Source organism: Miscanthus floridulus, chromosome 6 (genome assembly GCF_019320115.1).
Source record: "Miscanthus floridulus cultivar M001 chromosome 6, ASM1932011v1, whole genome shotgun sequence".
Taxonomy (NCBI): domain Eukaryota; kingdom Viridiplantae; phylum Streptophyta; class Magnoliopsida; order Poales; family Poaceae; genus Miscanthus; species Miscanthus floridulus.
Window position 1 is genome coordinate 4,858,780 of NC_089585.1, and position 72,089 is coordinate 4,930,868.

Genomic DNA, 72,089 nt, shown 5'->3' on the forward strand with positions numbered 1-72,089 from the left:
GATGATGAGAGCCTGGAGAGCCATGGGGTGATGGTGATGACACACGGACGGACTATGTTCGTGAGAAGCTTCATGGAAAGCGATTGGCTGATGAGGAGCCATCCATGAAGAGGAGGAAAATAGTAAGCCCTCTCGAGTTGAAGAGGGGCCTGTTAGCACTGGTGCGTCTGCCTAGCCCCGAAGGTGGCTGATGGTGCTATCAGACACATCTGAGGACGATGAGCCGGCGATGGCGCCTCCTCCTCCAAGCACCGAGACACCTCCACCGGCTGTCCCGGCAAGGGTGGAGATGCGGGAGCGGCGGGGAGCACGGTAGGCCACGATAGTAATCCCGAGGTGGTGCTCAAGGGACCACGGCGGTGGTGGCCAAGACCGGTGGGCGAGTCCTCGAGCCAACAAGGGTGACCCCGACTTCAGTCCTCGAGCCTATGCGAGTGGCGACTCATACGGCAGCGGGGGTGACCATCCCGAGGATGGTAGAGGTACCGGGGTGGCTCTGCCAAGGGGTAGGGTGGATCAGGCAGGGTATGCTGGTTCAGGACAACCCGGTGTGAACCACGATTGTAAGTTTCCTTCACCCTCATATTTTTGCGAATACAAGAATATTGCTTGATAAGTTGTTTCCTGGTTGTAGCGCGGAGTTGATAGAAGAGCTATAGCCATCAGCTGCTAACGACTGGACAGCGCATAGTGGAGCCAGAGGCTCCTGGCGCCGAGCAGGGACAAGACCATTGCAGAGCTGGTTGCCCCTATGATGGAGGAACCACCGGCCACTGAGACGACCTCTCCCGACAGGTGGGGCGCATGATGAGGGTGACCCTGCTGATGCGTCTAGCGGCGAAGAAATGTGGACCACGACGGGGTCATGGGGTGGTCCTATCAGAGTGAGGCCTAGAGGCTATGGGGGGTACACCAAGTAGCATGGTGGAAGGTCTGCCCATGGCTACAGAGCAAGCAACCCCTACGGCAGCGGCGGTGATCTAGATGGGGCTCAGATGTCCTCACCGAGCACAGCAGCAAACAAGGAGGGCACCTCTGAGGGCAGCTACTGTGGAAGTTGAAGAGATTGTTCGATAGCCTGCTCAGCCTCCCCAGGTCCTCCGCACAGTCATCCGATGTGGCGATGAATTCGACATGCTGAAGGAGGGGGAGGCGAGCGTGGAAACTTAAAGGTTGAGAGCCGACCTATCAGCGATGATTGGCCGAATTGAGGTGAGCTTGAAGTAATTTTATGTCGTGTCTGTTGCCGAATGTGATTCGTTAACATGTGTTGCTGCAGAATGTAATGAAGATATCCGAGCAGTGTTGGTGGTAGTTGGAAGAGATGACCCCAGGTGTTGGAGGAAAACAAAAACCTCCAGGCATAGGTGACCAACCTCCAAGTGCTTGCTCCAAGAATGCCACCGAAGGGAGGATTTGGAAGTAAAGGTCCTGGCGTTGGAGAAGGATCGCCAGCTGCTGGAGGTGGAAAACCATATGCTGGCCGAGCAGTGTAGCCACAACGCTGGCCAGCAGAAAGGTAATTCATTGGTCCTTGCTCGGTTGATAATCAATGTTGTAAGACGTCTGCCTACGATGTGTAGCCCTAGAGATGGAGGTCATCCTTTCCCACGAAACCGTCGGCCAGCTCCTTAAGTGAAAGGAGGAGGCAGAGGACAAAAGCTGAGAAGGCCACTTCAGATCTTGACCGTAAGTGCATCCATTGTTGAATCCTTTCTTGCAGTGTTAGGAGTGCGCTTAGCATACTGCTGTTACTATGTTGCAGAGTACCGCTACTAGGTACACATGCAATTCAAAGTCTTCGAGGACCAAGTCAAGGCCCATGACGATAAGCTGGAGGCAATGACAGCAGGGATCAAGCCCATGCTAGACTGCATCGGTTTTGCATCACCCAAGGGGACGACATAGCTACCCGGTGACCCACCACCCCAGACAATCATGGATCGATGTTAGACAACGTGGTCGGACTTCAAGGAGCTCACGCATAGCGCCGCCCATAGAGTGGTCATCCACGCGCTTGTGGTGCTACGGTTGCATTATCCATCGGTGAAACCTGAAGTAGTAATGACTGGCTTTGCCCAAGGGACGCATGCACAGAAGACCGCAAAGCTAGATGACAAGGCCGAAGAAGCAGCGACGAGGCTTGCTGGGTTTGTCGACCTGTTCGGCGAGGGACAATACAATGTCCAATAGATTAGGATAAAACTTTTGTTGAAATACTGTGTAGAAGTACTTAACGACTTTGAATGAACACTTAGTGTCATTTTGGTACATGTGTTTATATTTAATATAAATCATCTAGCCAATTAGTCTATAGCTGAGCCTCCAGCCCTAGCTAGCCCGTTAACCATAACGTGGAGCGTGGATCCCATGTGTGTGTAGAAAGAACAAAGCATCGCTAGGGAGCCGTTGCTGACCACCCATAACGCAGAGGGTAGACGCTCATGCATGTGTAGGAAGGAGCCAGAGATAGGGCTATCTCTAGAGACATTCGAGCATCAACATGACTGTTATACATGAAGAGATGTCGCTTAGCGAATAAACATGGAGAAAATAACATGAAGAAAAATTAGAACGGATACTTTATTGAAAACTTTAATACGAAAGGTACATATCTTTGTATGGAACGTTTCAAGGGTACAAATGCCTAAGGAGATCAATATGCTAGGAGCTGGGATATCAACTTCATTCATGTCACATAGTCTGTAAGACCCTAGTCGGGTGATCGCCTTGACGATAAAGGGGCCCTCCTAGGGTGACGAGAGCTTGTGCATGCCTTTTGTCTTCTGTTTCCTACGGAGCACTAGGTCTCCGACCACGAAGAATATATCATGGACATTGCGATTGTAGTTTCTTCGCAAGCCATCAAGGTACTTTACAGTCTAAACACATGTGACCAGGCATTCTTCTTCTAGGTGATTGATGTCATCAGCCCGAGCACGGTTGGAGTTCTCCTCATCATAGTGCTCCACCCTGGGTGCTCGGAAGGTGATGTCGGCGGGCAGAATGGCTTCAGAGCCGAAAACCATGAAATACGGGTAGACACCAGTGTTACGACTAGGTTGGGTCCTTAGTCCCCAGACCATGGCCGGTAATTCTTTCTACCATTTGCCTAGGTGCTTCTGGTCTGTGTCATAAAACCTCTTCTTCAATGCGTCTAGGATCATGCCATTGGCACGTTTGACCTAGCCATTAGCCCTGGGGTGAGCCATCGAAACGTACTTGACCGAGATGCATCTTTCATCAAAGAAATTCCAAAAGTCACTACTAGTAAATGTGGATCCTAGGTCGGTGATGATGCTGTTCGGTAGGCCAAACCTATGGATGATGTCATCAAGCAACTCGGTTGCCTTTTTTGTTGTGGCTTGAACAAGAGGTTTGTACTCGATCCACTTGGAGAACTTGTCGATGCAAACATAGACCCAGTGGAATCCTCCTAGCATGGGCTTGAAGGACCTGATCATATCCAGTCCCTAGCATGCGAAGGGCCAAGACACAGGAATCATTTGCAGGGCCTGAGCCAGGGCATGGATTTGCTTAGCGAAGAACTGGCAATTCTCACACCGACAAATGAGTGCTTCGGCATCGGCGACGACTGAAGGCCAATAGAAACCAGCTCAGAAGGCTTTCCCTACCAGTGTTCTAGAGGTTGTGTGGTTGCCACAAGTGTCGGCGTGGATTTCCTTGAGTATTTTCTCTCCTTCCTCCTCGGAGATGCACTTCTGGAGTAGCTCATCCTTGGAGTTCTTGCGCATTAGCTTCCCATCAACTAGGACGTAATGCTTGCTGCGGCGGGTAAGGCGCTCTCTTTTGGTGTTGTCAGCTGGGACATCTACAGTGTGAGGTATTTGATAAAAGGAACCCTCCAATCACTGCTCGGCCCAAGAACCACTGCAACTATCTATTCGGTGGGTGGCTTTTCTTCAACACTTTCTTGCCAATGCTTGATGGAAGGGGTCACAAGGTCCTGGACAAACACTCTGTCTGAAACTTCTACTCGGGTTGACCCTAACTTTGATAGCTCATCGACTGTTGATTGTCAGCTCAAAGCACATGATGGTATTCGATTTAGTAGAACTTGTCTTCGAGTTACCTTATCATCGCGCAATAAGCGTTCATCTTCTCATTGGTATAGTTCCAATCTTTGTTGAGTTGGTTGATGATGAGCGTGGAGTCGCCGTATACCATGAGATGTTTGACGCCAAGCTCTATGGCTATACGAAGACCGTGTAGTGCCACCTCGTATTCCGTGGCATTGTTGGATGCCTAGAAGTGGATACGAAGGACATATCGGAGTTTGTCCCCTGATGGGGAGATGAAGTATACACCTACCCTGGCGCCGTTGAGATTGAGGGACCCATCAAAGTACATGGTCTAGTGCTTGGAATAATCGGTAGGGACAAGGGTCTGCATATCTGTCCACTCAGTGTTGAAATCGGCGAGTGCTTGCGACTTGATCGTCTGGCGCAACCTAAACTTGATGGAGTAGGTGCCGAGCTCGACCACCCATTTAATGATGTGGCCGCTGGCTTCCTTGTTGCGGAGGATGTCGTTGAGTGGGTACTTAGTAACCACTGCCATGGGATAAGTCTCAAAATAATGGCGAAGCTTCCGGGATGTGATCAGGATAGCATACAACAGTTTCTAGACCTATGGATAACGATTAATAGACTTGTTTAGGACTTTGCTGATGAAATACACCAGGCGTTGTACTATATAGGCATGTCTAGCCTCTTCCCATTCAACGACGATTGCTATGTTGACCACCCGATTAGTCGCTGCGATGTAGACTAGCAGGGTTTCAGCGGCTTGGAGCGTAGTCATGATCGGAGGTGAGGTGAGAAACTGCTTGAGCTTGGTGAATGCCTTGTCGACGTCCTTCGACTAGACAAACTTTTCTTAAGCCTTGAGCAGCTTGAAAAAGGGGACTCCCTTTTCACCCAGACAGGATATGAAATGACTCAAGGCCGCCATGCACCCCGTAAGTTTCTAGACGTCCTTGACGCAGGTCGGTGGTTTCATCTTGGTTATTGTCTCTATCTTCTCTGGATTGGCTTCAATGCCGCGACAGCTAACGATATTGCCTAATAGGATACTGGATGGGACGTCGAAAATACACTGAGTGGGATTTAGCTTCCATCGATACACCTTTAGGGCTTTAAAGGTTTCGGTGAGGTTGGGGATGAGGGTATATGCAGTCTTAGACTTAACCACCACATCATCAAAGTAGGCCTCAATGTTCTTCCCAATCTGATCCTTGATGCAATGCTGGAAGGCTCTTTGATACGTAGCACCCACATTTTTGAGCTCAAAGGACATGGTCATGTAGCAGTAGGCGCTGAACGGAGTGATGAATGACGTCTTGATCTGATCTTCTTCTTTTAGAGCGATCTGGTGATAACTAGAGTAGCAATCTAAAAAGCACAGGAGCTCGCAACCGGCTGTGGAATCTATGACCTCATCAATGCGAGGTAAGCCAAAGGGGTCTTTAGGGCAGTGTTTCTTGAGATCAGTGTAATCAACGCACATTCTCCATTCTTTATTCTTCTTTCTTACAAGAATTGGGTTGGCTAACCACTCTAGATGATACACCTCTTTAAAAAAATTGGTAGCTAAAAGCCGTGTTATTTCTACCCTAATAGCCTCCTTTTTGTCCTACGCGAATCATCAAAGTTTCTGCTTGATCGGCTTGGTAGTCGCCGAGATATTTAAGGAGTGCTCGATCAGCTCCCGAGGTACGCCTAGCATGTCTGTAGGTTTCCATACGAACACATCGATGTGCTCCCTTAGGAAGCTGACGAGCGTGTCTTCTTATTTAGGATCGAGGTCGATCCTAATCCGAGCAGTCTTAGACCGGTCACCGGGGAAGAGGACCACTTCCTTCACCTCCTTGGACTTGGTTGATGCTCGGGCGGCCTCCATTGTGGGATCTCTAGCTCCTCCAGTGGTACCTCCTGTGAGGTGGCAATGTAGTCCTGCATGCAGATGGAGATGTCAATAGCCTCGGCAAGCGCAAAGCTTTCCTTCTCATAGGCATAGGCGATGTCGAGGTTGGCATGTAGGGAGAGAATCCCCTGATCCATCGGCATCTTCAACACTAGGTACATGTAGTGCAACACAACCATGAACTTCGCGAGAGCTGGTCAACCGAGGATGGCGTGGTACGCTATGTTGAAGTCGGCGACCAGGAAGTTGACGTAGTCGGTGCGAAAGTGCTTGGGGTGCTGAACTGCATGGGAAAGGTGATCTATCCCAGGGGTTGTGACACCTTCCCGGGGATGATCCCCTAGAATGGAGAGTTCATGGGGGTGAGGTCTTCCTTCTTGAGCCCTAGCTCGGCTAGGGATTCGATGAACAGGATGTTGAGGGCGCTCCCTCCGTCGATGAGGACCTTCTAGAATCGCATGCCCTGGATGATGGGATCTAGGACGAGGGGGAAACACCTAGGGTATAGGATATCTGCACAATGGTCAGCCCTAGAGAAGGTGATCGGGTGCTCTGACCAGTCGAGGTACTTGGAGTCAGCGATGGGGTCATCGTAGGAAGCGACCGACATGACGTGCTAGGCGACGAGCTTCTGCTTTCATTTGTCCTCAGAGGCAGCTCTCCCCCAAAGATGGATGCGACGATCTTGGTGGGGTCCTGGTAGATAGGGCCTGTGATCTTCTCCCATCCTCCACACTAGCCGTCTTCGGTTTCATCGTCTTCGCGCCACAGACTCTTTGCATCTTATGCTTGGAAAGCCTTGTTCAGACCCTTGCACTCTCACATGGTATGCTTGGCACCTTTATGAATAAGACATGGGCCATCCAGGAGATTGGCATAGTCGGTGTCATAGGTGCGCTTAGCGTGAGGAGCGTTGATGGCGTTGACTGAACTATCAGGCCTACGATGGTGGTTTTGTCTGCCTCTAGAGCCCTCTAGGCGGTCATCGCACCGGTGCTCATGGTCATTAGGGTGGCAGTCATGCTTGTCGTGGTGGTGGTCGCAATCGTCATGGCAGCGGTCGCGATCGTCGTAGCGTCTTTCCTCGCGATGGTCGTCATGGCGGCATTGGGGGCAATCGAAGCGAGCAGCCCGCTCGACTTCCTCAGCATCGGCGTAGCCATTTGCTACTTGTATCAGCTCGCCGATGGTCATAGGCCTCTTATGGTAGAGCTTTCCATGAAGCTGCTCGTGCTAGAGCCCCTTAGTGAATGCGGCGATAGCCTCACTATCGCTGATGTTGGGGATGGAGTTCCTGGTCTCCGAGAAGCGCCTGATGAAGCTACACAAGGACTCCCTAGAGGTCTGATGAAGCTTCTCCAGATCATACTTGGTGCCTAGATGCTCATAGGTGGCCATGTAGTTCTCGATGAAACCCTTCTTGAGGTCATCCCAAGATCGGATGGAGTCATCTCATAGGCTGAGGAGCCAATTATTCGTAGATTGGTTGAGCATGATGGGCAGATAATTTGCCATCACATATTCATTTCCGCCTACGGCTCTTACGGCGATCTTGTAGAGTGTTAACTACTACGCAGGGTTGGCCTTACCGTTGAAGATGTCCACCCCAAAAATCTAGAAGCCCGTGGGCCACCGGACAGCTCAGAGTCTTGCCGTGAAGGGACGAAGTCCGAGGGTGCCGGGGCAGGTGGTGCTCGGACGTTGTCAGGTGCTCCGTGATCGGCGTCAAACTAGCGTCGGCGTTCCATCTCCGCTTTGTAGCGCGTGGCCCTACTGTTTTCGACATGATCGCGGGCGTCGATATTGGCGTTGATGTGTTCGTGAACTGTCATGCGGCAGGGGTTGATTCACATCCTGATTGGCGCTGCGATTGCCACCTCGACTGCCCAGTGGACGAGGAGGGCGTCTGCCCTGGTCCAGATACGCTTGGTAGTTGCCCCTAGAACCTTGATAAAGGTAAGGGCCGCTGGCTTGGTGTCGAGGGCGCTCGGAGCCCTGATGTTGACTTCCTCTGTCGTGGCGGGAGCGACGGCTACGAGCCGGCGCCATCGAGTAAGACAGATTGGGATGGCGGATCTCGTTGACTTGAACTTGAGCCGCCTTGACATGCGCCTAGATCTTCTCGATCTCTGGAGTCAGTGGGGGCTGACGACGAGATTGGTGCTTGGTGTCTTCTGCATCGGCTAGTTGCCCAACATGTTGAATTCATCCTCTAGGTTGCGGTGAGCGCGGTGCGGTGCATTAGGGTCCCCGTCAGCCCTGCGGGTGGCTTCTTCATCTCAACGCCGTTGGCGATCGGCGTTCCCTTCTAAGCGGGCATCGTGATCGGTGGCGGGTTCGCCATCTCTGGTGACGCTGTCGTGGTTGATGTGGTAGATCCCGCCCCAAAATCCCGACGGAAAAGTAGGGCAGGTGGAGATGGTTTTAGTCGAGCCCTGGGAATATTCATCGAGGCTCTCCTCCAGGATGCTGTGGAGGGAGTCGTCCGGAAGCTGGCGAATTGACACCACGTTGACCATGGCAGCGGGTCGACCTGCCTCAGGCAGATCGATCATGTAGAGGTCATCGATGTGGTCGCGCTCGGCGTGGTCGATGAAGAGGTGGTGTACACCATTTTGATATGCGGATCCCACGCCCACCAGCTTGAAGGGATAGGGCCTCGGCATATTCTCCATCGGGGCCTCGTAGTCGGCCAAGCGCAGGCCGGTAGCTGGGAGTGGTCGGCATTGCACCGTATGCCCTCTGAAGTAGCCATGATCACGAAATCTGAATCTTGCCACCCCGGACGTCATGGCCGAGCAGATCGCTCGGTCATAGTGGCTCGGCGATCTTGGGCGCTAGGACTTCATTGCTCGCAGTAGACCGATCTGGGACCGAGTCTACGAGGAGCTGACATTCCGCTAAGCGGTCTGTGACCCGATCGATAGATGCGATCAGATCGTCGTTGTCGATGAATCTCCTAACCTAGCGGCGAGACGCCGAGATCGGAGATGTTGTCGCGGATGTTGGTACGATTGGTGCAGGGTGATTCTGCACCGCCTCCACGATTTCCTCGACACCATTGACGCCGATGACCCAAGTCATAGATCCGACCGTGTAGGTCTGACCTGGCTCGGGGAGGATCATGGAGCTTGAGAAGCGGACCATCTTGCTCGCCATGGAATCAGCACACACACACCCTACCTAACACGCCACTGTCGACGAAATATGGTCGGCAGTCTACCAAGGGGTATGCCCACGGAAGTAGATGAATCGATGGAGGTGCGCGTGATAGGAGCCGGACGATGACACAGAATGCGTGAAACAGCGATTAGGCAGGTTCGGACCATCTGCTTGACGTAATACCTTACGCCATGTGTCTTTGGTGGATTGTGTATTGATATGAGGTGAAAACAAGGAGGGTCTCTACCCGCCATATATAGCACGGGGGTAGGATTACAGGTCGGTTGAATCTAATCATGATCAGTTACACGATAGGAATTACAAAGATAACGGAATCTAGCATATCCGATTAGATTATCCTTCGCCAAGGATCTTTACGTAGCCTTGCGAGGCACGCCGACCTATGCCGTGCTCCGTCTGGTGTAGTTTTGTGGGCTGGGCCTCCCCTGACGGCTCGGCCCATGTACAGTGGGTGTCATACCCCTAGATATGGACTGTTGCAGCTCCCACAGTTGCAGACACAGAATTTTCCATCGTCGGTGCCATGCCGGGAGCCGGCAGAGCCAGAACGGCTATAGTAGCTAGCAAGTCGTAAACGGGTGTCGTGTCTTCAATTCAGAGTTTCAGACAAGGCGCTATATATACTGTAGCTCGCAAACATGTTCCTGCTAGCTATTCCTAGACGAGTACGGTCCATGCATATGCAGCCGTCACCGCAATTCGATGCCGTTTGGCAAGGTTTGTTGCTGGTGTGGGCGTGGCTGCGCGGCGGAAGTTAATACAAGGGGACACCTAGCCGAGCGTCCGTCGTCCCTGAATCTGAATGCGATGAGCAACGCAACAGCAATACAGCATGCATGACAGCAATATGGATCGGACGACGTTGTCGGAGGTCCCCCCGGGCCTTGGCCGGCCACAACACAACTATGCAAATTCAAGCATGGCTGTCAGCCGGAGCCGGGCGGGCCATGCCTGCCTGCCTGCGAAACCGTACCTGACGACGGACGGGCGCCACCATAACTTGGCGGCAGTCGACCGCAGATGGATCGGAGGTGTGTCTCAGCAGTCGTCATCAGATGCGTCGTCGAGGCACTGGTCGATCCATCCATGCCGAAACAAGCGCAGGCCCCCATTGCCCTTTTGTAACCTCTTCTAGTCTTCTTGGAAGTTTACCGGCGGTGGCCGCGGCGGCTGCACGATCTGACGGCGGCCGGCCGGTGGTTTTACCGTCTCGATACCAGTGCATCCAATGCATTTGGAAGGTGATGCTGATGCTGATGCCCCGGTGCTCTCTAATTCCTCTTCTACTGTACATGAGAACATTTCAGCAATATAATATTGCGGGGTCCTGAAATGGAGCCGGCCGGAATTCTGTTAGCCTTTATACTCCACTAGTTTTTTCTAGTACTACGATACTTCGATGACTAATATATATACTGCTAGTTGGCTAGTGGATATTGTATTACGATTAAAATGGCTGGTAAGAATAGTAACTATTTTTTTCCAACGACAGAGTTCTAAGTGATGTGGAAGCAGACAGGAAAGCGCCACGCATTAACGAGACCACAGCAGCAGGATGCATGCTATACTCCCTCCATACTAAATAAAATGAAGTCGTTTTGGACAAGGCTTGGGTCAAACATTAAACATTAGGAATATAAATCATGAATAACTTTTAAGTTGTTGAGTTTGAAAATGTGAAAATCATATGTATAGATTTGTCTTGAAAAATACTCTCACAAAAATTTACATATATCACTTTTTGATAAATATCTTTATAAAAATGAGTAGTCAAAGTTATGCTTTGGAGACCGTGTCGCTGTCCAAAATAACTTTATTTTTTAGTATGGAAGGAGTATACTGTGTATCCCTCTCTTTTCTAGGTCACCCACAAGATGTAGGGAGTACCTCATTATTTCAGGTGCCTGAAATTTATATATATTTATTTACGGGCGACAGGTGTGCAGCCTCAAAAATCAACATTTGAAACGTTTGAAGAACAACGTCAGCAACACTTTTAGCATGCATATGAGAGGTGCAATATCATGTTTCTTGTTTCACTCATCAACGAACATCGCGAAGCAAATCTATAATACCCTAGAACAACATCTACAACACTCGCGAGCGAAGAAAAGTCGAAAATTTCAGGCGCCATGAAATATAGAAGGTGTGTAAGATTTATGTATTGGTGTCATATTAAGACCTTGTTTGGATCTTCTAAGAAAAATGAGAATAAGATCCAAACACTTGAATTCTAGAATGAGATTCAAGAATCCAACTATCTATCCCAAACATACTATTGGGGATTATCACTGTGCAAAGTCAATAATTACTATGAGACCCATCTTGCCCTCATCCTAGCACCACTCATCTATAGCAGTCCTCCCAACATTCTCATGATTCGGGCACTAGGGACATCCCTGCATACCTTTCACACACCGCATCCATGTCGGCGATCAAAGCTAGGCCCATGGATAGAGCTAAAGCAAATTCGAGGGATGTGTACTTGCTTTGTGGGTGCAAGAATTTGTGACCTGGGGTACAAATATGATGAAAATTTAGCTCTTATCACTACTTTCTTATTTTTGTCGGTGGGTACGGCTTCAACCACATCAATACATATATACCTCCGCCCCTAGCTAGGCCAGCCTCTTGCTGGTGCCACACTTTAATTTCACTTGCCTGTAAAACTAGAGATGGAGAAATCTCGACCACAGTGAACTAAAATTACCATATTTTTAGTCCACACTGAAAAAATGAGCCATGCTATATTATAATGTGAAAATTAGAGTAATAACCCAACCTTTTTTTACGAATCGGCACGAGAGTGTGCCCATTACATGGAACAAAGAAGGGTTTGCCTTAAAGAATAGCAAAAGGAAAAAACAAGGAAATATATTTTTATTTACAGAATATTTTCAGGGCTACATATAGGACGTACTTCTGAACTACTCCTATTCTTTAAAAGAATAGTGGCAGAAAGTTCAAAGTAGGCGTGACGTAATATGGAGGCAAAGGTATAGTATAGTATAGTATATCTTCGCCAAACTTGGAGTAAAACTTATGTGTAATTATAATAAAGTTTAGTTGTGTGTATAACGTACTTGTGCCGAGACCCGAGTAAAATTTCCTTTTTTAAAAAAAAAATAAAACTTGATCATGAGTGAAGTGGCCAATGATTCGTGCCATTGGAAGACTCTCGAACTTCTCTCCTTCCGGAGTCCGGAGTCCGGACAGTAAACTAATTTGAACTGTATCTCTGAGAGTACCGGTTGGTATGAAACAGTGTGTACTAAATGCATGCAACACGAGTTAATTCCTTTGTTGCCATGAAGTCGGAGTAACCAACATATATTTTTTTTCTTTTTTGAAAAATGTAACCAGCCCGGGAGGTAGCTATAGGAGTAAAAAGGAAAGACCCGTGAGCGTGAAACTGTGAATAGCCGGAAACGGCTGTGCCTGCGGTGGTGCTATTCGCGCATGTGCGTTGGGCAGTCCTCGTTTTCAGGCAGGCCATTGGTAGCTGCGGGCACACGGACTGCAACTAAGACAGGACTGTCGTGCTGGCCGATCTGGACAGGCCCTGCCCTGCCCTCACCAGCAGATCGATCATCAGCATTCAGCCCCACCGTTTGCGGTGCAACAGCCTCAGAGCTACAGTCTCATCACATCGATGAACACCACTCGCAGTCTCGCACAGCTCCGATTCACGATCACATGACGAGCGAACCGAACCCGTCCGTCCCATCACAATTGACACTCCCCGGCGATCCCGGCCGGCCGGTTCCCGACCGCCGTTGCTGGCCGGTCGGAAGGTGCGCGACCGGCCGGTCGTGGGGGATGCATGAATGCATTGATGCGCGCCCGCACGGCAGCAATCAGCATCGTCGTCTACAGGGTCTCCGTCGAACCAACCAACGGACGAGGCAACTAAAGATGAGCAATCGGCCGCCCGGCCCGGCACGGCACGGGCCCGTGCCAGGCACGGCACGATTGGGTCCGGCACGGCAGGGCCCGCCGTGCCACTGGGTCATGTCAGCCCAAAAGGCACGGGCCCAAAACTCCACCGTGTCAGCCTGGAGCCCGCATCACAAAAAAACACCGGTTTCAATACACATTTCAATATATAAAACTATAGAAGTCTCAATTCAATACAACTATAGTCTATAGCAGTGTCGGTGTTTCAGACCGGGAGGTCCTCAACCGACCAGTGAATTTGTTCTGCGTGCTCCCGATTCCGGATGGTGATGTAAAGAGACACAAGATTTATACTGGTTCAGGCAATCGGCGCCCTACGTCCAGTCTGAGAGATCGAACTTGTATTCCTTGCACCGAAGTGCTCGTAGTAGGGGGTTACAAGCTAAGAGAGAGAGGGAACTAGTCGCAGGTCTCGGCAGGGTGTCGTGTGGGCCGTCTGAGACGTTGCTCTCAAGCGGCTGGAATGTGTGCGTGTCTGTGTGTTACCCGGTCCCCCCCTAAGTGGCCCAAGTCCTCTCCTTTTATAGTTGAAGGGAGAACAAGGACAGTACATGTATTACTATGCAGCATCGTGCCAATAGGGGTGGCACGTCCGAGCCCTGTGGCCTGTTCCTGTGGCGGCGTGGTCGTAGGAGAGGTCCGTCCTTGGAGTATGGGGGCGGCGTGGTTGTCCCATCAGATCCTGTGCGTCGTGGGAGCCCCGGGAATGCCTCAGAGTGGACGCGGCAGCGAACGTGCAAGCCACTGTGGACGGACTGTGCTCGAGACCGGGATTTAGTTGGTGCCGAGACTTGCACTACGGTGGGGAGGTCTCGGTAGGCACGAACCCCAAGATCGCCGAGGCCCTAGTGTACAGTGCCGAGGCCTTGAGCGGGCGGCTGATCGTGGGTACAGCGTTAGGACACAGTGGCCGGTAATCCCCGTCCCCCGTCGTACCCTGTCCCAGCCGGTATGGCGCGGATCGTGGACACAGTGTTAGGACACAGTGGCCGGTAACCCCCGCCGTGCCCTGTCCTGGCCGGTATGGCGCTGATGCGACCTCGGGTCGCGTCGGCCATTCTGTGGCGTTGAGCCACCGTCCGGCTGAGATTGCGGGAGTGGTTGAAGTATTAATGAGACGTGACGTGCTGTCGGGAGGTTGACCGAGGCGGGGGGCGACGGGCTGCGGATGAGCCGGCCTCGGGCGACACGGAGAATGAGGCCTCACGCGAGACGGAGATCAGGCTCCTTGCTGAGGCCTCGCGCGAGAGGCCTCGCGCGATACGGAGAACGCGCCTCCTGCCGAGGCCTTCCCTGGGAAGCCTCGCACGAAGCGGAGTTTGCGTCAGGATGCTGAGGCCTCCTGCTCGAGGCTCGAGGCGAGGAGGGGGAGGACCCAGGGGCTCGGTCGTGGTGGGTGAGGGGCCCACGACTTACCTTCTAGCTTTTATTATTTTTTTAGATGGGACTTTAGCGACCCATTTGATGTTTTGCTTGGGGTACCCCATTCTAAGGTACCCGATAGTAGCCCCCGGGCCTCGGGGGGAGTGCGTGCACTCCCCCTGAGGTTTTGCCGAGGCTTGGTTCATACCTGCCCCATAGGAATTGGGGTTTGTATTTTGAGGTTCCGGTGGGTGCGCGCGAGCGCACCCGCCGGGTGTAGCCCCTGAGCCCCTGGAGGAGTGGAGTTACTCCTCTAGGGGCTTTCTTCATTTCCGTGTCTAAACGAGTAGTTCTTATTGCATTTGCCGAGCCCCCAAGCGCAAGTTCGGGTTGCGGGGGTCTCGGCGAGGCTGCAGGAAAAAAGCCCTCTAGCCTCTGCACAGAGCGAGAGGTTCGTCAGGGGTCCCCTGACTTTGGGTATGATCCTCACACTTCCTTTCGCTCAGAAGGAGGGGTGGAATGTGCCAGGCTACCCTCGATGGGCATGAGCGTGGACACTTCTGGTGAGCTGTTAGCGGGTAGTCCGAGTGGAGGCCCGAGCCCCATTCACTGGGGGACGGCTAGCGGTCCAGAGACGCACTCCAAGAGTACTAGGGGGTTTCTCTAGTGGGTGCCGAGGCCATTCGTAGGCCTTGGTGGCTCGGTGCCTCCCTACGGTGGGATCCCATTCGGATACTTCCCCGCCGGTCTCGAACACGACTTAGGACGCCCCGAGCGACCGTTCGCTCGGGCCTAGGCCATTCGTAGGCTCGCCCTGATGTTGTCCCTAACTCTGTTGCCCTGGGGCGGCTGTCGAAACCTTTTGGAAGCCCAGCCTTCGAACCCCTGGACCGTAACAGGCTTGGTGCCCTTTATCGTGTTTATAGCGAAACCTCTAGCGCGGTTTTTGGATTGTTTGTCTTTGTCTTGGGTGTTCTGGCCCTTTCATCTGATCTTCACATGTCCTTTTCGTTCAGACGGAGGGTTAGTTTGCCGAGCCCATTCTGGTCTCGGCAAGGTTGTAGGAAGAGCCCCTAGCCTCTGCGTGAGAGGGCCGTCGGGAGTTCTCCTGACTTTTTATACGCCCCTAGCGCGTGAGGGTTTATTTGCCGAGGCCCCTTTGGGCGCGAGCCCGGGTCGTGGGGTCTCGGCATATTTGCAGGAGGAGCCCCCTAGCCTCTGAGAAGGCCGTTGGGGGTTCCCCTGACTTTTTTATGCGACCCTCGCGCTTCCTTTTCGCTCAGAAGGAGGGGTGGAATGTGCCTCGCTACCCTCGATGGGCACAAGCGGTGGCACTTCCGGTGAGCTGTTGTCGGGTAGTCCGAGTGGAGGCCCGAACCCCGTTCGTTAGGGGATGGCTAGCGGTCCAGAGACATACTCCAAGAGTACCAGAGGATTTCTCTAGTGGGTGCCGAGGCCGTTCGTTGGGCCTCGGTGGCTCGGTGCCTCCCTACGATGGGATCCCACTTGGATACTTTCCTACCGGTCTCGGACACGACTTTGGGTGTCCCAAGCGTTTCGCTTGCTTGGGTCTCGGCCCCGTATAGGCTCGCCCGTAGTCGCCCCTGACTCTGTTATCCTAGGGCAGCTGTCGAAACCCTTTTGGGGTCCAGCCTTCGAACCCCTGGATCGTAATAGGCTCAGAGCCCGGTTCCTTCCTATGAAAGGAACAGGCCGCGGGAAATATCTTCCCTATTGGCTCGGCCACGGGGGGGCACGCCTTTTGAGGCGGTTTCATGGGGAGGCGAAACGACGCCTACTGCCATAGTGGCCAAGCGTGACGTGATGGATGGGACGTAACTGTCCTCGCATTTAATGCGGGAGACGTGGGCGCGTGGGCCACCGAAATCAGCTCGTGGTTAACCGCGCCGGGCGGGGGAAAACCTCCCCAATTTCATCGCCCGTTCATTTCGCCTCCTCCCTGCATAAATACCCGAGGAATCTCACCCCTCCTCGTCTTACCTTGCCTGCATTAGCACCGCCTCCGTCGAGCCATCGCCAGAGCAGCGGGTGCCAGGAAGAAGAAGAGAGAAGAGAGAAGAGCAAGCCTAGGGAGAAAGCGAGGAAAAAGCGAGAGCGTGGGAGGGAGAGAGAAAAACTCACTGCCGCGCCTGATTCCTCCATCGCACCCATGGCCGGCAACGTCGTCGTTGTCGAGGTGGACCCTTGGGATCCGTCGGACGTCATCGAGGAGATGCTCCAGTCGCTTGTCGACGGTGGACTCCTCCGCCCGGTGACAGACCCTAGTAGGCCGGAGTGGATTGCTCCGTACGGCGAGCCAGAGCTGAGGCCCCGCGACGGCTACGTCGTGAGCTTCGTCTCCTTCCACGAGCGCGGCCTCGGCGTCCCGGCAGACCGATTCATGCGGGCGCTCCTGCACTACTACGGTGTGGAGCTCCACAATTTTAATCCCAACTCCATCGCTCAGGCGGCTATCTTTGTTGTCGTCTATGAGGGGTATTTGGGGATCGCTCCCCATTGGGATTTGTGGCTCCACCTGTTCCGGGCGGGGCATACTACCAAGCCGACGGGCACGTCGGGTAAGAGGAAGGCATCGAGGGCCGGAGGCTGCACTCTCCAAGTGCGTCAGGACCACCTACACCTCTACATCCCGGCCCAACTCGCGTCCTCCAACCGCCGGTGGTACATGAGTTGGTTTTACCTCCGCAATGACAACGGAGGACTTCCCCCTTATACTGGGCGGATTATGGGGAGTTGCCCGGAGAAATGGAAGTGGGGCATCCTGAAGGTCAACTAGCCCAAGCTGGAGCCGCTCCTAGAGGGGCTGGCGAGGCTACGGAGCCATGGCCTCACGGTCGCTGTGGTCGTGGCCGCCTTCCACCGCCGGAGGGTGCTGCCGCTGATGGCTCGGCAGCGGCGGCTGTTCGAGATGAGGCCGAGTGAGCCCGTTGAAGGCACCCGGATGTCTTCCTCCGCCCTTTCCGACGAGGAAATTCTCTGTCGGGTGGGGGAGACGGTAGATGCGAAGTTGAGGGGCGGCAACCTGACCCCCTTCGTGATGCGACCGTTGCGGGGGTTCCTTTCGCTGGTAAGTCGAGTGCCGCTGTGGCCTCTAAGCCTCCTCAATCTCCCTTTATCCCTTGTTTCCTTATGCGCGTTTGTCGTTCCTTCAGGGGATGAGGGACGTGCGCTCCTCTCCGCCACCCGTTCCCGAGGACGCGGGGCAGCGGGCGATCAACCGCGCTCACGCCGACGCGCAGAAGAAGCGAAAGGACGCTAAGGCGGCGAAGCGCACGAAGCACATCCTTGCGCGCGAGGCATTGGATAAGCGCCGCCGTCAGCAACGGAAGGATGGTCTCCCGTTGGAGGAATCCCCATCGACGTCATTGTCGACGGAGGCCTCGGACAGGAATGACAAGGGCGAGGGAGGGCGAGGTCCCGTGGACCACCTTCCTAATGTCATGGAGGTGGCGCCCGGGGCATCGGCAAGTAGCCCGGCACCCCTGGGAAGGGGAGGAGAAGCGGACCCGGGGCCGGCGGTTGCCCGCTCTAGGGCCAAGGCCGATACGCCTAAGGCGCGGGCGTTAGGCAAACGCGCCGTCAGCCCGGTAGGCTCGGCGGCCATGGCGGAGCAGGTGGCGGTGGAGGCAATGCCACCGCCCCCGCAGAGGACCGAAGGGGCGCCGGGGTCTGCTGAGGACCGACTGGCGCCGATGGATATGGATGCGACGCCACTGCCGCCGCCTCCGCCGTTGTGGATGAGGTTTGCTGTGGCGAAGCGGGGGCCGCCCCGTTCTAAGTAAGTGTATTTTTGGCAGGGTCGTAGTGTCTTCCGTTCGCTTTTTTGGTCTCGTGCTGACCCTGTAGGTTAATTTTCTTTAGTCGGAAGCGGCCTACGGACGACCTCCCCTTGGCGCCCCTCAAGGCACTTAAGGCGAGCCCCGGCTCCTCCGCCCACTGGGTGGCGGAGGCACAAGCCGCCATCCAACGTGGCGCGGTGTCGGCGATGGTCGACCCAAAGGAACCGGCCGCCCAAGGAGGGGTTGCCGAGGCGGCCCCTACACGGTCGGATGGGGCCGTCGTGCCCTTTGTTGCCGAGGCTCCCGGGGCCTCCGAGGCTGAGGCGATGGAGGCCCCGGCGCCTACGACCGCCGAGACCGCAGTGTCCACGGTCGGTGTTTCTACGTCTGCCGAGGCCACAATGGTGGAGGCCGGAGCCCCCGAGACCGCCGAGGCCGTGATCGCAGAGGCCGGAGCCCCCGAGGTCACCACGGCCGTCGTGATGGCGGCAAGGCCATCTGTGCAGGAGGCGGAGATGCAGGCGGTGGAGGCCTCGGCCGTGCCCTTGGCTCAGGGCCCGCCGTTGTTGCGGGAGAGCGCCCGGGAGACGGAGGTCTATCCGATCTCCTCCGATGATGCTTCCCGGGCGCGGGAGGTGGTCGACGCCGAGGAGACCGATGCCGTGGAGCAGCCAGCGCCGCTCTTGGGCGAGGGAAGCTCGGCCCTCGTGCGGGTGCGACCCGAGCCCCGCAGGTGGGATCACCCGCGGGTACTGTGGCGGAGCCAGGACGACCCTGAGGGGGGGCCTCTGTTCGCCCTCGAGGACACGGCCGAGGGCGGGTGCTGGAGTACCTTCGAGTAGTACCATGAGCTGGCGGAGCGGTCGCTATGGACGGCGCTGTCCGTGGTGGCCGACAAACTGCCCGGAGTCGCCCAGGTTTATGTTTTCCTTTCTCGCGTGACGTTGTTCTTTTCTCGGTTTTGTCGCAATCGATGACCTCTGCTCTGCCTCCTCAAGAGCTCAAGACCTGGTCCCTTGGGAAGTCGGTCTTCCTCCAGCGAGAGAGGGGAGTCTAGGACCAGCTTCAGCGGCAGAGGGGCCTTCTTGCTGATGCTAACGAGCTTCTATCGGCATGAAGCGCTAAGGTGGAGGACCTCCGCCTTCGCTGTGCCAACACGAAGGTCGAGGCGGCCACAGCCTAGACACAGCTCGCCCCCTTGGCGGCGCGGATCAAGGAGCTGGAGGACGAGCTTACCCGCGCCGTTAGCGATCAGGATGCCTTCAGATCCCGGGCTGAAGAAGCGATGGCCTCGGGCAAGGCCCTCGCCGGGCAGCTGGGGGAAGAGGAGAGTGCGCACCGGCTGACCAAGGGCGCTTTGAACGAGGCCCTTGCTTCGGTTGAGGCCTCGCAAATCGAGGCTGTGGTTTTGAGGGGGACGGTCGAGGGTGAGTTCCAGTCCCCTTGTTTCGTTTCCTTCTCCTTATGTTCGCTCCCTAACTTCTTTGTATGACGCAGAGCTGGGGAGTGAAGTTTCCAGGGTGGCGGCCGAGACCCGACGCTAGGAGCAGAAGGCCAAGGGTGAGTCCCGTGGGCTTCCATCCCTAACTTGGGTTGTTTTTTCTCTGGCTCAACCTCATTCCATTCTCCGCGGTGCAGAGTCAGAGGCGGAGTTCGCTCGGGCCGCCGAGGCTTCCAGCACGGTGCAGACAGTGCTTGACAATGAGATCAAGGAGCACGAGGCGCTGAAACGTGCCACCCTTTCTACCTGCGAGGCCTTGGAAGTCGAGGGAGTTTAGTCAGGCAGCTCCCTTGGGAGTCGCTTGATTGCGCTGAGCAGCCAGGTGCGCGAGCGACTCTGAGTAGTGCTGCACACAGGTGTCAAGCGGGCGATGGCCGTCATCTCCTCTCACTACCTTGGCGTCGACCTCCTGGCCATCAGTGATGGCTATGTTCTGCCTGATGATGACGAGGAGGCCAACGTGGCGGTCGTGAAGCTGATGGAGGCGGCGGAGGGCCCTGGCACGGCGCTGGCGACGCTCTTCGAAGAGGAGGTGGTTCCTCCCCTACCATCTGCCGGTGTTGAAGGCCCCGAGCCTTAATCTGGGCCCCGGGGGCTATGTAAAGATAGAACAGGGGTTATTTTTGTATCATAACGTTTGTGGCCGTCGAGGCCCTTGTTTCTGAAGTATTTGTGTTTCTTAGTTGTTTTTCTCATGCTTCCGAGCCTTTGTCCTCTGTTGCTTCTGATCAGATTTCGTTTGCAAAATACCCCTTTGGGGCCTAAGCCGTCCCTTGAGCGAGAGGTAGTGAGGGAGTGCCGTAGTCCCGGGGTCATAGGCCGTCTCGCGACTCTACCGGCCTCTTGCTTAGGAAACAGACCTTGGTCCGAGGAGTCTTTACAAATGATTCGTCAGAGCCTGCTAGAGTCTTGGCAGTAGGAATTTTTGCGAAAAACAACTAAAGAATGGTGTGTGGGACTTAGGGGGAGTCCCCCATCTAGCCCCCGAGAGAGGCTTGGTTCTGCCAAGGCAGAGCCGAGTCTCCCTTGTCAGTCTTGATTGTATTGCCGAGACCTACGATGGGCTCGGGGGGTTTCTCGAAAAATAAGACCAACTAAAGAACGCTTTTTAATTATATTTCAGGGAAACGACATATACAATGCTTGGAAATTTAGGGATAAAAGCGACGTAGCTGTTCTATGTTCCAAGCGTTGGTGAAGATTTCGCCCTTCTCGTTGGCTAGCTTGTAGGTCCCGGGCTTTAGTACTTGGGCGATGATGTACGGTCCTTCCCATGGCAGGGTCAGCTTGTGGCGACCCTTGTTGCTCTATGCTAGCCTCAACACTAGGTCGCCTACCTTCAAGTCTTGGCCTCGGATGTGTCGGGCCTGATAGCGCCGCAGGCTCTGCTGGTATTTGGCTGAGTGTAGTAGCGCGACGTCTCGGGCTTCCTCCAGCTGATCAAGGGCGTCCTCTCGGGTGGTGTGGTTACTTTGTTTGTTATAGGCTTGCAGCCTCGGGGAACCATATTCCAGGTCGGTGGGTAGGATGGCCTCGGCCCCATAGACTAGGAAGAAAGGCGTGAATCCCGTGGCTCGGCTTGGAGTGTTCCTCAGGCTCTAGATGACCGACGGGAGTTCGGCGAGCCATTTCTTGCCAAACTTTTTCAACCGGTTGTGAATCCTTGGCTTGAGGCCTTGTAGGATCATGCCGTTGGCACGCTCCACTTGGTCGTTGGTCCTTGGGTGTCCTATGGCCGACCAGGCCACTCGAATGTGGTGGTCGTCACAAAACGTCAGGAACTTTTTGCCGGTGAACTGCGTCCCGTTGTCGGTGATGATAGTTGTTGGTGTTTCTCAACCCAAAGGGGTATGGGGATGGTGCCAGTTGCCAGATTCTGCTCCGCCGAGGTCGGTTCTTCAGGGAGTGGTGGAGCGGAGCTTGACGACTGGGTATCGCCGCGAGCCACCAGTGATTTTCCTTTGTCCAAGCTCAGGCCAGACAGGTCCCCAGCCAGGGACCCCGTACCAACAACTGGTCATAGGATATCGGCGGGGAGTGGCGTGCCGCCCCGGGTTCGCGTAGCGTCGGGCTGGCCTTGCTCGCGTCATGCCTGGCAAGCACGGCGAGAGCGGCCGCCCGGGTGCCGCCTGCGCCTGGGCAGCCAGTGCGTAACTTCATCGTCAGATGGTGGGGCTCGAGGAGCGATGAGTACCATGTCGTACTCATGCCCTAGAGACATGAACTCTAGGCTCCCGAACCAAACCACGGTGCTGAGACGCAATGGTCGTACGGGGTTTGCCATCCGAAACGTGCTGGGATGACGAAACTGACACGCAGAGGCCCCTACCTGGCACGCCAACTATCGGTGTTTCAGACCGGGGGGTCCTCAACCGACCAGTGAATTTGTTCTGCGTGCTCCTGATTCCGGATGGTGATGCAAAGAGACAAGATTTATACTGGTTCAGGCAATCGGCGCCCTACGTCCAGTCTGAGAGATCAAACTTGTATTCCTTGCACCGAAGTGCTCGTAGTAGGGGGTTATAAGCTAAGGGAGAGAGGGAACTAGTCGCAAGTCTCGGTAGGGTGTCGTGTGGGCCATCTGAGATGTTGCTCTCAAGCGGCTGGAATGTGTGCGTGTCTGTATGTTACCCGGTCCCCCCCTAAGTGGCCCAAGTCCTCTCCTTTTATAGTTGAAGGGAGAATAAGGACAGTACATGTATTACTATGCGGCATCGTGCCAATAGGGGTGGCACGTCCGAGCCCTATGGCCTATTCCTGTGGCGGCGTGGTCGTAGGAGAGGTCCGTCCTTGGAGTATGGGGGCGGCATGGTTGTCCCATCAGATCCTGTGCGTCGTGGGAGCCCCGGGAATGCCTCGGAGTGGACGCGGCGGTGAACGTGCAAGCCACTGTGGACGGACTGTGCTCGAGACCGGGATTTAGTTGGTGCCGAGACTTGCACTGCGGTGGGGAGGTCTCGGCAGGCACAAACCCCAAGATAGCCGAGGCCCTGGTGTACAGTGCCGAGGCCTTGAGCGGGCGGCTGATCGTGGGTACAGCGTTAGGACACAGTGGCCGGTAATCCCTATCCCCCATCGTACCCTATCCCAGCCGGTATGGCGTGGATCGTGGACACAGTGTTAGGACACAGTGGCCGGTAACCCCCGCCGTGCCCTGTCCTGGCCGGTATGGCGCTGATGCGACCTCGGGTCGCGTCGTCCATTCTGTGGCGTTGAGCCACCGTCCGGCTGAGATTGCGGGAGTGGTTGAAGTATTAATGAGACGTGACGTGCTGTCGGGAGGTTGACCGAGGCGGGGGTGACGGGCTGCGGACGAGCCGGCCTCGGGCGACATGGAGAATGAGGCCTCGCGTGAGACGAAGATCAGGCTCCTTGCCGAGGCCTCGCGCGAGAGGCCTCGCACGATACGGAGAACGCGCCTCCTGCCGAGGCCTTCCCTGGGAAGCCTCACACGAAGCGGAGTTTACGTCAGGATGCCGAGGCCTCCTGCTCGAGGCTCGAGGCGAGGAGGGGGAGGACCCAGGGGGCTCGGTCGTGGCGGGTGAGGGGCCCACGACTTACCTTCTAGCTTTTATTATTTTTTTAGATGGGACTTTAGCGACCCATTTGATGTTTTGCTTGGGGTACCCCATTCTAAGGTACCCGACAAGCAGTCTCACATTCACAATTCATAGATCAAATATGAAAGACAAGATGATCAAAATTTCAGCTGTTTGTGCAATGCCGCCTCATTAAAAACCTTTCTAGGTAAAACTCACACCTCGTGAGAAACCCTAGAAAGAAAAAAATAGTACGGCCAGCTCATTTTAAAGTTCAAATATTCAAAGTTATTACAAACCAGAGTTTAAATATCCACTCACACTCTCACAAACAATCAGACTCACAGTCACAGACACTCTAAGAGTCTCAGACTCACAAAGACACTCAAGACTCAACTAGCAGCAGCATCTTGATCTCCACTCTCCAACAGCAGCAGCACAAGCACTCAACCAATAGAAGCATTCTTATCCTCATCAAGCCATAGGTTCTTGAAGTAGTCTTCTAACTCCTGGTCCTCCATAGTATGTTGTGCTCTTTGCTGGCCTAACAGCAGCAGCACAAGCCACAATATGTCAAAGTAAGCATAGCAGTTGTATTAGAAGATGCATTATCAAGGCTAACAGTGAAAACTTTGTCAAGCAGACCAAAATCTCGAAGCACACTAGCAATACATTCAGCAATGTTAATACCATTATGAGACACTTCAATCGGTTTAAAACCTATCACAGATTTCTTAAGTTCCCAATCAGCAGTAATATAGTGAGCAACAACAGTTATGTAATCTTCCTTAGCATTACCTGACCATATATCAGAAGTCAAACAAACAGAAGACACACCAGGCATAACAACATTTTTAAGGTGATGCAGTTTTTCATTGTAAAGCTCAGACATGTCTCTAGCTATGGTAAATCTAGAGACTCTATTATACCTAGGGTTGTGAGCACGCTGAATGTAATCATCCCAGGCATCAGTATCAGCTATTGCTAAAGTAAGATCTAGTCTAGCAATCAAACGACATAGCTCAGCCCTAGCAACATCTGCTTTATATTCCCAGTTTCTATAAGATTCATCGGGGTTTAAAGCAAGCCTAGTTTGAACCATAGCAGCATGATCTGCCTTCTTCCTGCATGATTTCTGATGTCTAAGCAAATGGCCAGTGCCAACATTTGAATTAGCAAACAACCTAGCCTTACAGAACATGCAAACTCCAACAACACGCTTCTTACCATCAATGTTTCTATGACTTCATCGAAGTCTCCCCAGACAGTAGATCAACGCTTACCAGTGCTGGACGATGCTAGAGAGTCATTGTCATTAGAGGCCATAGCACCACTAGCCAGCGCTGCCTCCTCTAGGTTGATCGGAGCAGCATTGCTACTGAACAAGAGCGCAACAACATCTCCCTATGTCGTCGACATCGTCGGGGAGCTGCCCTAACTCGATGAGCTCTTCATTGATGGTTCTAGGGTAGTGGCCATCTTCGTCGTCCATGGACACCCCAACCTCGTCTTCTTCCCCTCTCGGCACCGTACCTCAATGGCTCGTGCGGCATCGGCACAACGCACCAGGCATCGGCCGACGACCTACGAACAAAGAACAGAGAGATCTAGGGTTAGGGTTCATGTGAAGATAGAGAGATTAGGGTTAGGGTTCATGTGAAGACAGATAGATCTAGGGTTCATGACTGAACCTACACAGCCGGAGCCCGACGCCGGAGAGGCGGAGATGAAGACGCGGCGTTAGGAGCACCACCCCGATAGACGGCGAGCGACGAGATCAACCGGTGGAGGACAACGACCGATTAGAGAGAGGCCGGGATGAAGAAGAGAGTATGAGAAGAGGAAGACGAGAGGAGATCTGCAAGATCCGGTGGTGGAAACGTCACCGGAGACGGGCAGGACGACGTTAGTTGCAGGCGGGCGGCGACGAGGGCGAGAGCGAGTCAGCGAGAGAGGCGAGAGCGACTTGGCCCGACGGGTGGGGAATGGGGATTAGGGTTTGGGGAGGGCGGCGGCCGCGGCGGGGGGGGGGGGGGGAGCTTATATTGCCTCCCCTAGGAGCCGGGCCTGGCCATGCCCGCCGTTAGAAAATGGGCTGGGCCGTGCCACGCCGTCGGGCTGGGGTGGCGGCCCAAGCACGGACTGTGCTTCGGGCCGTGCCTGACATGGGCCCGGTGAAGGCCGGGCCGGGCCGGGCTTGGGCCGGACAAAAAAACGGGCTTAGGGTCGTGCCGCGGGCTGCATGCTCATGTTTAGAGGCAACGCGCGACCCACTTGCATTGCACGTTACGTACGCCATGGCATCTCCATTTATCGCCTCCAGCGCGGCGGCGTACGTGCGTGCCCGCCGGATCCGTCAGCGTCGTCAGAGCCTTTGGATCAATCACCAGAAAGACGAGGGACGACGCGCGAGAGCGCGCGCGCCACGGCAGGACGGGATGGGCCACGGCGGATGCAGAGGACGGCGCCAGGGGCGACGCCGTACGCGGCCGCATTTACGGCCCTCATGTGCTTCTCATGTTCCGTTCTGCGGCCGGGTACAAAGCGCCGATCTGGCGGATGGGATCAGTGGATCACATCAATCATATCGGCCGCCTGTGCAGCCTGCCGCCTCCTGTCCTGCCTGCCTGCCTGCGCATGGGAACGTGGCCTGAGCGGCTGAGCCTGACGCGCCCGCTCCCTCTTCTCCCGTGTGCAGCTGCAGCTGCATGCAGGCGAGTGAGACCGTACGTACTACCCGGCCGGCCCCTGCCTGCCGGCCATCATTGTGTCGGAGTTGCCGTGATACACCGGCAGCTGCGAACACCACTAGCGCCATGGCCAATTGACCATGCATGCGATGATGCATCGCTGTCCTGTCCGTCGGGTCGTATTCGCACCGGCCACTAGCCGGGTCGCGGCCGCCCGCTCCGTCGTCGTCGTCGCCTGCAGTTCACCGCGAGGGCCGGGGCTGCATCTGCATGCATGTCATGTGGAGCTCCACGCGAATCTGACGACCTGTTCGTTTCCGGCTACAGTCGTGTCGTCGTCGCACACCGGCCGCCTGGCGGCCCGCCCCGGGCTGGGGACTCCCGTCAGGTTTGTTTCGGTAGCTTCCGCATGCATGGCCGCCGTGCAAACGCATGTGATCCGTTTGCATGGCCGTTTCCCGACTCCTGCATGCGGTGGTGGGTGCCGGCTGATGCTACAGCTAGTACTCGTACACCACAGTCCAGTCCACGTCCACAGGACACGATCCACACCACCACATGTAGTACGACGTACGTATGTAGTAGTAGCTTTCTTTGGGCTTGCCTCAAAACCCTTCTTTTCCCTCAGGAAAGCGCGAGGGATCTGGTTCTTCCAAGCCTCAGCTAGATATTGCATATATCCTCTCAATCAAAAGAAAATATTGCATATACGTGTGGTAGGTACGTGCCTTTGTCTGATTGTTTGGCTCTTGTAGACTATAGCCATCCTCTGTGTATATATGTGCCTGCATTTTAGTATAGATTCAATAACTCAAGTGTAGTGCTTCATTTTAAAGATAGCGCACTTGATCTCGATATATCGTTTCAACCAAGAGGTTTTGGAGCACCTAACTTCATATACTTGACCGCCGTATTTCTCCAAACATGGGGCCCTCAAGCAGTTCCCATGCATCCCCTCTATTTATTATGAGCGTGCTCCACCCCATTGTTCCTTATGTATTCATAATTTCACACAGCTTTATTATAGGCCTCACAATAATATATGCTAGGAAAGAGAATGACAAATGTAGTGGGGTTTGTGATGAAATTTAAGGGCCTCCTAAAAATATGAGTTCATATAGGGGGTCAATTGGTTTAAAATGTCTCCCTATCAAATATAAAGTATAGAAACAAGTCAGGTCGAGTTGCTCTTAGTATGGAATATGGACCATATGTGATTCCATAGACCCATCACATGGACTTGTCAACGATCATTGAGTGGAGATTTTCACTAAATTAGTCAATTGTATTATAGCCTTATCACGTGAAGTAAAGATGAAACTATGTTACTGGGTACTCCGTCCGTCCTAATATATAAGACGTAACTACTTTTTATTCATGTCCTATAATATAAGGCGTGCTCTCTCTAGAGGCGTATACATCGATGCAGTAATACTAGTGTTATGAGAGAGAATTAAATGCGTTCCTTAGTCTTTGAACCGGAGGTAGTTACGCCTTATATACTAGGACAGAGGGAGTACGAGGATACGGTGTTGTATTTGACTGACTATCTTATCCCACTTTATTTTATTTGATATGTACATATAATTTTGTAGATTTACATATTTAACATGCTAATTGTACTATGGCACAAGACAAAAGTGAACAATCTTTGTTATGCTAACCATATACATATGTAATTTTGTGTTGTTTGATGGAAATGTATACTCCCAAATACTACTACTACAAAATGCCACATTTTATACACGATCTAAGATAGCATGTGAACCAACATTGATGATCAAGTATTGAGTGCATGAAAAAAAACATAGATGGCGTGTGTTCTATTTTTCCAAGCACTCATCATGTCTAATTACCTAAATTGTTTGTGTCCTTTTTTTTGGCGAGATTGAAACATGGCGAGCTGGTTAGACTTCCGCCATTGCTAGCTAATTGGTATGTAAAATATTATCTGTATCACTTATCTCAACGGTAATGAAATTGTAACAACACATCGCACTTATGGACTGTCTTTAGGAATCAAAATGATAGCATAACACTTGCATAATATCATGTAGTTAATCACACTATTGCTAATATATAGATCAGTATTTTTAGAAATTCGATTGCGGCACTCACATATATTGGTTCAAACACAGTGAGAAACATGGGATTGATTCACATATTGATACATATAACCTTATTAACTTGCATGGCATAGCCCCATATATAAGTAAAATAAAACGAGTCTTTATATATGCTACATATTCTCTCTCTATTCTCTATGGTGGAACAAAATATCTTGACAAACTCACAATGTAGCTGCCGGGCCAGGCTAAAGCCTGTAAAGTACTGATATGTTCTTTGTGATAACCACTTGCGCACTCATCAGTGTTGTGAATGGCATGGGGTGTATAAAGCGTCGGTAGCACATTCCATGCCGCAATGCAAGCATGCAAAGCCCCTCATCTATGGCGGCCGACTCCTAGAGGAGATGAATGAAGGGCCCGGCCCCGGGCTCCTCCAAGAACTAGATGACGTGCCTCTCATCATCACCCATCATCCCCTACAGCAAAACTACCAGCTAGCGCCCTAGTAAAAGTTAAAACAGCGACAGGGCAGGGCAGACAAAGGTAGTACTCCATCCACGACTCCATGTGGAAGCCAATCAGAGAGGCCTGGCTGAGGAGGTGGAATCATGCATGGCCATGGCTGGCGGGTTGCCGCCGGGATGGCCCCCCACTGCATCTCGACTCCCTCCTCCTGCCTCCTGGCATCTGTCACAAAGAGTTGCGCTGCATCAGCCAGACAGGCACTGCCCATTGCAGGCAGGCAGGCAGGCTAGCGGGCCTGAGGTAAAATGGTTAAAATGCCGGGGGGCAATGTACTGTGCCGCCGGTGGCCGCATGTACTGCGCTAATGACACGCAGCAGAGGCCCCAGATCCTGTACTAATGACACGCAAAGAGACACAAAACCTTTTCCCTGTGTCATTCTTGCCGTGCCCAGTGATAGATGGATGGAGATCATGGATGGCACAGGAAAGATCATGGATAGCACAGGAAAGCTGCTGCTGCTGCTGCTGTCGCTGCGTCCTCCTGCAGTCCTGCTACAGCAGCGGCGGCAGGGCAAGAGAACAAACCAATCACATGCTGGTACACTGCTTAGCGTGAGGCCATGCAATGAACCTACTCCTGCAAGCTTTGTGGTATCTTTTTTTTCTTAATAAAAAAGAGGCTTAAAGTGTGCACAAATCCTACTCTTGTGATGCCTTTGAGGTCTTTAATTTCTCACTTCCAAACAATGGTTCGGCAAGAACAAAGCCAAGATAAGATAAGATAAGATACTTGTGACAGGCTGCAGCAGGTAGGAGACTGGCACCATCCTAGGTGTATACTACTAATTTTAAAATGTTAAATAAAATTAGGAGGAGATCTTAGGGCATACAGGGAGGCACAATCTGTTTCAAATGCCAATCACAGGAAACAAATTAAAGAACGAAAGACTAGTGAGTTCTTGAAGCAAAAACCATTGACACAAGCAGCAAGGGATCTAGAAAACCGACCGACCGACCGACCAACCAGCCAAAAGAGGGCCTAGCTCCCAATCTTGCTCCTCCTTGTTGCAATCATCCATTCCGGACCATAGGAAGAAGCAGCAAATTATAACTACCTGAAATGGGGATAGAAAATTGCATCAGAAATTTCTATCCAAGAAACAGCAGTGCTGTAGTGGGAATACAGTGCTAGAAGGAAGAATTACAAGAGAATTCTCACAAGGGTGCATGTTGAGGAGCTAACGATGATGTTACTGATCCTGATACATGGTGTATTGCTCAATGCTCATGGTGTTTGGTGGTGGCTGGAGTAATCTGTGCTCCAGTGCTGCTGTCAGTGGTGAGAAGCCGAGGACACAGACGGCGGCGGCTTGTCGCCATTGCCGCTGCCGCCGTTGTGCTCCTCGTCGCCCTGTATCCTGGTGGGGATGCGGATCCCGGAGAAGCCGATGCCGGGCGCGAACCCGATGGCCGACACGGTGGGGCTGAGCCCGCCACCATGCTGCTGCTGCATCGGGTTGTCGGCTTCGACGGTCTCCGGCCATCCTCGTTCGGAGGGCTGGTTACTGGACTGAAGGGGTCCCCTCTGGAAGAAGAACTGGCTCTGGCCGCCAAGCGCCGCCTGCATGTGCGCCGCCTGCTGCGACACGTTGAACAGGTAGCCGCCAGTGCTCCCGCCGCCTGGGTCGGGCACGTTCCACGGCACCATGCGCTGGCTCTGCGCCTGCTCGGTCCACATGGCGCCGCCGCCGCCGCCGCCGCCGAACGAGTAGCAGGCGGCTCCGGGGAAGATCGCCTGCTGCGCGGAGCCATTGCCGCCGTGGCCTTGTTGCGACCGGTCCTGGTGCTGGTGGTGGAACATGGGGTCCGGGAGGGACTGCAGGGACAGCCGGAGCTCCTGGCTGTGGCTGCCGGTGCGCGACAGGAGGTCAGGCGTGTAGCTTTGGAAGCCCATGGCGGACGACTGCGCCGCCGCCGTGGACGAAGACGCCTCGCCTGCCTCCCGTGCCAGCCATGGGAAAGAAAGACTTGATCGTGTCCGCGATGGAGTCCGAGTCGAGCGACGCCGGAAGGAAGCCCGCGCCGCTGCCGCTGCCGCCGCCGCTGGCTCCACCAGCACCCGGGAAGTCGAAGGCCGTGTGCGCGACGGTGATGGCCTGCGCCTGGTCGTCGGAGTTCTCGGCGGAGTCGGGGTGCGTGGAGGAGGACGGCGGCTCGGTGGCATTGGCTGCGGTGGCCGTGGGCTGCCATGTGGGCAGCGTCTCGAGCTTGTCGATGGCGTCCTTGGCGTTCTTGATGAGCCAGTCCACGGCCTTGCTGGGGCGGTCGTAGCCCAGGCGGTCCTGCACGTCGTAGAACTGGATGGCGGTGTGCGCCGACAGGCGGACGCGTCGGTCCCGCGGCCCGCGCGCCGTGCACACCTTGCTGTGGCGGTCCTTGCGTCCCGTGGAGCGCACAATGTGCCCTCCCTGCACCGCCACGATCTCCCCGCCGCCACCGGCGCCGCCCCTCACGCGCGAGTGCGACGCGGACGTCGCAGCCACGACCTCGCCGCCCGCGCCTCCTCCTCGCGGCCGCGAGGAGTGGGACGCCGCGGGCGCCGCCTGCTCCTGCGCCGTGAACTGGTGCACGTGGTGCTGGCCGACTCCCCCGAAGGACAGGAGGTGCGGCTGGAAGCTGTGGTGGTGGTGGTGGGAGTGGGACTGGCCGGCGTCGCCCATGGGCGCGAGAAGGGCATACTCGGCGGACAAGTCGCCCCGCTGCCTCACGGCCGCCGCGGCCTGCAGGTGCTGGAGCTGGAACAGGGGGACCGGCGGCGGGTCTTGGTCCTGCTGCACTTGCTGGTGGAGCTGCAGCAGCCGGTGGTGGTGGTGCCGCTGCTGCTCATCTGCTTCTTGCTGCGCCCCTCCTCCTCCTTCTCCGCCGCCGCCTCCGTCGCCGTCGTGAGGAGCCCGGTGGTGGTGCCTCGGATCCAGATCCCCCGCTTGCTTGGCCGCCGTTACTGCTGCTCCGCGTCCGACAATGCGCATCCATCCACCTCGCCGGAGCCCATAACTAGGACGACAAGAAACACAAAAAGGAACACAGTCAAAAGAGTGGAGAAGAAGGCGGCGGCGGCCGTGACCGCGGCATGGGGATGGATAGCAGACGAAGTGGTGGCCAGGGATGGATGGACACTAACCCAGGAGGAGAGGAGTGGAGGCCAAGCTCGAAGCTTTCTCGCTTTCTTTTTCCCCTCGGGAGTGTGTGGGAGCTCCGAGCGCAGGAGGCACAAGGGAGGCAGCAAGACAGGATGATAAGACGAGGATTTGGGATTTAGCGGTCGAGGAGAGAGAGAAAGGGAGAGTGCGTGTGTGTCCCTCTCGTCTCTTCTCTCTTGTGACTTGTGACTGCCGCTGCCACTCGCTGTCCCTCTCGCTAGCTGATGAGCGAGAGCGGCTGGGGGCTGCTGGAGGTTGCTGGACAGGGTGGACAGCGAGGTGCGAGAGGGGTGTTTGGGAAGCCAAATTTGGAGGAGCTCAGCTGGGGGATGCGTGGCTTTGGGTGGGGATGCATCACATTCACAGGGTGGCTCATTTCGGCACTTGGATGGATGATTTATGATCTTTGTATGCTTGCTTGCAAATGCCCTTTGTTTGTTATGCATGCATGGGTCCGATTCTTCCCGTTACGAACAACGGCCAGATGCCCGCGTGAAAACATATATAATTATTAGCGAGTGTTTGATTCACGCACACACTCCGCCTCGCCACAGCTATGGCCCGTAACCATTTATTAGGCTAGTGTTTGGTTCATACACACCAGCACACTTGTTTTTCTCAACAGAGTGTGGCGCTGAATATGATTCTGCCACCACAACTCGTCACAATTGAACAGGTGGGCGTGGCTAGCCGTGGCCTAACCAAACAGCCCCTTAAACCGCCAGTGCGGCCTGAATTTCATACTCGTATTTCATTTTGGAAACATGCATGTGTAGGAGTTCAAAATTCAGCGCAACAGGCAACTATTTGAACAGTAAAGATTTCATGATCAAAATTGTTTTTTTCTTCTATCACTATGAGACATTGACAAGGTGCAACCATGAAGGCAAAATTTACAGGAGCTTGTATTCATCGTTCCTTTTCCGTGTTTCCCTAATTTTACACGTTAGTAATTTTTCCCTTTAAAATCTACACTTTTAGACGAATAAAGCTGTAAGTGTTAATAACAAACGAATACACGGATTCTTTATAAAAGAAAAGAATCATCGCAAAAAAAAAAAAAAAGAATAAGAAAATGACCTGAACCCTTGCTTTCAGCAGCTTTGAATTCCAAACTCAATATACAACTCAAAACCACCTCTCAATCATACAAGTTTCGCTTAATTAGCTGCAGAATATTGCCTCACCTGATATGACAATTTCCTTTTCATTTTGTACATATATTCCGACTTGATGCTTCTAACTAGATACTTTCTTTTCTCCTACAATGCTATACTTCTCCCAATTGAAAACAATATATGCCCATTACGGCATCAAAAACGGTCTGCAAAGTGACACTTTAATTTGGCTCAAAATATCTACAAGAACGCACCCCTAATTTTAAGTTTGATCAAACCTGTATAAAAAGTACACACTTATCATACCAAAAAAGTACTCCCACTATTTTTACATGTTGTATTAGGTTTGTCCTAAGTCAAATGTTTCTATCTTTGACCACCAATTTTTAAAAATACAACTTAACCACATAATATTCATGTTTTTAGATTTATTATGAGAAATAATTTCATAATATATAGTTCTCATGTTTGTGAAACTACATGTTTTTTAAAAAAAATATGATGATCAAAGTTAGAGATGTTTGGCCTAGGAAAAAACTAATATGACAAATAAAAATGGAGGGAGTATCATTAAATTAGGCATGGAATATATTTTCATAGTAAGCCTATTTGAAAACATAAATGTTGATATTATTTTCTATAAATTTAGTCGGAGTTAAGATAATTTGACTTGCTTCATACTCAGAATTGTATTTGGGGGGGGGGGGGGGGCATGGAGAGAGTACTACTCTTACATAGAGAGAGTAATAAATTGTGAAAATATATTTAAAAATATATTTAAAAATGAATCTAGAAATGGCATTCTCATGTTGCCAATAACTCGTATAAGATTTGACATACTCAAATTAAGGTTAAAAGGGTTTGACTCAGGATAGACGTACGTATATATATCTAATCTACTTACATTTTTTACTAGAGTAAAGCCATGTTTGGATTCACTGAGCAAGCCATTAGTTGTGTTAGCAAGAAGAAACCAGCTAATGGCTAATGGCTAGCTAGATCCTGGGTGGTAGGTAAGACTTATTAGCTGAGGACCAAAACAAATCTCAACTAATTTTTAGCTAACTATTAGTTGTAGGGATATAAACGAGCCCTAACAAGCGAACTTTGAAACACCACAAATTGTAATTTTTATAGTACCATTGTCGACACATTGATGTACTCTCCACTGTTTCAGATTATAAGTTGCTTTGACTTTTTTGCTACGTGTCTAGATAATCAGCACAACTTACAATTTAAAACTAAGTACTTGTTGCGAAATCGTAATTTAAAACAAAACGAATTAGTTGTTACGAAATCATATAGTGCATGTGTGCATTTTGTTCGTAACTCCGCTGGTTAAGTGGTTGCAGTAAATTTTGACTGGAAGAAACCTGATCTTTGACCGGAAGAGTAGCTTAGGAAAGCAGGAAATTGCAGGATGAATGCATGCACCACACCTTTCGAAATACTCCGTACCGTAGGCGTCACCCCGGACACGTGACGCTCGCTGTAGCTGTAGAAGTAAGGGCATGTTTGGTTCGTCCAGTAGCTACTAAATTTAGTAGCTTTTAGTCACTTTAGTAACTTTTTAATCGAATGCTATGACTAAAAGCTACTAAAAGGGCTTTAGTTCTCTCTAGTAACTCTGAAGTTACTAAAAGTGACTAAACCATTTAGTAGCTACTAAAGTTTAGTAACTCGAACCAAACACCCCCTAAACAACTGCTTACAATTCACTGTAGCTGCAGAATTATTAGACAGGCTCGCAGGCATGCATGGACATGGATGTGCCCTTCTTGACGGCGGAGCGCGGCGGCGGTGCCGCAACGCGGATGAGCCGAGATCGATCATGGCGGGCGGTGTGCGCGTTCCGCTGATTCCCTGCTGTGCCTGCACGCAGACGCAGGCTCCCGCAGTAGCAGCAGCCGCCGGCCAACCCAAGGCCCCCGAGCGCACGGCGTCGATGGAGTCGAGCGCATGCAAGCATTGCAGCCGCGCGCTGCAACATGGCTGAAGCTAGCGCTCCTCCGCGTTTCGTTTTGTTGGCCGTAGCTTGCAATTGCATTGGGGACTGGGAACTTGGGAAGGGAGGCTCTGGCTCTGTGTGACACGATCCATCCACAGTGTGTGTATGATCCAATCAATCCAAATCCAATTCTCGCGCGACCAACTTTTGGCTCCCTCTCCCCATCGCTTCCTCCGGTCGCCGGGCTTTGATGAGCATGTAGGTATAAATTGCTTTTGCGTCTGCCTGCTGCGACGCTACGCTTTGAACCTGCTTTGCCAAAAGAGACGCACCCTTTTTATCGGTCCGGTTCCTGGTTCTGGTTCCACACACACACGGTGACGTACGCACTGCCGCGCACACGACAACACAGCCGAGGCAGCCAACCGGTGTGCGGTGCGATTGCGATGCGAGGACACACGTACACGCGCCCTCCCGTCCCTCGAATCCCAGTTAAACAAACCAGGAGTACTCCTCCTACTCGCTAGAGAATTTGCTTTCGCTCCGCGTGCTGCAAAACGCTTTGCTGCCCTGCTGTGCTGGCTGATCCTGTCTAGTGTCCAGTGTCCAGGCCAGGCGGCAGACACGGAGGCATTCTACGATCCGCGCCTGAATAAAATTCACCACCACCTGGCCAGGCCAGGCCAGACCGTACATGCACGTTCCTGGGACTGGTGGAGTTACTATTTTTCTTTTCTTTTTTCCCTGCATGGCTGCATGATCCATCCAGGCACGCGCCAGGGGAGGCACGGGCACGGGGCACCGGGCTGTGTTTAGGTCGCGAAATTTGGCAATTTGGCAACTGTAGCACTTTCGTTTTTATTTGGTAATTAGTGTTCAATCATAGACTAATTAGGCTCAAAACGTTCGTCTCGTAATTTCCAACCAAACTGTGCAATTAGTTTTTTTCGTCTATATTTAATACTCCATGCACGTATCGTAAGATTCGATATAATGGCTACTGTAGTAGCGCTTGCGCTGCGATCCATCCTGTAGGAGTACCAGGTTTCATTCACTCTGTCATGTCAAGCGTCGCGTCGCGTGGCCTGGTTGATGATGCGCGATTTGATTGACGGGGAGATTGCCTGATTGGATTGGATGCGTCCGGCCGGCGCTCGACCGGCCAGCTACACCTGCACCGCAGGCCAGGGCCAGCTCGCCCGCCGGAACAAACGACCCTTTTCCGCTCTCTTTTCCCCCCCGCCGGAACAATCGACAGGGAGGGCCGGGCAGCGCGCTACTGTACATCTGGATGCGCTCGCGGTAACGAACGCCGCTCTACATGCACTTGCCGAGCGAGCCCATGCTCCAGGAGATTTAGTAGTATTTTGTTTGTGTGCATAAAAATATAAATACTTTCTTAAAAATGCACATCGGTCAAAGTTTTTTTAACAAATAGTATTAATTATTTTTCTAAATATGCTTATTATAAAAATATATTCCACTGTCGATATAATAGTACTTAGTATGTATCATAATTATTTTTAGTACTATATTTTTTCATATATTTGATTAAACATAACAAGTCTGAGACCACCTAAGGCTAGGAAAAAAATTCGGACAAGCCACTCATATTCTCACGTAAACAGATTTTTTTTTCTGCCAAGAAAGAGTGGTGTTCAAGTTCATCATTACAATTCATTTTTCGGTTTTCAAATACCAGTTCTGCGGGCCTGCTAGCTAGCTAGGAGTAGTTCTCAAGATCGAACTCGAGTTCTCTTTGGTTGAGCTGATATATACTCAATTTATTAATTAATTATCAGGGGAGCTGAGCTAGACTAGACTAGATAGTAGTAGTACTATATATGATTTGTTGTAAAAGAATAGTACAATTTCTTGTGGTAATAAAGAAAGGAGCGGAGACCGACATTCGAAAAGCCAGTGATATGATATTCTATACCAGGCCGGCCTGGTGACGTAAAAATAGATTAAAAAAAGGAAGCTTTCTGTGCATGCACATTGGCCACATGAACAGTGGCATGCATGCGACCTAGCTATGTGGTGATAGGTACGTCGTCGTCGACTCACCGACCCTGCTGCTAGATCCTTACATTATTCGCGTGGTCGCTACTTGCGGTTTCTATATATATATGAGCGTGAGATTTGATGTTGGCTGCAGACTTTTTGCATTATATATGTGTAGATCTATTGCGTTCTTGGCATGTACGGAGAATCATTGTTATCGTCGGCCCTGGCTGACCGTTTGCATAGCTAGCTAGCTCTTATGGGCCGAGTGACAAAACGACGTGGCTACTTGGCTACCTCTTTAGCTCAAGAACAAAATTCGATTTCCACTGACAAAACATAACCTAGTGGCTTGTTTGTGTAATATTCTGCTATAACCCTTTTCCTCTTCATGGCCTTGTTGGCAAAAAAAAAAGGGCAACTTAGAGGAAAAAAATATTGCCACGTTATCAAAGTCCACATAAAATGGACTCAGATCAGGGTCGATCCCAAATGGTGCCGATAGTCAGGGTATTAAAGTTAGAAAATATATACATCTTCAAATTAAAACTAATATACCACTGTGGCATATTTCATGGAAAATTAATGAAACTAAGTTGTCGTTATAAATGTTTTTGAGCAGAGGGAGAAGCGCTACATGTTTGTTGGAAGGGCAAATTTACCGTAGAACATCCTTGGATATTGGTATTTGCTAATGGACACTACTCATCAATATTGTCTTTGGTAGATGACATTGTTCAATTGTGGCAAGTCGCTCTTAGAAATTGTAGCTATTACAATAATAGTTTCTAAGAGTGGCCGGGAGAGAGAAATAATTGAAAGTGACCATTATGCCCCTAGATATTCTACTCCACCCTTAATAGGTCTCTTAAAAAATCACAACTTTTTGCATATAAAATTGGATGGATACAAACTTTATACCAAAATCATAAATCTCAACGAGATATACAACTTTGAGGTCGTTGATATTTTTTTATTTAAAATTATTTAGAACACCAAAAATTATTTTTAAGTTCTTAGATTTTGAAATTTATTTTTAGAATATTCAAACAATCAATTCTAAATTTTAAAGCAAAGGTCATTCCAAAATTCTAAATTTTGAACGACCAATTATAAAATACAAAATCTGATGTCATTCCAAAATTTTAGTATATGTTTAACCTTCACCCAACTTCAAATGCAAAATTCATGAATTTTGTAGTCAATTATTAAGGATTAAGTATAATATAGGCAAGATTCCCAAAAAAAAGTAGAATATAGGCACAAACATAGTAGTAGCTTTTAACTTCTCTCTTTCCTCCACTTGTGAGAACTACAGTATAATATTTAAAATTCACAACATCTAAGAGATTACCATAATACTTAAAGAGTGCCCTCTTGCAGGAATAACATTGAATAGTGCAGTACTCCATTATATCAGAGAATACCAACATTGAATGATGTCTCGTAGCAAATTTACCCCTTGCTGAAATCCAGCCATCCAGGGCTCCCGCACTCGGGCAAGTGGTTCTGTTGGATTTAATGTGGGCCATGCCCATGTATTATCTAATTAAATCAAATAAATTCTAAGGCCTGTATTAAATATTATGCGCAATATTATTAGTCCCATACGGGATATTGACTGGATGTGCGGACTGTGTCTGGATACAATGAGAAAGTTGAGAAAAGGCGTGGCATGGCGTGTCATGACCGAGCCAGAGCCTGATGCAGACGTGGTGCATGCATGAATTGGTTTTTTGCCACTGGAACCAATTGCCCGTCTCACGACTATGCGAGTGTTACTTTTCTTGGCTGTCTCACATGGTCTTCTCGTTCATTAGATGGACGTTAAGACAACTTTCTTGAATGGAGAGCTTGAGGAAGAGATCTATATAGATTAGCCGGATGGATTTGTAGCAAATGGTTAATAGGGAAAAGTGTGTAAATTATTGAAATCTTTGTATGGCCTAAAGCAAGCACCTAAGCAGTGGCACGAGAAAGTTCGACATAACTTTGACATCAGCCGACTTTGTTGTGAACGAAGCAGATAAATGTGTTTATTGTCGGTATGGTGGGGGAGATGGTGTGATCTTGTGCTTATATGTGGATGACACTACTACAGGAATGAATTTGCGCAGCGTGGCCAAAACACGCTCCGTGGCGGGCACCTTTTTTGCCCGCCACGGTTAACCGGTGGCCGGCCAGCGAGGCCGGCCACCGGGGCGCCCGCTGCGGGAAATTGGTTTACCGCGGCGGGCCACCTTACTTGCCCGCCGCAGAAAATCGTTATTTACCGCGGCGGGCGGTATGAATAGCCCGCCGCGGTTAATACGGTTTACCATAGCGGGCGCTTTAAACTGCCCGCCGCGGTAAAGACTTGATTTACCGAGGCGGGCGTTTTATGTTGCCCGCCGCGGTAAAGCCTGTACATATACAGCCCTCGGACCCTCCTTCTTCTCCACGGGTCTTCCTCTCTCAAAACTCATGGGGGGAGGCTTTGCCCTAAAATTTGAGGAAACTTTCGATTTGAGTTGAAGGGCTTGGATTTGAGGGAGGAGGACATCATAAGAGGTTCATAAAGGCTCTCCCTCTCTCCTTCCATCCTCTCTCTTTATTTCCATCACCTAGAGTTCTCTTTAGATCTAGATCTAGATCTAGATCAATTTTAATGGAAAAAATGATGTTATGTATTTCTTTAACTTTAGATTCATCATAGATGCATGCTTCATCTTTCACATCGTCATTTCCTCTCTTTTTCATGATTTTGGACGTAAAAATCATCAATTTCTCCTAATTCTTCTTTATTTAATGTTGATTGTGATGGATAATGTTCGCAGATACGATGGATAGATCGGAATGGATGTACCGGATCGATAGAGTGAATGATCCGCGGTACCTCTTTGAATTAAGGAAGTTTATTGCGGCTGGTAAAGCTCACCGTGAGAGACTGAAGCGGATGACAACCATATGTCCATGTTCTCGTTGCAAGAACCTGAAAGCCCACCGAGACAGCGAGGTGCAAACTCATTTGATCATGTATGGTTTCATCGAGGGCTACACAGTCTGGACATTTCACGGCGAAAGAGTTGGTGCGAGTGGCGCTGCATCTGGAGTTACCTCTTCGACGCCGATGACGACAGCACCACCGGTGAATACAGATCCTTCCGCAGCAGCTGCGCCAGCCGACAGTGACAACAGTTGTCGTGATTACATCACGATGGATGATGTAATGCAAGACATGGCCGACGAAGCCGGCGACGGTGTTGATGGTCAGGATACTGTGAGCCAACCCGAGGATGTGCAGCTTGTTGAAGATCTAGTCAAACACTTCGATGAAGACGACGTTGTGTTGGGTTGCCCAAAGTGGTTGGAGAATTTCAGAGAGTTGAAACAGGCGGCAGTTGATCCTCTCTATAAGGACGGCGGCGATTGTCCAAAGGACTGCACGGCGCTCCGTTTTAACCTCCATATGTTGATGTTGAAGGCTCGTCATGGTTGGTCTGACACTAGCTTCAATGAGTTGTTAAGCTACCTTGCCACCACGTACCCAACGGCTAACAAGGTGCCCGCCAATACTTATCGGGCCAAGAAGCTGATCCGGCCAGTGGCGATGAAGCTTAGAAAGTTTGATGCATGCCCTAACCACTGCATCCTGTATTGGGGCAATGAGTATGAGAATTTGACGAGTTGTCCGCACTGTGGCTTTAGTCGGTACAAGAAAAATGCTGGTTGTCGCGTGGATGCAGAAGACGAGGGAGACTTGCGGGGTGGTCGGAAGAAGAACAAGAAGGGGGCAAAGAAGAGCAGTGTGGCCAAACAGATCTCGGCTCAGCAGGACGATGAAGAAGAGGGTTACACGCACAGGAAAAGTCCAGCACTGTCGGTGTGGTACCTGCCCGTGACCGATCGCCTGCGTGCAATATTCGGGAACCCGGACGATGCCAAGCTCATGTCCTGGCATGCATCTGCTGACCGCCTGAACGACGATGGCAAGCTACGGCACCCATCCGATGGCAAGCAGTGGAAGGATTTCGACGAGGCCTACCCGGAGTTTGGCAAGGAGCCCAGGCATGTTAGGTTCGCGCTAAGTACCGACGGGATGAACCCGTTCGGTGAGCTTAGCAGCTCGCACAGCACTTGGCCCGTCGTGCTCACCATGTACAACCTACCTCCCCATCTATGTCAGAAGCGTAGGTACCTTATGCTGACCATGCTTATCTCCGGACCGAAGCAGCCCGGCAACGATATAGATGTGTTCCTAGAGCCGTTCATGGAGGAAATGAAGATACTATTTGATGTTGGGGTCCAGATGGTGGATGCATCCCGCAAGGAGAAGTTCACACTAAAAGCAATCATCTTTGTCACCATCACCGATTACCCCGGTCTCTTCTCACTATCAGGGCAGATCAAAGGGAAGACCGGCTGCGTAATTTGTATCGACGAGACCTGCTACACTTACCTTAAGGGATCCAATAAGATGGTGTACACGAGGCACAGACGGTTCCTCACCAAAAATCATAGGTATAGAAGAAGTATTATGAACAAATACTTTGACAATCAAGACGAGCCGCAGCGTGATCAAATGACGCAGACTAGTTAGGGAACAAAGGTGTATGAGATGGTCAAGGACATGGATCAGGTGGAGTTTGGAAAGAAGAAGAAGCCGCCTAAAGAGGGGCCCAAGCAGACAAGGAAGCGAAAGCGGGACCAGACGGAGGAAGTCCCCGCCGCCGTTCCTTTCAAGAAGATGTCAATTTTCTTCAAGTACCTGTCGTATTGGAAAACACTGAATACACCCCATGCCATCGACTGCATGCACCTGGAGAAAAATGTCTTCGAAAGCACGATCGGTGTCCTGCTGGACATCAAGGGCAAGACAAAGGATGGTATTAAGTCACGGACGGATCTTGTCAATCTGGGCATCAGGCCGGACCTTCACCCGGGACCGCCTCAGAATGGTAAAGTCGATATCCCGGGTGCGGCCTGCAACCTAACGCAAGACGAGAGGACGGCTTTTCTTAAGTTGCTTAGGGGTATCAAGGTGCCGACTGGTTTCTCTTCCAACATCAAGAGCCTAGTCTCCATGAAAGACCTCATAATGACCGGCTACAACTCACACGACTGCCACGTCATGCTGACGGTGTTCCTACCAATTGCGATTAGGGCTATCCGTCCAGAGTACGTGAAGATGGTCATCACACGGATGTCATACTTCTTTAATCGCATCACTCAGAAGGTCATTGATAAGGCTGAGCTGCCTGCCCTGAAGGAGTTCATCGCGGAGACCCTTTGCCAGCTCGAGATGTGCTTTCCACCATCTTACTTTGATATTATGCCACACCTAATGATGCATATGGTCGATCAGATCCATCAACTAGGCCCCGTGTACCTACACCAGATGTGGACGTACGAGCGGTTCATGTCCACCCTCAACAGATACGTCCATAACCGCGCTTACCCGGAGGGCTCTATGATCGAGGCATACACAACGGAGGAGGCCGTGAACTGGTGTATGAGGTACATAAGAGATGGGAGGGTGATTGGGTTGCCTGTCCATCACCACGAAGGCAAAACCTCAGGAATGGGGTGCACAGGCCGAAAAGTGCGCACCGATGTGCCAAACCGAATGGTGCAAGAAGCTCATTACAGCATCCTTCATCAGTTAGTGAGCATGGAGAAATATATTGAAAAGAACCTGGAAGAGATCCGCGCCGCTAATGATGGACAACGCACGGAGGCATGGGTCCAGAACCATCACAAGAGCAATTTCGTAGACTGGCTCAAAGAGCAACACATACCCCTTGAAGGATGCCCTGATGAAGATACGGAGACCGTTAAGAGGCTTGTGTTAGGCCCATCCAGCCAAATCACCACGTGGCAAGGGTATGACGTCCAGGGCTACAGGTTCCACACGAAAGACAAGGACAAGAAGAGCTCGGCACAGAACTGCGGTGTTCGATACGAGGGCGAAGAAGAGTACACGGGCCAGAGGAGGCAATACTATGGGCAAGTTGAAGAAATATGGGAACTTGACTATGGCCAGAACCTACGCATAACCGTCTTCCATTGCCAGTGGGTCAAACCGAATGCGGTTGCAGTGGACAGTTATGGGCTAACCACCGTGGACCTCAAAAGTATCGGCTACAAAGATGACCCGTGGGTACTAGCAACCAATGTCGCACAAGTGGCCTACTATATATATGCAGAGGACCCAAAAAGGCATGTGGTTGTGTCCGGAAAGCAGCGGATTGTGGGAGCTGATGGGGTGCAGAGTCCCGAACAATACAACAACTACGCAGAGCTCGAGCTTTTTACCGATCACCCAAAGAAGATCAAGGCCGTCGAGGACCGATTCAACAAGTCCAGGATGATGCCGTGGGCCCGCCCCGATGGTGAGAAGAGGACGGTGAAAGCACCTGCACCAAAATGATTTATGTATCCCAGAGACATATATATATATATATATGTAATAATGTAGTGGACTCTATACGTATCCCAGAGACATATATATAATAATGTATCCTAGAGACTCTATATGTAACAATATCCCAGATACTCTATATGCATACTCTATAAAAGAGGATAAAATTCTTAAGTGTGCTACAAAAGTCAAGTAATAAAAAGCCAAGGGACCTCAAAAGTATAGACTAATGAATACAACTAATGAATTAGCTAATGAATTATGTTAGTATAGACTAGTTTCATCTTCATGAGACTTAAAATAGGTAATGAATTCTGAACTGATGATCTTTACCGCGGCGGGCATATAACAGCGCCCGCCGCGGTTAATAGATTAACCGCGGCGGGCAACTTAACAGACCGCCGCGGTAAACATTTCCCGCGGCGGTCAGTAACGTTGCCCGCCGCGGTTAATCGCAACCTATATAAGCCGTCCCCACCCTCAACATCTCGGCGGTCTTTCGTGCGGTTCAGTTTTACCCCGAAGGGCTGCCAAAATCTCACGCCGCCGCCGCCGGGCTCCACCGCCGATTGAGCTCCTCCGCGCACCGACCCCCGCCCCCGTTCTCCTCCCCGTGCCCGGTCCGCGCCCCCGTCCTCCTCTCCCTTGCCCGCGCCCCGCCCCCGTGCTCCTCCGGCGCCCCGTCACCGGAACCCTAGCACCTGCTCTCCAGGCGGCCGGCACCAACACGCCGGTGAGTTACCCTCTACCCCCGTCGCCGCTGCGTTTGCTTACCCATTTCCCCTTTCCCTCCGTTCATACTGGGGCGTCGCGCGTCCACCGCAATATAGGGGCAGTTTGTGTTTGCTTTATTGTCATGTGCAGTCTTAAGCAGTTGTAGCTTGTAGGAAAGCAGTCGTGAAAATTTTAATTGGTAAATCAAGTTTGGTTTACACAAACTATGACACTATGTTATGCAAGTACTATACAAATACGATATTGCTTCCCACACATTTGTTGTGTAATTGAAAATGCATTAGTGTTTCTATTTGCAACCTAGATAGAAAGAAAAGCAGCTAGCCAACTGTCAAGCCCTGAAAACTCTAAAGGCAGTTCTACCTAACAAGATTATCCTAATACATATCAATATCAGAAGAAACTGTAGAGTACCTATGTCAATTGCTATATCTGGTCCAGTTGTATACGTCTTGTCTCCTTTTTTTATTTCTGGCCTTACATTTTTATTTTTTATTTCCCACATCAAATCATATGATTTATCAGTAGGGTTCCCTCCAGTTTCTCATCAAAATAATCTTGAAAAGGGGCATGTAACAAACCTCTTCGCAGTTTCTCATCATATTCTTTACCACGGTGGAAATAATCAGCACTGTAACTTGAAGGAATGTTTGAATCTGATTTTGGTTTACTCGCAAGCCTTTTCTCTTGCAGCACCTTTTTAGCTGCCTCAGTTTCTTCGATATTTCTTAATTTGTACCTGTGGAAATAAAAAAAATGATAACATGGAATTGCATGTAATTGTGCATCTACCTTTGAAAAGAAAGTCTATTACTAGAATAAAATTTAAACTACAACACAGATAAAAATATTAGAAAAAACAGAGAAGCTCTGCCTAGGTTACATTGTTGGGTCCATGATGCTCATAGAACTGTGGTGATGCATGACATATCTTTGTAATGGAGTCCTAATTTGAACATATCATTGTTGTATAGTTTAGTCACAATAAATTAATGGTGAGTGAATACATACTGAGATCAAGTTCTGTGTGTACCAATCAATGTATGTCCACTTAATCATAAACTAGACCATTAGCTAGTTTCCTTCTTCACACAATATTCTCAAGAAATTGTTAGCTCCAATATGTAAGGATTTCCAGCCAAATTATCAAAGACAATGTTAAGTGTGGACCAGACTTTTGTCAAACAAAAACAAATAGTGCAATAGAGAAAAAAAATGTTGGGTAACGCACTCAATGGGCAGCTGAACTTCAGCAATGCCAGTGGTCCATTGTGTCGAGCTCTCCTCTGAGTTCTTCTTCTTCACCTGCAAGGAACAATACAACGGTACCATCATTGCAGTCCACAGAACAACGTGCAATTCTCAGGTTGAGGAACTCGGTTGAGCCACAAGCAAACCTTGAGGTGGTCTGGCACGGTGTAGAGCTCGTCCACATGGTCCATCTCTTCCTTGTGCCCCACATTTACTTCCTCCTGTACTACTACTAGTATACTACTACTACTGCCTACTACTTTCTAGTAGTATACTACTACTAGTATACTACTACTGCCTACTACTACTCCCTCCTCTACTCCTCTACTCCCTCCTATACTACTATTCTACTACTGCTGCTCCTGTTTTTGATTTGTGAAAGGTTTTTATTTAATGGGGCTGCTTCCTTTTTTGGCATATGCAATGATGAACTTTTAAACTTATTGCTGAGGCAGTGGCATATGCAATGATGTGAACCCTTTTATGCTGAGGCAGCGGCGATGATGATCGAGTGCCCCCGCTAAACTAGGATGGCTTGTATACCAGATACAAGCAACCAGTTTAAAAGCGATGTGATGACAATGGGGCAAATCTGAGCCAACTACTACTACTTTACTACTCTAGTACTACTCTACTTTACTACTCTATAACTGTGTCTATACAACTGAAATATGTATTCATTGTAGCTTTCCAATGGCGGAGGAACCGATAAGCGAATGGCGCGACCCTACCCCTAGTGCATCATCATCAACTAGCCTCGAGAGCCAAGTGTCCGTGACCCCTAGGCCAACAAAGAAACGTCGTACAGAGGACGATGATGATCCGACCTACCAACCGAGGGACAACGAAGTTGAAAGTGCGCGGTCTCCAAACCCTGAACAGATGCCGGTGGTGCCTCGAGAATTGAATTTCGAGGAGGAAGAAGTCAGTGACAAAGAACCCCCCGCTCCATCTCCAACCACTTTAGGCAAGTCTAGTGGTCAGAGGACAAAGCTGAGAAGGGGGGAACACGGGAGGCACCGGAGGGAAATCCACGGCGAAGTCCATGTGATCCATGAGGTGGGACCAGAGGGAAACCCGTTGTCGCCACCCACGGTCCTTGCCAAGTTCAGCAACCAGGTGGCATGTATAGTCAAGGACAAGGTGGAGATCACTTGGGCGGAGTGGAACAATGTCCCGATCGACTACAAGACACATATCTGGGGTGAGGTGACGAGGAGCTTCCATTATCCCGAGGACGCCGATCTAGACAAGTGCAGGGAGTGGGTCATGCACATGGCAGGAAGAGCCTTTAGAAACTTCAAGTCCATGCTGACCAGGTACTACCTGAAGCTAGGCAAGTCACCCTGTGTCAAATACACTATGGTGAAGGAACATCACTGGGAAGAGTTCTGCAAACAAAGAACAACAGAAGAAGCAAAGGCAAAGAGCGCCAAGTTCAGCGCACTCGCGAAGAAGAACCTGCACCCCCACCACTTGGGCATGACTGGGTTTGCTGGTAAGAGGCCCCAGTGGCGGGAGGAAGAAAGGGCTAGAGCTGCCGCCGGGCTTCCCGATCCGTACGACGGTCTAGACTTGAGGGCTAAGGACTTCATTTATGCCCGCAAGCCGAAGAAGCTCAAGGAGGGCGCGAGCAAGTTCAATGAGCCGAAGTTCGAGGAGGTGGAGAGGGCTCTCATCCAGGCCGCTAAATCCAAGGACAGCTTCGAGGTTCGCAGGGGCCAGGACTTGCTGACCCTAGCGCTGGGAACCCCTGAGCACCGTGGCCACGTCCGTGGCATGTCGTCGAAGATGAGCTGGAACTCAGTGGAGTCATGGCAATCCGACGCTGCCACATACCGGTCAAGGCAGAGGTACAAGGAGGGCATCTTTCAGAAGGGCTATGATCAAGGCGTGGCCGAAATGATCAGTCGGTCCATAAAAGAAGCCTTCACGAGCAATGACCCAGATATGGTGTCGATGAGGTCACAGATGCTTCGCCAGGCAGGCGTGGCCGTGCCACAAGTTCCACAAGGGCAGACACAAGGGCAGCCACTGCCGATGATCGAGGATCGCCCAAGGCACCCCGTCGACGACATCCGGCAACCCATGCGCGTCAACCTCAGCATCCCGTTCGGCAGGGCGAAAAAGTTGACCGTGGGTGAGGGTTACATGCACCCCAAAGAAGATATCAAAGATTTCAACCAAGACCAGATCCCTGCCAACTATGCTGCCGTGATACTTACATGGTATGCGACCCAATATGAAGAATTTGAAATGGAATATCCAACTGCACAAGGGGTAACGATCCTTGGAGCTGCCATTGGTTCCGAAGTCCTGTGGAACAAGGACGACATAGAGATCATTCTCTCGACGCCGACTTCTACGCCGATGGCGACACCAGCATCACAACCATCCGTTGCCGGATCTTGTCCCCCCGATGATCCGGATCACGGCGACGGCGATGACGAAGGCAATGGCGGGGATGACAAGGGAAGGAAGTCACCCCGAGGCACAAGCCCTCACCCTCGTTCTCCTACTCCAACAACAAGTCCACCCGCACCTCCCGATAGTCCGTCTAAGGGCACAAGCAAAGGACCGGGAGGCACGGAGGAACCGGGGGCAAAGACACCGCCTGCTGCCATTGCGAGCACAAGCCACTGTCCTCCACCGCCGGCGAAGACTAAAGGCGACCAAGGGCATCTCACATACTCACTTGAGTTCGAAAGGTATGGTAGCGGCGAGCATAATTTGCTAATAACTTTTCTTTGCCATAATATGGTACTAACATTTCTATCCCAGGCCAAGATCACCTTTCCATCTATTTCCTGAATCGGATGACTGCCCCGGCCATTACGAGCATGGGAAGTTCATGATAACCAAGGCCCAGCTCGTCGACGAGGAAAGGTGGGAGACAAGGAGGTTTCATCTCTGGTACATGGAAGCGGCAAAAGCTGGCCTACATGGTTTTCTAGTCAAGGTTGTGGCGGAGTACTTCCACTTGCCCGGCAACAATGTAGAACTCCCCGTGGACTTCCACGACATGTACAGACTACTACGGGAACAAGACCTTGACATCGCCCAAGTCACCTTGTTCTCTATGTAAGTGATGAATTGCGAGTTTCACATATCACCTGCCTTTGAATCGGTCAAGACTACTTATATATGCCACGATGGCTTGTCCTTGCAGGTTGATGGCCTATATATCCAAGGAACTAAAACTTGATGTTATCTATCTATCTCCAATGCATATTGCTCAAAGAGTCATCATTGGTTACCACCTAGATGACAATCATCCAACCATGAAAGACTTGACCAAGCGACAGAGAGAGGCGCACAGGAAGAAACTGATGGACAATGAGAAGTTGAACATTTCAAGGTACATACTAGGAGCAATGAAGAAGATCAGGAGAAATGGGTGTATCGTAGCTGCCTACCACTTTGGGTAAGTCGAAGACATGCCTGTAGAGATAAGTGGGTAGCTAGCTAGTATTATTATTTCTCATTGTAACCTGTATTTTGTTTCAATGGCGCAGCCAAGGCCTCGAGGGTCACTGGGTTGCATTTATCATCTACCCTCAGGATGGCAGGGCCTGCGTATTTGATTCGTTGAGAATGCCAAACTTAAAAGGGTACAAGGCCTTTGAAGATTGCCTCAGAGTGTAAGTGACTGAACTGTCTTCTCATATGCGTTCTAATGCCCTGCCTAATACTAGTACATTTCATATAGCGCTTATAAGGAGTACGTGAAGGATCCTGAATGCTATGATCGAAGAACAGAGAATTTTAAGGCTAAGCATAAGAACCGCATCAAAATCAGACGCAACTTTCCAGTAAGTATTTGAAAGGTTTAATTGTGCGTTCTGTTCATAAGCGTTCTAATGCCTGTATTCTAATGCTTGTGTATCGATCATGCAGTGTGCCAAACAACCGGTAGGATCACAAACCTGTGGCTTCTACGTCTGTGAGTACCTGAGGGAGTGCAAGCAGTATAGCAGCAGTTGGAGGGTGCTCAAGAATGGATTGAACTGGTGGAGAGACGTGCAGAGCACCCAACACTCCTTCAAGCAGACAAAGGCGGACATATGTAAGTTTGTCTTAGACAAATGCGTGCTTGAAGGGAGCACGTTCTTCAATGAAAACAGCCAGCTAGCGATTTTACCGGAGTACGAGAGGCTGAGGAAATGGCCCACGATGATGCGTCCGCAAGATTACTCCTTAGGGCATGTATAACGACTTTAATATGTAAATGTAATGAATTAACAATGACAAGAACGACTAAGTGAATGTATATATATGTATATTATCTCATGTGTAATGCCTGCATACTTTTTAAGTTTAATTTGTGAAATCTGGATGTGATTTGAATTTGAATTTGAATTTGAATTTAATTATATGGCTGCTGTATTTTTTTTAATTCAGGAAAAAATTTACCGAGGCGGGCAAATGATAATGCCCGCCACGGCTAACGAACATAACCGCGGCGGTCTCTGTACTTTGTCCGCCGCGGTAAAATAATTTACCGCGGCGGGCGGTTCAACGTGACCGCCGTGGTAAAAGTATGTTTACCGCAGCGGGCACGTTACATCGCCCGCCGTGGTAAATCGGTTAACCGCGGCGGGCAAAGCCGCCCGCCGCGGTTAAGCCACGATTTACCGTGGCCTCTAGGCCGCGGCGGACGGCTTTGCCCGCCGCGGAAAATCAAAAACGCCCGCCTCCATAAACGTTTGTGTAGTAGTGTGATATACTAATTTTTGGAAATAATATTAATGTGATCAAGTAAGTGAAAGACTTCTTGTCAAGTAACTTTAAGATGAAAGATTTGGGAGAAGCTGATGTTATTCCTAACATAAAGCTACTCAGGGAAGGAAATAGTGGGGTGACTCTTGTGCAATCCCACTATGTGGAAAAGGTGTTGAGTCGCTTTGGATATAGTGACTGCATACCTGCTCCAACTCCTTATGACCCAAGTGTGCTATTACGAAAAAAATCACAGAATAGCACATGATCAATTAAGATATTCTTAAATTATAGGCTTGCTTATGTATTTAGCTAGTGCAACGAGGCCTGACATCTTATTTGCTGTGAGCAAACTCATCCGGTTTGATTCAAATTCAGGAGGTGATCATTGGCATGCTCTTGAGAGGGTATTACGCTATCTAAAAGGGACTATGAGCTTTGACATTCACTATACCGGGTATCCGAGGGTACTAAAGGGTTATTGTGATGTAAATTGGATATCTGATGCTGATGAGATTTACGCCACAAGTGGATATGTGTTCTCACTTGGAGGTGGCGCTGTTTCACAGAAGTCTTGCAAGCAGATTGTCTTAACGAGATCAACAATGGAAGCAGAACTCACAGCATTAGATACCGCTACTGTTGAGGCCGAGTGGCTTCGTGAACTCCTTATGGATTTACCAGGTGCTTGAAAAACCTATACTAGCTATTTTCATGAAATATGATAATCAAACAGTGATAATCAAAGTGAACAGTTCTAGGGATAACTTGAAGTCTACAAGGCATGTGAATAGGCGGTTAAAATATGTCAAAAAACTGAGAAACTCTGGAGTAATAGCGTTGGACTATGTCCATACATCTACGAATCTGGCAGATTAGTTTACAAAGGGACTGTCACGCAATGTGATAGATGGTGCATCGAGGGAGATGGGCTTGAGACCCACATAAAGTCATTCCATAGTGGTAACTTGTCCTATGTGATCGGAGATCCTGTGAAGTAGGATGGCGAAATAAGCTAGTGGTTGACCGATGGAGAAACCCCTTATATTAAGGTCCAAATCGTTTGAGATGAACGTTTCTACTATGTTGTACAGGTAGGTTAGTTTATACCTTAATGTGACCCGAGTGACTTATTTAAGCAGTGATGTTTTCCTACAGAACATCCTAGAAGTAGCACACCTATATAAGTTCGACTGCCCATAGTCTATGAGATGTGGGAAGTCTCTAGATACTTAAGAAAGGCCTCGAAGTGTGACTTATATGCTTCAACCAGAGGGGATGCTTGTACCAGCCTAGTACCAGAAAAGAACTTTGGTGAAACTCACTTTGCACAAAACTGTCAATTCAAGGCATAGTCCATTATTCAGTTGTGAATGAGTGTAACCCTTGTTTAGATGGATGTTCAACTTAATTGTCTCTGTTGGAACTCTGGTATATCAAAGAAATGTGGATTTGAGATAATTTAACATGTGCCTTAGAATTTTGTGAGGATTGTTGGATTTAATGTGGGTCGGGCCCATATATTATCTAATTAAATCAATTAAATTTTAAGGCCCGTATTAAATATTATGCGCAATATTATTAGTCTCATACGGGATATTGACTGAATGTGCGAACTGTGTCTGGCTACAATGAGAAAGTTGAAAAAAGGCGTGGCATGGCGTGGCATGACCGAGTCCGAGCCTGCTGCGGACGTGGTGCATGCATGAATTGTTTTTTTGCCACTCGAACTCATTATGGGTAAGAGTTACTTGGGAGTTTCTAAGTTACGGGAGTTACTCCTCGTAGTGACGGGAGTTTTTGCCCCTAATTAGGAAAGTTATGAGGTAATGATGGGAGTTTCTGCACCAAAAGTGGAAATTGATGAAGAAGGTTACGGGAGTTCTCTCGTAGCATCGGACTCCTTGGCTCCCGGCGTCGCCCTCCCATGGTGACTCCTCCACTCCTCGTCTGGCTCCACTCCGCGTCCTGGCTATGAGATAAAAGGAAGACCCGCTTCAACATTCACTATACACAAGTCTCTCACGCGCATAAGATTCCACACTTCGGTTCCATCCAAGGCTTCTCCGTTGCGGTTCCTGCGAGCAGGGGAATAGGGAGAGCAGGCCTCCGAAACCAAGTCGTCTACGAGTTCATCTGCTCGGGTGAAGGGCGGCCGTCAGGCTTTTGGGGAGCGATCACGTGACTGCTCGATCGATCCATGACCTACGACTTCATCTTCTTCCCGGTGTTCGTAACGGCGGTGGTAGTTCGGCAGCTGCAACCTCTCTGTACTGCATCGAGCGGGACGACTACACCAACAGGTGCTATGTCAACTAGCGTTACTGGCTCTAGTGCCGGTGGGTATGTTCTGATTCATCCCTTGTCTTCAACGATTAAAATCATGGCTATTAGTATCATCTACATATTCACGTCGCTGAGTTCACACGTACACATATATGAGGCCATAAAATTATTCTTAATCTTTTTCTGGATTAAATTACTACTGAAATCGCCTAACTTTCTAACGGGTTCATTATCGGCCGTAGGATATGTGGATCTGAAATTCTTGGGTTTGCCATCCCGCGCGACGCCGGCCCGTCTCCTGAAAGGGATCGAACTCGTTAAACTGCCTGTCTTTGCCTGGCAGAGATCGGCGAACGAAGCCACCTACACGACCATGATTGATATCCTGCTGCTCTCTTGCTTCCGGCTTCCGCTTCCGCTTCCGCGGTTGGATTTGAGCTAGCTAGGCCTGGCAACTACGGAGGATCCATGATTGATGACGACATAGGCCGAGCGATGATCCAGCTAGCGAGTACTCCTAGCTAGGCGAGGGGCATCGATCAGCATGCATGCAGGCATGCTGCGCCTGCGAAAGCCGAGCCGAATCATGTCGCATGGCGCTCGTCAGAAGCTGCAGAGCTAGTATAGGGCTATCGGCGATATCCAACAAGGCCCGAGGTAGGGTAGTATAGAGAGTACTCCTACTACTAGAGTAGGACTGTAGGAGTACTAGTAGCTGTCGGTCGACCGGGCGCTCGCCTCGCTCGCTCGATCTCCCTTTCTCTTCGACGGCGCCAGCGCCAGTGCCACCGTCCATCTCATGCATGCGCTGATGCGCAGGCGGCAGGCCTACGCATGTGTAGCGTAGCGCGCAGCGTGTGCCACTGCACTCACTCGCCGCTGCGCGCGCCCTTTTCTTTGACGCGCATGCATGCACTGCACACACAAGCAGCAAGCGCACACGCATCTCCAGAGCTAGCTTTACAGTTGGGCCGGGTCTATCCGCGCGCCCCGGTGGACGGATCGATTCCCTTCCCTGCTAGCAGTAGAGGAGTACGTACTCCTACTAGCTAGCCAGCCGGTTAGCTAACGCTAATGATCAGCTAGCGTGCATAGCGCGCGCCACGGCCCACAGACACAGACACAGCCCGGCCGGCCGGGACGCCGTGACGGTGGCATGCATGCGCGCTACAGGGTCGGTGTTGCATGCATTGCATTTGCATGCACTAGCTCATCGCTGACGCCTGGTAACTAGCGGCCGCAGCTGCTACGCTACGCGCTGCGGTCCGCAGGCGCCAACGACGCGACAACCCCCAACACTCCAACTGCAAACGACAAAGGCAGCGTAAGAGGTGGTCCCTCAATTCAGAATTACTAGATATTTTGGTTTTTAGATATACACGGCTCCCGTCTTAGAAAGAACGATACAATTCTAATACGGTTTGGTCACATGCGGAGATGTCCTGGTCGGTAAGTATTGTACGTGATAACTTACACCAAACCGTCTCAAATTTTTATCACATCCTCCACATACGATATCATGACATCTCAACAAGTTTCATGATTTCCGGACTTCGTTTGCATTTTATAGAATTTAAAAACAGTTCGTCCGCCAGTTCGTGGTCATGTTTTGTGAACAAGATGTTCGAAATTTCGGGTCTGTTCCTGGATACGGCCTCACACTACACTCAATACCATGAATATCATTTTTTGAATCATTAAATTCCATTATTCGATGCACGTGCAGTTCAAATTTGTATTTTTCGAAAAAAATTCAATTAAATGAAATAAATTAAATAAATATAGTAAACAGTTCGGGAAATGTACCAAATTTCGACATGGAGTACCAAGTATTGTAAGAGGACTACAGAAAAAGTTTGGAGGTCAAAATACAAAAAAAAATGGTTTGCCGAGTGTCATCTTTTGACACTCGGCAAATATGCTCTTTGCCGAGTGCCAGATGGTAGGCACTTGGCAAAGTGTTCCCTTTTGCCGAGTGTTCGTGGGGACACTCGGCAAAAAGCGTGCCATTTTTTTAAATGTTTGCCGAGTGCCTCTCCGCTCGGCACTCAGCAAAGTGGTAATTTTGTTTTTTTAAATACGAGGGAGTGCGGTTTAGGGTTTAGATTTAAAAAAAGGAAAAAAAAATCTTTGCCGAGTGCCCCGATCTGGCACTCGGCAAACCGGCCTCCTTTGCCGAGTGCGAGATCGGGGCACTCGGCAAAGAGCCCGTCCATTAAACAAAATCGGCAGCCAGCCACTTAGAAAAAAGGCCCTGCCCCCGCGCCCGCCAGCGACTGCGCCCCCGCCGCCGCAGCCCCTCCTTGCGCGCCCCCGGCCCCGGCCGCCCCTCCCTGCGCCTGCCCCCACCCCCGGCAGCCCCTCCCCGCGCCGGCCCCGCCCCCGGCCGCCCCTCCCTGCTCCTACCCCCGCCCCCGGTAGCCCCTCCCCGCACTGCCCCCGCCCCCGGCCGCCACTCCCCGCGCCGCCCCCGCCCCCGGCAGCCCCTCCCCGCGCCTGCCCCCACCCCCGGCAGCCCGCGGCTGCGCTGGCCCTGCCCGCGGCCACTCCAACGCCGGCCTTGCGGCAGGCCGTGCCCTGCCCCTGGCCGCGCACTGCCCCTAGCCCACCAATGCCGACTCTGCCCCTGGCCGCACCGGCCCTGCCCCTGGCCGTGCCCCGTGGACCGCGCGCCCCGACGTCGCCCGTGCCCGACCACGTTCCCGACTCCGACGACCCCGACCGCGACCCTGACGCCGCCCGCCCCTACCCCCGGCGCCCGTCAGGTATGCCTTCTCTCTTGTTGTTTGTCGTGGTAGTGATAGTTGTAGTAGTATTAGTTGTAGTAGTAGTAGTGCTAGTGGTAGTAGTAGTATTAGAAGTAGTGGTAGTAGTAGTAGAACTAGTGGTAGTAGTAGTAGAAGTAGAGGTAGTAGTAGTAGTAGAACTAGTGGTAGTAGTAGTAGCAATAGTTGTAGTAGAACTAGTGGTAGTAGTAGTAGCAATAGTGGAAGTAGTAGTAGAAGTAGTGGTATTCATTGGATATATTCTTCTGCATGGATTGATATCCAAACTACATGGCTTCTCTTGAGACATATGTGCTTGTCGGCCATCGTGCCGTTGTTTTTTGCAGGTTTTGGAAACCTCACCGTGTAGGGGAGGTTATGCTGAATTTTTTTAAATGACAGTATTTTGTTCCATTTTTGTAGAGAAGAGCCCGTCGGAGCCGAGTCGCCGTGTCGGTCTGCCTGCACCGCGTCGCGTCGCCACTGCACTGACCCACCACGGCCCCGCTAGCCTTACTCCGCCGCCACCCTAGGTATAACCCCCCTCTTTCGGTATCATGGTCGTAGATTGCGTAACCTAGTTAGGCATCTCCCGTTTGAAAGAGATATGGTTGGAGGTATACAGATCTTTGCATATCTATGACCGTATCTAGTTTTGGATTGTCCATATTTTTTGGACAGCCCGCTGGATACGTAGATGGGTTAGTTTCCCTGGTCTGCTCTGGTCTGAGACAGAGTTTTGGCATCACCTCCTTGTTGTTCTCCGGATACGCACTCTTGTTTGGTAGGACGTGTATCTAGAGAACAACGAGGAGGTGCTACCGAAATTCTATCTCAGATAGGAGTAGAGCATGGAAATTAACCTCATCTACGCATCCACGGGTGGGATTAGGACCTATCCTCACCTATTAGACAGTAGGAACACCATGTAGATGCAATTGATGGTTACATTACTCATTGATACATATGTTAGAGGATGGATGATCCGTTAGTGGATGTACACAGGGCTGGGAGAAGTCAGAGTGATTACACCACAGAATGGATGAACAAGACCGATGCTTTCTTGAATAGTGCATTTGGCAAGGCTGCTAAAGGACATTGCCTTGTTTTGTGTCCCTGCAGCAAATGTGGAAACAGGAGAAGAGTAAACACGATGGAAATGGGTAAACATCTTGTGAAGAATGGATTTACGCCAGACTACACCCGGTGGGTCCACCATGGTGAAGCCCATCGTATGAGAGAGGAGGTGACGAGACCATGGGTGGAGGCTTTTGATGCTAATGCGGGTGTAGCAGACATGTTAGATGACTTTCACCATGTCCAGTTCAATGATGGACATGAGAAGGAGGAGATGGAGGCAGCCGCATAGGTGTTCTACGACATGATGGACTCAGCACAGAAACCCGTTCACAATCGGTCAACGATGTCTCAACTGGATGCCATTGGACGCTTAATGGGGTTGAAGTCTGAGTTAAACTTGAGTCGAGAAGGCTTCGATAAGATGTTGGCCGTGATTGGCACCCTGCTTCTGGAGGGCCACATTCTGCCAAAGAGCATGTATGAGTCATAGAAACTCCTTCGTGCACTTAAGATACCGTATGAGCAGATACATGCTTGTCCCAAGGGGTGTGTCCTATTTAGGAAAGAACACGAGCATGCAAAGTTTTGTCCAAAGTGTAAATCCTCCAGGTACCTGGAGGTAGACTCTGATGATGGCCAGAAGAGGCAACTTACGATCCCCGTGAAAATCCAACGGTACCTTCCATTCCTACCGAGGATCCAACATCTATACATGACCGAGGAATCCACAAAATAGATGTCATGGCACAAAAATGGCAAATGGTACAATCCTAACAAGATGGTACATCCATCCAATGGTGAAGCTTGGATCCGCTTTAATGACAAACATCGTGACAAAGCAGATGAGGCTCGTAATGTACGTGTCGTGCTAGCAACAGATGGGTTCAATCCTTATGGAATGATGGCTACCCCATAGACATGTTGGCCCATCTTCGTTATCCCCCTTAATCTCCCCCCCGGTGTCTCCTTTCAACGACATAACATATTCTTGTCATTGATAATTTCTGGACACCCAGGGAGTAATATGGGTGTGTTCATGGAGCCCGTGTTTCATGAATTGGTCCGTGCTTGGGACGAAGGGGTATGGACATACGACCGAGCTACAAAGACAACCTTCAAAATGCACATTTGGTACCACTACTCCCTGCATGACTTCCTGGCATATGGGATATTCTATGCCAGGTGTGTTCATGGGAAGTTCTCATGCCCAATATGCAAGGAAGGTGTTAGGTTCATTTGGTTGCAAAAGGGTGGCAAGTATTCGTCGTTCGACAGACATCGTCAATTCCTACCTCTTGACCATCCATTCAGACAAGACATCAAGAACTTTACAAAAGGTATCGTAGTGTCAGACCCTGCACCGTGGATGATGACCGGTGCTGAGGTTCATGCTCAGATAGATGCTCTCGTGGCCAATCAAGAAGGTGGTTTTGTGGGATATGGTGAGCAACATATGTGAACTCATAAGTCGGGCTTGACGAGGCTCCCCTATTTTGATGACATTCTTCTGCCACATAACATTGATGTAATGCACACTGAAAAGAATGTCGTCGAGGCACTTTGGGCAACACTCATGGATACTGAAAAGTCTAAGGATAACCCTAAGGCTAGAGTGGACCTGACAACATTATGTGATAGACCAAATCAAGAGATGCAACCTCCTAGAGGCGGCAAGAATTGGAGAAGGCCTCAGGCCGATCTTGTCTTGACCAGCAAACAAAGGAGGGAAGTACTTGAATGGATCTAGACTCTAATGTTCCCTGATGGGTATACAACGAATCTAAAGAGGGGAGTGAACTTATCTACTCTGCGAGTCAACGGGATGAAGAGTCATGACTACCACATATGGATTGAGCGGCTTCTTCTAGCGATGGTTTGAGGCTATGTCCCTGAGCATGTCTGGCTAGTGCTAGGCAGAGTTGAGCTATTTCTTGCACCAGCTTTGTGCCAAGGAGCTATCTCAGACCGTCATTGATGACTTGGAAAAAGAGGCACCTATGTTGCTCTGTAAGTTAGAGAAGATCATTCCACCCGGCTTCTTCTTGTCGATGCAGCATTTGATTATGCAGCTCCCATATGAGGCTCGAATGGGGGGGCCCATGCAGGCCCGTTGGTGCTATCCAATCGAGAGATGTCTAAAGACTCGTCGCAAAAAATGTAGAAATAAAGCCAAAATTGAGGCTTCCATTGCAGAGGCATACATTCTGGAGGAGGTGTCAAACTTCACAAAAAAATACTACACTAAGAACCTTCTAGCGTGCATAATCTACCCCCTCGTTATAATGCTGGCGAAAATGAATCGAACCTCAGCCTTTTCCAAGGACAACTCAGAAGCGCAAGTGCATCGACCACTAAGCACTTGAGTATTGAAGAGTGGCGTAGTATCATGCTATATGTGTTGACCAACCTTGTCGAGGTGCAACCATATGTGAGGTAAGTTCTCAATGAACTTGTTTCAGTATGCCATCACTATTCTGCATCCAACTCCCTTATTTCTCATTAGTACAGGGAATTTCTTCGTGAATCCTGGCATCAATCAAGGGATCCTACCCCGCAGGAAAATGATACCCTTCTTTCACAAGGTGCGGGACCAAGGAGGCCCGGTTTCATTTCTTGGTTCAAAAATATGGTACCGTCCAATTTAGCTTATACTTAGTTCGACATTCCAAGTTGCTCGTATGTTCGAATAATATAATGATGTATCCTGCTTGAGCTTGTAGGCCCAAACCGATGCGTCTATAAGTGATGAGTTGAGACAGGTTGCAAACGGCTATGCCTTAAGGGTCAGGTCATTTATCAGTTATGATGTGAATGGATATCACTTTCACACAGTAAGCTACGAGCAGAGTCGGCCTAATAAAAAAACCACAAATAGTGGAGTTTTTACGCCCGACACTGATGACCTCGACTATTATGGAAGAATTGAAGAAATATACTGAACTTTCATTTTATGGTGCCAAACCTTTTTATACTGTCATATTCAAATGCCATTGGTTTGATACTCGAGTAATGAGACGGACCCCTAATCTTGGGCTAGTCGAAACTCGACAGGATTCCATCTATCCAGGAGACAATGTCTATATTGTGGCTCAACAGGCCACGCAGGTTTATTATACGTCATATGCGTGCCAAACCAAAGGGCATCTTAAGGGTTGGGATATCGTGCACAAGGTCTCGCCACACGGTAAACTACCTGTCCCAAATGATGAAGATTACAACTTCAACCCACACACATATGACAGAGAGTTCTTTCAAGAAGAGGGGCTAGAAGGGAGGTTTGAGATAGGCTTAACCGAAGCCATCGGAATGGAACTAGACAATGAAAGGGTTGATGATGAGGACGCTGGAGATGAGGTGCAAAATGTGAAGGACTTCAAAATGCTTGAGCGATTACGTTTAGGCAATAACAATGAAGACAACATTCCTCCTTCGGATAGTGTTGATTATTTGGGCAATGACAATGTTGATAGTGATGACGAGACCTATGATCTAGCTAATCCCAATCATGAAGATTATTTCTAATACATGTAATACTATGTTTTTGTAATTATGTTTTGTTTATTTTGCATCTATTTCTATTTCTAATTACGTCTTGTTTATTCTTTTTAATTGCAGGTGATTGAACAAAGATGGCAGGCCAAAGCGACCATCACAGGGACGTGTCCTCACTTTACCAAACATGACGCACTGTAGATGCCGCTCTAGGTGAGGGGTCGTTGGACAGGAGGAGGAGGAGGAGCAGCGGCCGTAGGAGGCAGCCGCCGCCGCCTCCTACCACACAGCGTGAGGAGGACGAGGAGATGGCGAGGCCCAGGGACGATGATGAGCTGGTTCGATAGACAGACGAGGAGGAGGGGGCACACGAGGGGGAGGGGACACACGAGGAGGATGGTATGGGTTCTGCTTCCTCTGGTTCGTCCAACGTCTACTTGCGAGGTTCGGCGAGCCTCCCTCCGGTTCCGCTTCCTCACCAACGCCCAATGATTTGCCCCAAAGGGCAAAAGTAAGTAACTTTAGATTTAATCACCACCACTTCATATGATATGTTGAAAATCGATAGAGAAACTAATATTTTTTTCTTAATTACTTGTGCAGGAACTGGACGATTGTGTCGGGTGGTGGTCACGGACGCCTGGTCAATGGCATCCTGGGTCTTCTATGTAGGTAACACTATCCTGGCCTGGTTGACTACGCCAGCAGGAGGGAGCCAGCCTAGATGTTTGACCACTACGCCGCCGCCCCCGATGTGGGTTACCCCAACAAGGCGGAGCGGGTGAAGGTAGAGTTTTGGGTAAGTCTCCCTCACACTACACTACTCAATACATCGCATTCATTGGACTTTTCTTGAAATAATGAATGGATACATCGTGTCTGTATGCAGACTTATTTCAGATGCGAGGAGGGATCTGAGGCCAGGGCAGATTTGGTGGCTACCAAAGCCTGTAAAAAACTCGTCACTGACATGCATCACGAGATGTGCATCCAGACCATCATAACCTACTACAGGTCAAAACTTGGAGAGAAGGTCAGCAAAGAAGAAGCAAGAAAGATGACGCTGACCCGGGACCAGTACCTTGAGGTAGATAAAGAACATTAATATTGATTCGTTTTGAGATTAAGTTGGTTTAATTTGATCTTTTTATATGTCAAACACTTGATGATGTGTAGATGTGTCCCTGGTGGTGCTCCTCGTATCCTGAGTGCTGGGCGATGATCGTGGACAAGTGGTTCACGCCCGCGTGGGCCGAGACGCACGAAGCTACCTAGGAGCGGCGTTTGCATATGCAAGGTCCAGCACACCATCAAGGCAACCGCAACCTTGCTGGATACAAACAATTATGGGTACGCGAATTCATTTATCTATTCTGATGCTCAATTATGCCTGATTTCTAATCATCTTGCTATCTTTCTCATAGTTGGAGGCACATGGTGGTCAGCAATGCTCCAACTTCTAGGCATGGTGTATGTCCCACAAGGGCAAGGCGACGTCCGCCGTCTCCTACAATCCGGAGGACCTACCCGAGGCGTACACCAACCTGAGCGTCCACACCCGCATTAGTGAGTACACGTCGGCAGCAAGGTCAGTCCATGGGCCACAGTACGACCCGAGCACCTAGGACTTTGATGCAGAGATCGTCATGAGGGTGGGATGTAGGCAAGAAGCATGGACGGTACTAGCTTGGTGACGGCGTCATCGACTCGACCTCTACTCCCTCTCTCTCCTAGATTCGAGCACGGAGCACGAGCGAAGGCCCAGCCATACGGCCATGGCCTAAGCGCTTCATAGCAACTGGGTCGACGCACTCATGGTTATTCCTAGTTTTACTCGTCGTAGATTGATCTTTACACACCTTAATTAGCTTTGCAGTTACTGAAACATTGGAGTGAAATATTGCAGGCCCGGATGGAAGAAGAAGCAAGGTAATGTCAGGACCTGGCAGCCCAGCTGTAGTCCGAGCAGGGCCGCGCTGAGAGGCCCAAGCGTAGAGGATGGCGGAAATGATGCAGTTCATGCAGACTCTTGGGCAACATACGGGTCTAGCTATGCCACCTAGGCTATTCGCTCCACCTCCGACTCCTACAGTTGCAGCTACTCCTGTGAGTTTTCGCTTGTGTTTTGCCTGTATGACCTAGATTAGCTATCCAAGTAATCTTGTCTAACACATGCAATGTCTTCTCCTTTGTGCAGCCTTAGTCGGAGGGATTCAAATAATCCTAGCTCATGCGCCTCCGACTGATCTAGCTTTTCCTTCACTAGGCACCCAGTTTCCACCTTTCTAATGAGCAGCATTAGTTGTATTTGCATTTGTTGTTCACTTGATGATGGATTTCTGATATACTTGTCATGCACTAGTGGTATATTTGGATAACTATGATATATGCGATAGATGTTTGGATTGATGTATGTGATATATGTGATGAATGTGATATATGCGATGGATGTGATAAATACGTGATGCATGTTTGGATGGATGTGAGATATATGTGATAATTTGTGTTTGTCGTGATGGAATGTAAAAAATAAAAAAACATTGTTTTTGGTCAGTTTGCTGAGTGCAATAGTCACTGCACTCGGCAAAGCTGGAAAATGTAGCAACCTGTTTCCCAGCTTTGCCGAGTGCCATGACCATAGCACTCAGCAAAGATTTTTTAAAAAAAATTAAAAACTTTGCTGAGTGCCACCAGTCCGGCGCGCGGCAAAGAAATTTTTAACCAAAAAAAATAAAAAACTTTGCCGAGTGCCATCCCGAGCGGCGCTCGGCAAAGAAATTTAAAAAAATTAAAAACTTTGCCGAGTGCCATCCCGGGCGGCGCTCGGCAAAGAAAGAATTTAAAAAAATAAAAACAAAAAACGTTGCCGAGTGCCAGCCCGAGCGGCGCTCGGTAAAGAATTTAAAAAAAATGAAAAACTTTGCCGAGTGCCGTCCGGGTTGGCACTCGACAAATCCGCCGTCACCATGTCCTGGGCCGTGACCTTTTGTTTTCTTTGCCGAGGGCTGGCTCGGCACTCGGCAAAAGCTTTGCCAAGTGCCCGACAAATGGCTCTCGGCAAAGGCTGCTTTGTCGGCCATTTTTTTCCCGAGTGGCCATTGTCGAGTGCGGCACTCGGCAAAGCCTTTGCTGAGTGTATTTGGGGCTTTGCCGAGTGCTGCAGACACTCAGCAAAGCGCCTAAATCTAGTAGTGCTGGAGGCTCCGTCCGAGGACTAGAAAGGGACCTTTAGTCTCGGTTGCTGTCTCCAACCGGGACTAAAGATCCCCTCCTATATACCCCTTCTTTCTCCCCGAGTCCGAGCCACTTCGAGCTCAGTGTTCTTGCTTCATCGTCGGCCTCTCTTCTTCCTCATCGCCGGTAATCACAAGATTTCTTCGATTCATCCATCGATTTTTTGGTTCTAAAGGTTACCAACTTTATACTCTCATGTTTCATCAGTAGCATATCTCATTTTGTGGACTAGATATATGTGGTTTTTTATGGTGAATTTTTTTTATTTGTAAGCCATTTAAGCTCAAAATCACTTTAAAGTTTGCATATTTGGATGAAGATAGGTTAAAGTAGTTATTCAAAACTAGTATTCAGCTTTCATTTCTAGCATGCATAGCACACTTCATGGTTTAGAGATATAGAGAATTTTAGAGTTTTTTAATTTTATTTGCTTATAAAATGAGAAATTTATATTATATTAAAAATGAGTATAGAGAGTAGATGGCAACTGCTTCCAGGTCCTCGGCCTCTCATCGGGTTCCAAAGCGACTGGGGTCGGACCTCCCTCTCATTACATGCGGTAAGTGTGAGAAGATTGTGATGGAGTACTGGGTGAGGAAGGAGTGTCCCAACAAGGGACATATCTTCTACAAGTGTCCAGATCGCAATGTGAGTTATTTTATCGCATTTGATGATTATGGTTAATTTATACTTATTTTCATGATGATTGTGATTAAAGTTCTAATTTTTTGTTTTAATTTCAGTGGGATGGCACTGGATGTTCAGGCTGGTACTGGGAGGAAGAGTATGTTGAACACGTGCAAAACTCTCTTGCACAGGTGGCTACGGCGGCTGATGAGACAGTGATCCTACGAAGAATGCCCATAGATGTTGAACAAACGCATGATCTAGTCTATTTTAGTTGGGATTGGTCGCGAAATGCCTTATGCTACTGAAGTGCATTTTAGCTTTAGTTTTTTAGTGGTAGTTGGGATTGTCTATATTGTAGCGAGACTTTCATAAATTAATACCTTGTGTGTTGGCAAGCATGTCGTATAATTAATTAATTATGTTCTAGGTTTTAATATGGTATGTATGTCATATAATACAAATGAGCCGGCATTAGATGTACAACTGCTGATTGCCGCTCCCTAAGAGTTCAATTGAGGGCGTGCATTCTTTCTTACGTGTGGCCGAGGCAAACAAACACGATAGGTTTCATGTGCTGCCCATGTGTCCATATGTAAGAATTTGAAGGAATATGCTAGCTCAAGGAGTCTTCATTCATACTTGTTGAAGTTGGGTTTCATGTCAAACTATATTTGTTGGACAAAGCATGGAGAAACCGGGGTTGTAATGGAAGAAGGTGAAGAAGAACAATGGGACGATGATGACATTATTGTTGAATATGGTGCCTTCAATGATACTTGCTATGGGGGAAGCTGAAGAAGAGGTAGGGGCAGAAGATGAGCCCACTGATGATCTTGGTCAGGCCATTCATGATGCACAAAGAGAATGCGAAAGTGGAAAGGAGAAGATCAAGTTTGAGCGCATGCTAGAGGATTACAAGAAATTGCTATACCCAACTTGTGATGTGGGGCTAAAAAAGTTGGGTACCACACTGGAATTGCTGCAATGGAAGGCAAAGAATGGTGTATGTGACAAGGGATTTGGGGAGTTACTAAAAATCCAAAAGGAGATGCTTCCAAAGGATAACGAATTGTCTGCCACTACGTACGAAGCAAAACAGGTAGTCTACTCTTTGGGATTAGAAATCTAGAAGATACATGCATGTCCTAATGACTGCATCCTCTACCGTGGCTGAGGAGTTACGAGAAGTTAGATGCATGCTCGGTATGTCATGAATCGCGGTATAAGATTAGGCGAGATGACCCTGGTGATGTTGAGGGCGAACGTCCCACAAAGAAAATCTCTTCTAAGATTATGTGGTATGCTCCTATAATACCACGCTTGAAATGTCTGGTTAGAAACAAAGACCATGCAAAGTTATTGCGATGGCACAAAGAAGACCGTAAGGTGGACAATATGTTGAGACACCCTGTTGATGGGTCCTAGTGGAGAGCAATCAATAGAGAATTCCCAGAGTTTGCAAATGACGCAAGAAACTTAAGGTTTGCTTTAAGTACTGGATGGTATGAATCCTTTCAGGGAGCAGAGCAGTAGTCATAGCACTTGGCCTGTTACTCTATGTATCTACAATCTTCCTCCCTGGTTATGAATGAAGCATAAGTTTAGTATGATGCCAGTGCTCATCCAAGGCCCAAGGCAACCTGGCAACGACATCGATGTGTACCTGAGGCCACTAGTTGAAGAACTTCTACTTTTGTAGAACAGACCAGGTGTACGTGTGTGGGATGAGCACAAATAGGAGCACTTTGACCTGCGAGCATTGTTGTTCATAACAATCAATGATTGGCCTGCTCTAAGTAATCTTTCAGGACAATCAAACAAGGGATATAATGCATGCATGCACTGTTTCGATGACATTAAAGGTATATTCTTGAAAAAATGTTGAAAGGTCGTGTACCTTGGCCATTGTCAATTTCTTCCTACGAATCACCCCCTAACAAAGAAAGGCAAGCATTTTAAAGGTAAGGCAGACGACCAGACCAAGCTGGGCAACCAAACTGGTGAGGATGTACTCAATATGGTCAAGGATGTGAAAGTAGTATTTGAAAAGGCACATGGCAGCGAACCTATTCCAAACAACACCGACGGTCACGCACCCTTGTGGAAGAAGAAGTCCATATTTTGGGGGCTACCCTATTGGCAAGTCATAAAGGTCCATAGCACGATCAACGTGATGCACCTGATGAAGAATCTTTGTGTGAATCTGCTAGGCCTTCATGGGTGTGTATGGGAAGCCTAAGGACACTACTTGAAGCATGACAGGACATGCGGTGTTTGAAAGAACGAGACAACCTTGCATTCAGAGAAGACAGATGATGGACTGTCCATTACTTAAGTCCTGCTAGCTACACTCTTAGCAAAGAAGAGAAGGAAAGCACTGTTTGAATGCCTAGCAAGCATCAAGGTACCATCTGGATTCTTCTCGAATATAAAGGGTATAATAAATGTGCCAGAGAAGAAATTCCTAAACTTAAAGTCCCATGACTGCCACATGCTCATGACGTAATTGCTTCCAGTTGCATTAAGAGAATTCTACCTCCAAATGTACGTCTAGCCACCGTGAAGCTATGTGCATTCCTCAATGCAATTTCTCAGAAGACAATCGATCCAATGGATCTAGCTAAACTATAGAATGATGTGGTTCAATGTCTTGTTAGCTTTGAGTTAGTGTTCCCTCCTTCCTTCTTTAATATTATGACACACCTTCTAGTTCACCTAGTCAAGGAGATTAGCATTCTCGGTCCTGTGTTCCTGCACAACATGTTCCCCTTTGAGAGGTTCATGGGAGTCCTAAAGAAATATGTTCACAACCGTGCTCGGCCAGAAGAAAGCATCACCAAGGGCTATGGAACAAAGGAGGTCATTGAGTTTTGTGTTGACTTTATTCTCGACCTTGACCCAATTGGTGTTCCTGAATCACGACACGAGAGGAGACTAAGTGGAAAGGGGACACTATGGAAGAAACTGTATATTGGTATGCAGAACAATTATTTTAATAAAGCACACTACATAGTTCTACAAAACTCCTCCTTGGTGGATCCGTATATCGAGACACATAAAGAGTTGCTTTGATCCGAGTTTTCAGGGAAGTCTGAAGCTTGGATTATACGTCAGGACATGGAAACTTTTATCGACTAGTTGTGAAAAGAATGTTAGAGTAATGAGAGTATTGATGAGCAACTGTATTTGTTGGCTAGACAGCCATCGTGGCATATCCTCACATACAAAGGATACAAGATAAATGGGAATACATTTTACACAGTAGCCCAAGATAAAAGGAGCACCAATGAAAACAGTGGTGTCCGCATAGATGCCACCGACCCTAATGAAAATAAGCAAACATATTATGGCCGCATAGAGGAGATATGGGAACTAAACTATGCACCTACTTTTAAGGTACCTTTGTTCAAGTACCAATGGGTAAAGGCGACTAGAGGCGGGGTAGCAGTCGACAACCAGTATGGAATGACAACCGTGGACCTCAATAATATTGGGTACAAAGATGAACCATTCGTCCTTGCCAAGGATGTGAATCAGGTGTTCTATGTCAAGCACATGTCTACAAAACCGAAGAGAAGAAAAAACAACAATGACCCAATCAGTGAGCTAAAGCGCCACATAGTTCTTTCAAGAAAAAGAAACATTGTCGAAATTGAAGACAAGTCAGACATATCAAATGATTATGAAAAGGATGACCGAATTCCACCATTCACAGTGAACAAAGACCTAAGCATCCAGCTAAATGATGAGGACACTCCATTGTTATGACACGATCATAACCAAGGGATATACATTAAGAAAAAGTTCAGTACTATGCCCGCTTGATATATATAGTGATGTTTAATAGTGTGTATTAGAGGTATTATGTAATAATTATGAATTCAGAGATGTTTATTAGGTGTTTTCTTTTTTCTATGTTCAGATTAAATTTATGTTTGATGGTAGGATTTCCATGTCGCTTTTGGACAATGAGTGATGAAAAATGAAAATATTTACGTTAACATGATGTGAAAACAAATTTCCAATCGAAAACAAAAGTTTTAATGATTTAAATTAAACACTACATTTTTGCATTAATGAAATAGTAATTATTAATGACATTATGTTTCAATATTTATAAGAAAAAACAAAAAACTTTAGGTCACATAATTTTCCTATGTGTAATAAAGCAAAAGTAAATCCATATTCTTTTAAAATAATTTTATGCCTTGTATTTAGTTTACTGTGCAATTAACAAGACTTTAACATTTTATAGAAAGAAATATTTAAAAAAACAAATGGAGCTTGAAACGGGCGGGAAGTGAAACTGTCGCCCAACTTTAGTCTCGGGTAGATCTATCACCTGGGACTAAAGGTGGGCTGTATTTTTTGCGGCCCGTCAAAATACACCTTTAGTCCCGGCTCGTAATACCAGCCAGGATTAAAGATCTTTTCGTCCCAGGCGTTTACAGGAGCCGGGACTAAAGGTCCCTCCCCTATATAAGGCGACCGTTTCTTCTTCCTCCTCACTCTTCGTCTTCGTCGCCCATCGCCACTGCCGCCGCCGCCGCCCTCGTCACCGTCGCCCATGGCCACCTCTTCGACGCCGCGCGGCTCCCACCGTCGTAGAACCCCGTGCGCCTCCTCCATGATGGCCGGCCGGTCGCCCAACGCCGGTCGCCCCAACGCCGGCCGCCCGCACGCCACCAACGCCACCGTAGAACCTCGTGCGCCTCCTCCACGATGGCCGGCCGCCCGCCCCAACGCCGGCCGCCACCAACGCCGCCGGCCCCGTACTATGTATTGATATATATAAATTTGTTATATATATATTAGAGAGATATAAATTTGTATTGTTATATATATATATATATTAGAGAGTTATAAATTTGTATTTTTACATATATATATTTGTTATACATCTATATTAGAGAGTTATAAATTTATATTGTTATATAGCTAAATTTGTTATACATATATATTAGAGTTATAAATTTATATTGTTATATATAAATTTGTTATACATACATATTAGAGAGTTATAAATTTGTATTGTTATATATATATATATTTGTTATACATATTAGAGAGTTTTAAATTTATATTGTTATATATATCACTTGCTAATAAATATTTCTAGAAAATAAGAAATCAAAGTTATGCTTTGGAGACTTGAATTTCGAGTGTAGTTATTTAATTAATTTTAAGCACATGACTCGATCCATTTTATAGATATATAGTTTTTATTTTTTATAGATATATCTAGTGGTGTAAAAGCTAGATGGCTGCCCCGAGAGACAACACGAATGAAGAAATGATGGATATTATCAACACCAGCACTCAATTTGCCGATGGTGACCAACAGGATGTAGATGACGGAAGTCAATACCTGGCTCTTGAAAATAAGCAAGAAAATATTATGCAAGAAAATACTGGCGAGGTATATATATCTATATATATATTTGAATATCTATCATCTATTATGTGTACACATGATATCTATTTATTCTTTTTTTATACGTAGCCCTCTGGATCGACGACCACAACGGTGAAAAGAAAAAATATTCGAGGCCTGAAAAAGCCATTGGAGGGGCGCTACATAATATCAGAATTCAATATCGAGATAGGCGAACCACTTGGTCCACATGCAAGGAAATTCATGCAACACTGTGGATATCTTGTAAGGGACAAACTTCCGATCAGTGCCTATGAATGGAAGCAAAAGATCAACGAGCCTCATGTTAGTTTTGTCTCTGATCTTGATAAGAATTTAATTTGGGATGATATCCTTCAACATTTCACGTTGCAAGCGGATGATTATGATGATATCAACGATGATGAATTGAAGGAGCTAGTTCGAAAGTGGGCTATGAAGAAGATGGCCACACAACTCTAGACTTGGAAGAAATCCCTATACACGAAATACGTCAAGAAGAACCTAACGCCCAATTTCCATACTAGGGGCCCACTCATGAAGTTGAGGCCCTACTAGAATGATTTTGTATAGTACAAGACATCAGAAGAGGGTGAGGAACGGGTGACAAGGAACCAAGAGAATGCTCGATAGAAGGTATACCACCATGGCATGGGATCAGGTGGCTACGCGACTGCTATTTCCAAGTGGGAAAAAATGGAAGCGGAAATTCTTACCAAGGGTATCACACTAGAATCACTCAATTGGCCCAAACGCGTGAAGAATTGGTTTTTCGCTCATGGGGAGCTGGTTCATGGCCCAAAACTCGAAAGGGCAACACAAAGATTTTCTTATGCTCTACAAGCTAAAGCTATTAGTGCATTTAGGCCCAATAGAGAGAAGGATGAACTGACGTATGCCATCGGGACTGCTGAACACAGTGGCCGAATGAGAGGTTTAGGACGAAACATTTCTTGGGAGCTTAGTTTCTCTAACGACAGAGATACCTACAGAAGCTGGCAGAGAAGGAAGGATGAGGAAGCAGCGCAGATCAGTAGGTTGGAGGAATATGTTCGTGAGTCACGGGAGGCGTTGCTTCAAGCACAAGAGCGCAAAAAAGACATGCAAGCTAGAATGCAGGACGAAATCATAAAGCAAGTGCAAATAGCAATGAGTGCCCAAAGGCAGGCATCAGATCTAGGAATCAACATTAATATTAACCCCCCTGGTCAGTTGAAAAGCAGCTACGCTTCCACGGAGTTGCTAAATCAAGATGATGCAATGCTATGTTTCCCCGTGGATGACATCACTGCACCATTTATATCATGTGAGCTACATATTCCAAAAGGGAATGCCACAATCATGGTGGTTCTCGGTGTTTTTTCTCCTCCAGATCCTACCAAGACACTAAGAATCCATGGGACAATAATACCACCTGGATATGTTAGCGTCTCAGTGGATAGAGTTAACAAAGGTTTTAGTGATCTGGCTCTTGACATTCCAGGAGGTGATGGGGAGAAGACTCTAGGAGAAGCAGAGAAGACATTCATACTATGGCGCAAGCGCTACATCATTATTCCCGGGGTCTCTAGTCCACCGCTGCCGCCTCAACTGCCAGACAATAGGTGTGGACAAAAGTGATCGAAATAATTTTTTCACTAATTTTCTATTGACATGTATGATTAATAATAATAGTTTCTTATACCTAATTATTTTTTTGTACTCACACAGCAGGGCCTCCGCCAACCTAAGTTCAATTATTCAATCTCCAGATCATCATAGTGCTCCGGGCAATGATTATGCAACGCCGCCACCGCCGCCACCTCCAAGGAGGTCTCCAGCGCCTCCAAGAAGGTCTCCAACGGCTGCCCCGCCTCCCTTGATGACCAAGAAACAGCCAGCTCCTAAGAGGTCCGCCCCACAAACGAAGCCGTTGGCCCACCAGCCGGCAAAGAAGAAAGCCTCCTCTAATTCAGTTATTCCCCCAAAACTGTCTTATGAGAAAAGTGAAAAGGAATTAAATGCTGTAGTACAAAAAGATGTGAATAGTTTCTTCAAAAAAATAAGAAAGCAACGAGAAGCGAGGGAGAACCCAGAGAAACCGTACTTCTACCTACCTCCAGATCTTCTAAGAAAGATGGTGGATCAGAAAAAGCGAGAATCTCAAAAGACCCTGCAAAATCGGACTACGACCGCTCTCTCACCAAGTTATTTGAGGCGGCGCAGAAAAAGACTAGAGCAGGGAAAGGTGTTGCACAACTCGGACAACAATCGCAACAATCAGTCCGCCCTCTTGTCATTCGTAATGAATATGGTTCGAACTTAGACTTACTAGACGTCGATTTTGAGGACCTGGTTCGGTTTTACGAGGATACTGGTTTGGACCTTGCCCAAATGCTCGCGGAAGGACCATCTGCTCCGAAAGTGGATCCTTAGAAGAAATTTGAACATGAAAAGAGTCTATATAACCATGAGGCCTTAGATGAACTGGGTACGCAAATGTACCCGCTAAACAAGTGGTACATGGCGGCATGTGAACGGGGAGAGACGACCTTTGTTTCTGTTAGAGTTAGAAACCAACATTACTTCCGTGGCGATGACGTAATATATGTCGAGTTTTTAGAATTACACCAACTATGCCACCTGGACTCTCTCGACAAAAGTCTCATTAGCTGCTATTGTCTGTAAGTGTGATTATTTTCTACTATTAAAGTGTATATATATAAAGCTATATGTATATATATAAATTATATATCCTCACATTATATTTTTATATATGCAGATATGAGATGACAGAACTCGGAAAGAGAAATGATAATGATGTTGGTTTCGTTGATCCAAATGTCGTATTCAAACGCCCTAATCCCCTGCCTGAATGGAAATCTGAACTCGAGAAAAATCTCATGAGGTTCTTAGTGAACCAACAAAACAAGGACATACTCTTCCCCTACAACTTCAACTGAGTGTTAAATAATTAATATCGATCATATAGACATTTGTTCAATTATTTGCTTACTAGCTAAGCTATCTCCCATTTATATATATATGTTGACTCTAGTTAATGTCGATCATATTTGTGTATAAAAACATATGCAACAATCACTAGATATTGATGGTCATCGATATGGCCAATAGTCGGTTGAGCATCTTAGACTCGTTAAGAAAAGAGCAAATAGAGTACCAAGACATGATAGATATTATTCAAGGGTAATTTGGTCTCTAGCAACTATATATACCCCGATCTCTTAACTGCAACAATTATTAAAGGCTAAATTAATTTTTTTTATTTTATTGGGCGCAGTGTTTGGAAAAGTTTCATTAA

The 72,089-nt window shown here is 49.2% G+C and overlaps 1 protein-coding gene, 1 long non-coding RNA gene and 1 pseudogene across 2 annotated transcripts; all 3 read right to left on the reverse strand.

Annotated features, from left to right (window-relative positions):
- Positions 1–29,267: 29,267 nt before the first annotated feature.
- LOC136457467 (transcription factor PCF5-like) lies at positions 29,268–31,860 on the reverse strand (annotated as a pseudogene).
- A 10,948-nt stretch (positions 31,861–42,808) lies between these two features.
- On the reverse strand, positions 42,809–49,354 carry LOC136457468 (uncharacterized). The gene is made up of 3 exons (XR_010759733.1): positions 49,311–49,354; positions 49,121–49,209; positions 42,809–43,178 (listed from the first exon to the last, which is right to left on the reverse strand). It is a non-coding gene; the product is annotated as an uncharacterized lncRNA (long non-coding RNA).
- Positions 44,250–45,364, reverse strand: LOC136461550 (protein COP1 SUPPRESSOR 2-like). The gene is made up of 4 exons (XM_066460820.1): positions 45,316–45,364; positions 45,150–45,223; positions 44,500–44,657; positions 44,250–44,281 (listed from the first exon to the last, which is right to left on the reverse strand). Exons 1-4 carry the CDS (start codon positions 45,358–45,360, stop codon positions 44,250–44,252), a joined length of 309 nt encoding a protein of 102 aa, XP_066316917.1. The 5' UTR covers positions 45,361–45,364.
- Positions 49,355–72,089: the final 22,735 nt, after the last annotated feature.

Bases quoted from the DNA above. Each gene is read 5' to 3' on its own strand.
- LOC136461550 (XM_066460820.1), bottom strand. From the start codon at position 45,360: ATGGACCATGTGGACGAGCTCTACACCGTGCCAGACCACCTCAAG. The intron at 45,224-45,315 runs GTTTGCTTGTGG...TGTTCCTTGCAG, and splicing joins CCGTGCCAGACCACCTCAAG to GTGAAGAAGAAGAACTCAGA. The intron at 44,658-45,149 runs GTGCGTTACCCA...TTATTTCCACAG, and splicing joins GAAGTTCAGCTGCCCATTGA to GTACAAATTAAGAAATATCG.